The following is a 61,283-nucleotide window of genomic DNA, read 5'->3' on the forward strand; positions in this document are numbered from 1 at the left end:
AAACAACTCAACCACCCAGTAGTCAGGAACGGGTTAAATAAATCAAATCACAACAACAGGACAACAGAATTCAAACAGCTGTTCAAAAACAGTAGGCAAATTCTCTTTGTACTGATGTAAAAAGCTCTCCAAGATAAGAAAAGAATTAAGGCATAGAACAATGTGTACAGTCTGCCACCTTTTGTATAGAAAAGGTAGGAAATGAGACTATGAGTATTTTTGCAAACATAAAAATATATGTATTATATTTGTACAAATATATAATTATATATAATATGAATCTGTGTGTCATCATGATATATGTATTATAGTCGGTCAGTCGTATCTGGCTCTTTGAGACCCCATGGACTCTACAGTCCATGACATTCTCCAGGCGAGAATACTGGGTAGCCATTAGCCAATGCTGAATAGTAAGTGGGTAGCCGTTCCCTTCTCCAGGGGATCTTCCCAACCCAGGGATTGAACCCAGGGCTCCTTCACTGCCGGCGGATTCTTTACCAGCTGAGCTACAAGGGAAGCCCAAGAATACTGGAGAGGGTAGCCTATCCCTTCTCCAGCAGATCTTCCTGACCCAGGAATCGAGCCAGCGTTTCCTGCATTGCAGGAGGATTCTTTACCAACTGAGCTTCCAGGGAAGCCTTATATTACTGTCAAGGAAGTACTTATATGACTTAAGTATAAATTTTAAGCTACAGTATATACCACATTGTGTCACATTATAGATTGTGTTATATCATCACATTTCTTATTTAGAAAATATATTTTATATTTTAAAATATTTATATCTATTACAGATATATATGTGCCGAATTTATAGTATATTTATATCAATAATAATCACATGTATGTGTGTATAATGCACATATGTATATACATATATCTCTATTTACATATAAACAAAGACACTGTGGAAGGACACTGAAAACATGTTCAAGCTTTCATAATTATTTAATATAATTATTCATAGATATTCAAATAATTACACCTGTCACCTGAGTGTTACGTTGTTTATAGCATGAAAATTTGGTCGGTGGCCCACTTTCACTTTTCCCTTTCATGCACTGGAGAAGGAAATGGCAACCCACTCCAGTGTTCTTGCCTGGAGAATCCCAGGGACGGGGGAGACTGGTGGGCTGCCATCTATGGGGTCGCACAGAGTCGGACACGACTGAAGCGACTTAGCAGCAACAGCAGCAGCACACCCACAGTGAGAAGGCTTTTCACTGCATACTGTTTATTTTAAAAAAAATTTTTAAACCACGTGCTAACTACTGAAAAAATTAGTAAAGCACCTAAAAGAAGTTCCCCGGCCCCTCCCAGCGCTCTCTGTGCAGCGTGGTCCTCGTGGGCCCCCCAGCGGAGCTGGCCGGAAGCTGCCTGCGTTTTCTGAGCGGCGCTGCGGCCGTCCCGCAGGGCACACGCGCAGACCGCGTTGCGCATGCGTCGCGGGTTTGCGCGGCAAGTCTGAGGTGGCGAGGTTCGGTCAGGCGAGGGTGTCCGTCTGCGAGGTGAGCGCGCGGCGACCCGGGCCCGGACGCGACGGAGGGGACCTGGGGGCGAGCGGCCGGCTCGCGGGCAGGGAGGCGCGGGCGTCCCTGAGAGGACGCCGGGGCAGACGCGCCCCTTCGCGGGGAAGTCGATGGGGAGGGAGGCGCGAAGTCGCGGCCCTGCGGGGAAGGGGTGCGGGAGGCCGCGCGGGCGAAGTCGGTTCTGAGGAGGACGCGGCGGCCTCCCTGCTGCTCACGCCCTCTCTCCAATGCTGCCTCGGCCTGAAGGCCTTCCGGAAGGAGGGGTACGTCCGTCCTCGTCCTCCCACTTCGAGCACCTTCCTCCCCACAGCCAGGACCCCGCAGACCCTCCCTTTTCAGGGCCCCTCCGCTCTCCCCTCCAAGAACGCGCTCCTTGGTCCTTGAGGACCCTCCCCGAGGACCCCACGGGCCTTCCCCTTCAGAGACACCTGTTGGCCTCCTCAAGGACTCCTGCCCTAGAAAACCCTCCTTCCCCCTTGAGGACTCCGCCCTTCCCTTCCCGCCCCTCCCCCCCGTTTCGAAGATTCCCCCCCGTTTTCCCCCTCAGAGACCCCCTGCCTTCCCCTCAGGACACCCTCCCCCTTGAGGACCTCCACCCTCCGTTTCGAGGATGCCTCTCAGCCCTCTCTCTAGGACCCCACTCTCGCTCTCCCCGACCAGAAGCACCCGTGTTCCTCTCCAAACCCCCTGTCCCTTTCCCCCAGCCTCCCCCACATTCAGACCCCCCCCCCCCACCTTTTCCTTAGGCTCTCCCTTCAAGATAGTGCCCTCAGCCTTGGCCCGGCCTTCCTCCCTCCCCTCTGTCCTGCTCCTGCCTCTCTCCAGGCTCCCGTTTATCTACCTCAGAGGCTCTCCTTCATTCAGCTCCCCCTTTACCTCCTGTCCCACCTTCATCTGCGTTTTCCCCCGACTCTGGCCCACCTCTGCTCTCCCAGCCCTTACCTCCTCTCAGCCTTCCTGCTGGCCCCTACTTCTGCCTGGGCCCTGGTCCGTCCTTCCCGCTCCTTCCTGTGCCTCTTCGCTCAGCCCTCCTCCTCCACCTCTCGCACCTCTCCTCTCTATATTCTTTCCCTCAGTCCTGACCCCCTTCCTCTCCTTAGTTCTGCCTCTCCTTTCTGCTCCTCCTTTACCTCAGCCCCACCCCTTCTCTCTGGGTGCCTACTCCCTGGACACCTCTCCTAGCCCAGATTGGTTCTTCCTATCTACCTTGCCCCCCTCCTCCTGCTGTGCTCCAGCTCTGCATTCTGCCTGGCGTTGCTTTACTCCTTGCTCCATACCTCAGCACTTCTCTTTTGGTGGCTGCCTTCAGTCCCTGCTTCCTCCTGCCACAGCCTCTGCCCACCTGGAATCTCCTGGTCTTCACTCCCTTCTCCCAACTCTCGTCCCCTTTTCTCTGGAATTTCTTCCTTACTCTGAAATCAAGGAACCTACCACCACTCATATGTGTTTTAGGGACTCTCTGGCTTTTTTTTTTTCCCCAAGTATTTAACATTAGCTGCTTTTATCCCTACTTTTCCCTCTCTGGGTGAGGAGAAAGGATTGTGACTCTTGCTGTAGCTTGGGACCTGGCTAGCCTAGGGAGACAGGCTGCCAAGATTTCACAGTCATTTCTGCTACTCCTTTCTCAGAATCTTATACTGCAGCCTGTAGAGATAGAAATTCAGTTCAGTGGGGGTATCATACATCCAAAAAAAGGAAGTAATAACAAATTTAAAATTGATGGTAGGCAGAAAAGTATTTAGAAAAAATTACAGTCCTGTCATATGTTATCCCAGACTAACTTCTAGCTAAAGAATTAAAATGTGTAAATAAAGAAATAAGAAAATATATTTCAATATTTAACTGATCGCTGCCTTTTTCTTACAGACTTGTATGATTTCTTTATATGTTTTGCATAGGAATCCAGTCCTTTGTAGGATGAATGTAACGATCTTTCCTCATTTTGTATTAACTCATTTTTAAAATGATATTCTTACGTGGCTCATCAGTTAGTTCAGTTCATTGTGGTTTGGAGTTCAAATCTCTTCTCTTCAGTGCCATTTCTGAGATTTTTCTAGCCCGTGTCTGTGGATCTTCTAGACCTGATATTGTGACTGAGGCGACAACCTGTCTGTAGATGTACAAATCTGTGAATATTCATTTAGGCATTTGTGTGAAACGAGGTAACTTCCTTTGATTCACATAACCTCTGCTGTCCAGTTAAACTGTGCAAACCATTTGTGAGTCTCTCTGTGTAATTTCTGCAGATCTTAAGGTTTCTGACTCTTTTCTTCATCTTCCACATCTTCCAGCCCACCATCTTCCACAACAGTGCTTTGAAGCAGCCTGCTTTTTAGAGTATCTCCATCCTTTGAAGGGTCAAGCTGTAAAAATGTTCCACATGAAAGAGGTTTTGGATGACATCTTGAGGAATCCCCAGCTCATTCATCTACATGATCAAGAAGAAAATCCAGAAACCACGCCCATAAGAAACCCAGAGGTTCTGAGAGTTTCTCATCAGAACTTTAGGTATTTTCAATCCCTGTCGGTGACAGGGCCTCACCAAGCTGTGAGCCAAATCCAGGAGCTCTGCTGGCGGTGGCTACAGCCAGAGATCCACACCAAGGAGCAGATTATGGAGCAGCTAGTGCTGGAGCAGTTTCTGAACATCTTGCCAGAGAAAGTTCAGATATGGGTGAGGTCAAAACAGCCCAAGAGCAGCAAGGAAGCAGGAGACCTGGTGGCAGACTTGATCCAAGTATGTGAGGAGGAAGGTGAGAGGAGGGACTTTCTGAACATTTGCTGTATGCCTGGCATGTAAGAGGGAGCTAAATAAAAACTTGTTAAATGAATGAATGAATGAATTTTATAATCTCCAGTCTAATCTGCCTAATCTTATGTAAAATGAAAGAAACTTGAAGTTTGGTTTTTGCTTTTAATGCTATTTTCTGAGAGTATGCCTTCTCTCTGCTTTGTTCCCTGCCCTTCCACATTTCATTTTGAGCCTAAACTTTAGTGTCAACACAAAACAATACACAGTCAAAAAAAAAAAAAGAGGGCATGCAATGTGGGAGATATGAGGCCTGAAATTTAAATTCTGTCAAAATTTGACTGGTCTCTTAGAAACTCAGAGTTACTAGACTGGAACTAAGGGCATTTCAATGATGATAGAAGAAAGCCATTCACTCCTAATAGCCCTTTGAATGAGATTGATACTAAAAACAAAGCTGAATGAAATTGATACTAAAAACAAAGCAATGTTTATATTATATATATATATAGAGAGAGAGAGAGAGAGAGAGAGACAAGGAGAGAAAGGCAAGGGAAAAAGACTGGGATGTGGACCATTGGAATGGGTTGATTACATTGAAAAATATAAACAAGTAAATTTGAAATAAACATGAGGGTCTTGTATGGCTGAATGCTGATGTATCAAGGATTATGATTAGTCCAATTGTGTGCACCTGCATTCATTAAAAGAATTGTGAAGATGCTAATAGTAAAAATATTGGACACTTAAAATGTACTACATTCTAAATATTTTATAATAGTGCTTTACTTCTCTGAGTAGTTCTTGAAATAGGTATTATCCTCCTTCTACAAATGAGAAGACAGGCACAGGGAGGTTGAATAACTTACCTGTGAAAGTGTTAGTCGTTCAGTTGTGTCTGACTTTTTGACCCCATAGCCTGCCAGGCTCCTCGCCAATGGAATTCTCCATGCAAAAAGACTGGAGTGGGTTGTCATTTCTTTTTCCAAGGGATTGTGTCTGAGCCACCAGGGAAGCCCAACTTGCCTGTGGTCCACAATTATTAATAGTAATTGGCAGTCAGGATTCAGACCTGTGGCTGCTTCCAGTCTGTCCTCTTGTTAATCATGGCTGTTATACTGCCTTCAGTGGACGTAGGGCATATTGTCCCACAGAATTTTTAAACTTGGTCAAAGGCACCACCTTTGATGGAGCTGGAATTCAAGGGAAGGGAAAGAGCTTGCTAGGGTATGAGAAAGAAACTATAGAATAGTGAAAGATACTCTTGGAAAGAGACCACAAGCAAGAAAGGACTTCAGGTTTCGTAAGGGAAGGTGGTGGTCGTCTTCTAGATCCCTGAGTGAAAAAGATGTAATAAGAGTTGTTGTGTTTTTTTTTTTTTTTTAATGCCTGTTTTGTGCTTCACATATGTAATGTTTAATCCTTACAGGAGCCCATAGAATTAGAGATATTATCATAATTTTCATGTTACAATTGAGAAACTGAGGTTCCCTGGTGACTAAATGGATGGTGAAGCTAGGACCGTTGATACGAATAAAGAGGGAATGTCTGTTTTATTTGGAAGGCGCTGAAAATCAATGGAAGCATTTAGGGGTGGGAGATAACCAAACCTCTTCTCTGGAATTGCCACACTGAGCTGAGAAATGTTTTTTCGGTCTTGTCATAGGAAGTGCTGCTTCCGCCCATGGCAGGTGAGGGATTGGCAGGCTACTCTCTCTGTGGGTGCTGCCAGACTGGACTCAATGCTATGGTCATTCCTTTCCCTTCTAGGTTTCTCTCTTCAGAACTTTGTTCTTGCCGAAAAGAGAAACACCAATGAACACCAAAAGGAGGACACAGAGATGTCTGACAGTAAACCATTTGTTACATCTCAGGTGAGTCAGGTTTTCTTCTGACTTAGTTCTCTAGTATGAGGAGCTCCCCCTTCTGATTTCCAGACCTCCCCTATCTAATTAAACTTCCTCATTTCCTTAAAGTCTTTATATAAACTTTACCTAACTGAGCCTTTCCCTGGTTTCTGTATCAGAATTTTCTTCTGACTCTTTGTATTTGCTTTCCTGCTTTTTCTCACACTTACTGCCACCCCTACATACCATATCTTTAATGTTTTCTCTCTTTTCTTATCTCAGGAATAAATTTTTCATTGTTTATTATTCCATTTTATCTCCACTTTTGACTTAATCAAAGCAACCCTCGTGTGATTTGTACTATTATTATGCTCCTTTTTATATATGAAATAACTGTTGTGAATTTTTAAAAATTTGCTCCTTAATGTTCTTGTTAAATCATGTTTTGAAACCTAGAAGAAGCTAACATGTTGTGCTTCCTTTAGAAAAAAATTGATGGGTGGGGGAAGGCGTTTGACAATTAGGAAAACAAAGTGTTTAAATATGCTCCTTGAGGGAGAGATAAGGGGAAAAGGATTGAGAAACGTTCTAGATGATCTGTTCCTGAGAATAGCCCTCTGTCCCTACAGTGTTCATGTCAAGGATCCCAAGTGAAGATGCCCACAGAGACTGCTGAGGTAATATAAAAGAGCTTGTAAGTGGGTGGATTATGACAAACTGGGAGGCACCTGCCCCATCAAAGGGGCAGCTGTGACTCAGCTTCAGCTAATGGTGCCATATGAGAATGTGAACCCAGATCTCTAGATCTTCTGACTTTTTAAAAAGAAGTAAAAATATCCAAATAATATGAATTACACCAATATTTTGGTGTTGGCAAATTTTGAAGAAAGAATAAAAAACACATGTGAGCCAAATAAACCCCTCTATAGAAGCTGGGCAGTCAGTACATGCTCTCTAGTTCATTGATCTGCATAATGTTTCCATGAAAACACAGAAGATGTATATCAGTGAAATGGGTATCATAGTCTTATGTAGTCTTCCAATACCTGCTTTTTACATTCACCCTTCTGTTACCAAGAATGTTGCATGTAATTGTAATTAGTTTGTTATTACTGGATGATTATTATTATTCTGTGGTGTGATTATATGTGTGTTAGTCACTCAGTGATGATGGCATCTGGTCCCATCACTTCATGGCAAATAGATGGGGAAACAGTGGAAACAGTGGCTGACTTTATTTTTTTGGGCTCCAAAATCACTGCAGATGGTGACTACAGCCATGAAATTAAAAGACGCTTACTCCTTAGAAGAAAAGCCAAATAAATAAATTTAAAAAAAAAGAAAGAAATAGGGTTTTCACCAGCCCACCCTGTTTACCTGTTGTTCAACTGACTGCAAAAACAACCCTCACTATTGTTCCTTCTCTAAGGAAAATCTGGCCAAATCACCATCTGCTGGGTTTGGGTAAACTCCAGGAGCTGGTGATGGACAGGGAGGCCTGGCATGCTGTGGTTCATGGGGTTGCAAAGAGTCAGACATGACTGAGTGTCTGAACTGAACGCTCAGTTGTGTCTGACTCTTTGCAACTGCAGGGACTGTAGCCTGCCAGTCTCCTCTGTCCATGGAATTCTCCAGGCAAGAATACTAGAGTGGGTTGCCATTCCTTTCTCCAGGGGATCTTCTCGGCTCAGGAATTGAACCCGGGTCTCCTGTGTTGCAGGCAGATTCTTTACCATCTGAGCCACTGGGGAGCCCCAATATCATAATACATTTATCTCTTCTACCGTAAATGAATGTTTGGGTCTGTCTTAGATTTTGGAGGTTATAAGGCAGTACACACGATCAGATGTACCTAGGAATAGGTATATTTCTGGACCCAAAGTGGTTTACCAATTTATATTTCCCTGGTGGCTCAGACGTAAAGCATCTGCCTGCAATGTGGGAGAACTGGGTTCAATCCCTGAATCGAGAAGATCCCCTGGAGAACGAAATGGCAACCCTCTCCGGTACTTTTGTCTGGAAAATTCCATGGATGGAGGAGCCTTGTAGGCTACAGTCCACAGGATCGCAAAGAGTCGCACACAACTGAGCAGCTTCACTTTTAGCATCTTTTAAGAGGTCTCAAAAGTCCACATTCTAAGATTTTCCTTGGTAGCTCAGTCAGTAAAGAATCTGCCTGCAGTGCAGGAGTTGGAGGTTCAATCCTTGGTCAGAAAGATTCCCTGGAAAAGAAATGGGAACCCACTCTCTAGTATTCTTGCCTTGGAAATCCCATGGACAAAAGAGCTTGCCTACAGTGGATGGGTCTCAAAGAGTCAGACATGACTGAGCAACTACACCACCACCACCAAGAGTCTACATTCTAGACAGTATTTGGTATTGTCAGACTTCTTAATTTTTGTCAGTTGAATGGGTATAAAGTCATACTTTGTCATTTTGAAATGCATTTTCTTGTTATAATAAGATTGGCTATCTCTTCATATTTATGAGCTGTTTGTGTTTTATGGATGAGTCACTGAGGCTTAACCTATCCACACTCACAGAACTTAAACCCAGAACTTAAACTCAATTGTGTCTTAGACAATTGTCTCTTAAACTTAGAACCAGAACTTTAACCCAGTTGTCTCTTTTTCCTGAAATTGAGGTATACTGCTCAGCTTTTATTTGCATTTTTCTCTCTTTATAAAGGAACTTAAAAGGATCTTTCTCCTCCAACACAAATCTCTAAAAATTAGCAGCAGGAGCTCTCTCAGAAATGCTCCTACTTCTCTCAGACTTCAAGACCAAAGAAAGATATACTTCTTTTTTCTCTTTCTTTTTTATGTTTTAAATTATGAAAGTATGATAACACATTTACAGGTGTCTTGGAGAGTCCAGAACAAAGTTACATATAGTTCCACTATGTGGTGGTTGGTGGTTTAGTTGCTAAGTCGTGTCCAATTCTTGTGACTGCATGGACACATGGCCTGCCAGGGTACTCTGTTCATGGGATTCTCCAGGCAAGAATACTGGAGTAGGTTGCCATTTCCTTCTCCAGGGGTCTTCCTGACCCAGGAATCAAACCCAAGTCGCCTGCATTGCAGGCAGATTCTTTACCAACTGAGCTATGAGGGAAGTTCCACTATAAATTACAATTATTTTTAAGTAGATAAATTAAGATTTTTAGTTGGACTTTCAATATCAAACTCAAAATTAATAGAATGAATAAAAGTAGGAGGATATAGTAGATCTGAAAAGCACTGTGAACCAGTTCAACAGAATTCAGATTTATGTAGTTTTCACACAACAAGAGAATCCAAATTCTATTCAAGTTCCCATAGACTATAAACTAGGAGACACTAGAACATATCCAGGGACATAAAACAAAGTGCAAGAATTTCATGGTCTGAAGGTATTGAAATCATATACAGTCTGTTCTCTTATCACTGTGGAATTATGTTAGAAATTAATACCAAAAGATATTGGAAAAAGTGTGACATTTCCCAAGAGAGATCTTTGACTTAGCCATTGAAAGTCTCTATAAAGTTAGAAGACTGAAAAAAAAACAGAGGATGATTGCAGAGAAGAAAGCATTTTAATGAGAAAGACTTAAAGGAAAGATACACTTCTAAGTCCCTGAAACCTTTGGATTAGAGTCTTTCTGCTTGTCTGAATGTCTGCTTCATGGTCAGTCCCCTCTTATCAGGCACTTTTCCCCTCTTTGGGATAATTCCGGATTTCAATCATTTAGGAGTATGTCTGGCATTTCAGGAGTTGGTGACTTTCGAGGATGTGGCTGTGCACTTCAGTCCAGAGGAATTACCCTACCTCAGTGCTTCTCAGAGGAACCTCTACCGGGAGGTGATGTTGGAAAATTACAGGAACCTGGTCTCCCTCGGTAAGCTGTGATGACCAGAATTGTTTCCAGACATTGGCATATGTCCCTAGTGGCAAAATCTTTGGAAACAGGCTTTATTGTTCTTGTGTGTAAATTTGCACTTTCCCTATTATCTCAGAGTCTTTAGAAAACAGGCTGGGAGTGGAGTTCCTGAGGGTACAGGACAGAACCCCCAAGTTATAAGTCTCCTTCTTCAACAGGGTACCAGTTCCCTAAACCTGACATTATCTCACAGCTGGAAGAGGAGGAGTCACGTGCTAGGGAGGAAGATGGGAGTCCAGTGACATGTCAAGGTGAGCAGTGAGACCGGAATCTTGGGGAGACAACCCTGCTCAGTGAGCAGGGGCTGGGAGCTGGTCCTCAAAGCCCACTCAGCTTAGAGAGAAGGCTGGTAGGTGCTTTTATGTGAGGGGCACATGTGGCCTCACCGCATCATTCTCACTCAGTACTTCTTTTATCTCCTCTCCGCAGCTCATCTCTTCTCTCCTGCTCAGTTCCAGGGAGGCCAGTTTCCCTATCCTCTAGTGTTCAAGCCCCTACATTCATTTGTGCCTTTCCCCTGACAGCTAGAAATCAGAGGTCTTTCCTCTCTCACTGAGACAAGCGAAAACCTTGGTGTGATACCACTGCTCTTTCCAGCCCCGCTCAGGGAGTTGACTTTATAAAGCACAAACTTTGGATCAGGTTCTTAACCACTCTAAAAAGAAAATCCAGACTTCTAGCAAAACATTTAAATCCGTCCCAGTCTGGCCTAAAAGTCACATCCAGCTTCATCTCTCATAGATACTCCTAACAGAACCCTGTATTACTGCTCCCCAGGACTCTACTTTTCATAGTTCAGTGTCTGCTCAGAATAAGCTTGCCACCCACTTAACTGCTTGCTGAGCCCTAATGCCTTCCCCTCCCTGATCTTTTTCTGTTCCCAAAAGAAATTAATTCCCCAAACTCTCCTTTTGTACATTTATAGCCTGATTAGAGTCTTTATACAGACTTATGAACATCCATTTGGATAACACTTTGCTCAAAATCGACGTTTAATAAATGTTAAGTTGAATGGGTAAAATGAGAGATTGAGAACCAAGAAAAGAGTTGGAATTCTCTTGCTTTATTCTGAGTGAGAGATTGTTGACCGGTGTACTCCACTGTTTCTTCAGTAGTCCTACAGAATTATGATAATAGGGGTTCTTTAAAAAAAAAAAAAGTGTTCCCTAACAAGATTAATTAGAGAAATGCTACCTCTTATATCTCCCCTTTTGAGATCTGAGACGCTGGTTAAGGGATCTGAAGAGTCCTACAGGAGTGAAAGCTGACTTGCATCATACAGTATTGCCCAGATTGACCTGACAATAGAATCCCTTTATGGCCACAGTTATATTAGTTCCTCCAAACAGCAGTGGTGTACCAAGCATGGTCTGGAAGTTTCAGCCAAGCCCCAGTCCCACCTCTTCTCTGGTTTCCTTCTCATTCTCCTCTCGGTGACTCTGGCATCTTCGTCAGTGTTCAGTCCTCCTAGGTGGTCTCTTCTGCCTCACCCTCACCTGTCCTTACTTACTCTCTTCTCCAGCCTTCTCCCACTCTCTCCTTAGGTTCCCAGAAAACTCAAACCTCTGTACTATTCTGTAATTTTTGGTCTTTTTCTTCTGTTTCTACTATAATGATGTTTCTCTCTGAGTAAAAATAGTAGAGGGCCTTTTACATTTCTTTTAGATTGGGAGGAACAATCAGAAACCAAAGATCTAACTCCAGAGCAAAGCCTGCCTGTAGAAAAATCATCTTCGGGGGCAGGAATAGAGGATTTGGAGGCAGGTGATTCCTGGTATACCCACACAGGAGAGTCTTCTGATGATCCCCTGGAGTCGCAACAGGTCAAGCCAGCGGAAGTTTTGAGTCCCACAGAAATGAGTGACCCGAAGACCCTTAATCAGGAAGGAAGCCACGAGGGTGATCAACTAGAGAAAAGCTTGGAACTTAACAAACCATCGGAGAGTCTTCCTGGAAAGGATCCCCAGGAGCGCACTACTCCTGAAGTCTGCACCAGGTCCCAGCTGGCCCACAACTTATTTTTCCTCCAAGAGAACAAACACTACAGATGTGAATTTTTCGACAGAAATTTTAGTACCCGACCAGGCCGGGAGAAACACCAGCAGATCCATACGGGGAAGAAGCCGTTTGTATGTAAACAGTGTGGGGAAGCCTTCTACCTCATGCTACACCTCACCAGACATCAGAAGACTCACTCAGATGGGAAGTCCTTGACCCAACGTGCAGATGTCTACGGCCGTGTGAGAATTCAGAGTCAGGACTACCACGAGTGTTTCCAATGCGGCAAAGCTTTTATCCAGGCTGTGCATCTTTTCCAGCATCTCAAAGCCCACGAAGTAGCAATGGCCCTGCTGCTTGAGTTGCCCCGAAACAAGATGTATTTGATTCGATATAAGCGACAGCACGACTACATTGGAGAAAGAGCCTGTCAGTGTTGCGACTGCGGCAGAAGGTTCCATCAGAGTTCACACCTCATCCAGCACTACAGGATTCACGCTCAGGAGAGGCCTTACCAGTGCCAGCTGTGTGGGAAGTGTTTCAGCCAACCATCCTACCTCACTCAACATTACCAGCTCCATTCCCAAGAGAAGCCCCTTGAGTGCCGTCACTGTTGAAAACCCTCCCGTCAGAACATTTCTCAGCATCTTAGGCTTTCTCCTGGAGAGAGACCCCTCAAGTGCTCTGAATGTAAGAGGGTCTTCCACCAGCCCGCCCACCTTATTAACAACTTGAAAATGTGTCATGGTGTAGTCAGAACACAGCAAGAGGTTGCAAGGGGATAGGACAATCTTTTTGCAGACGGACAGCACGTGTGTCAGTCACTGAGGCAGAAAACCTTACAGAGTATTTTTGTTGCATGGGAAAGAAGCCGATAGATTTTACCCTTCTCTGGTGGTGTCCACAGAATGGAGAACCTCGATTTTGACATCCTGGCAAAAAATTTGTGACTGGCAGGTGGGCTCCAGGCAGGAACTCTGTTGCCTGAATTTTTACAGGAGTGCTCACATACAATATCTTTACCACATGGGATGTATCAGCAGAGGGCATCGTAAAAAGGTTTCTGAGGTGTACCTATAGTGATCAATCCACAAAGCTGAAGCAATCGGTAATGTGTTTACATAGTACTTCATAATTTTGAAAACATTGTCATATGTATTATTTGATCTTTTAGGGAGTGCTGCACTGCACCTAGTTTGACGGTATTTATTTCATATTTACAGATGGAGCAAACTTGAAACTCCAGGTTGTCATTTGATTTGACCTGGGTTTTAAGTGATGAGACAAGAACTGAACCCCAGCTTGGTTTGGTTCAATTATTTGGTTTTTGAGAGTCCATGAGATACTTATTTTAAATCTTGATGCTCAACCCAGGTTTGTTTTATTTCTGCCACATCTTCTCTGAGGAAAAGTAACAGCTGTACTGACTGAAGCCACCTTCCTTTTTAGTAATTTCAGTGTTATTTCATGTTAAATCAGATGGGAACACTTGTAGTATTAGGGGATCAAAAAGATTTTTAAAGTGAAGTTCTGATAGCCATTGCTTTTACAATTTAGGATTAGATGAATTTTGGGGACACTGATCAGTGAAGTATATTTTTGCTAAACACTTTCTTATAATTGGTCTTGTAGATCGTAAATCTGCTTCTGATCAAATAGAATTTTTTGTAATTTTATATTTGAGGGTTTGGGGTTTTGTATTTTTGAAAAAGAAGGAGTATTTGAAAGCTGTTTCTGTTCTTGGACTCTGGCATCGTCAGCACAGCTAGCTTCACATAAAGTCCTATTTCTACACTGGGCATACTTCACTCAAAAGTATGAGCCACGGATTGCACTAAAAATCCCTTTCATACCATACTGTTCTAATGTCAAGGTTTTGCATCACCGACTTGAATGATGGTCAGATGCAAAGACATGGGAACCAAGTGGACCTGGTGTCTCAGAATCTGACTCCTTGCCTGGCAGGGTGGGTTGTGTCTATCGTTATTCACTGCCTTACTTTTTCTCATCCTGACATTTCTGATCTATGATGTGTGGCTCCAGAGTCATGAAATTAAAAACAAACATGACTCATTAGGACCTGCACCAGCCAAATGAGCACTTGCTCCACATGAGCGCTCACTCACAGCCCCTCTTCCTTGTTTCCCAAGTCCCTGATGAGACAGCCCTCACTGACTGGCCCTGTTTCCTCCCAGGGACCACCCTCCCACCCACTGTATATTTGTTTCTGATCCTGCCACCACTACCTCAAAAGAACATAATGTCAGTGTGGCTTATTGTTGATGTTGTTAATTAACCTGTATTTGTTTCTCTTTGTAATTTATAAATATCTCTCAGGAGAAACTTTGAGGAGAGCTTCCAATTTCTCCTGAAACTTTTACCTACTGAATTCTAGCATCTAGCAAGTGGATTTTACCTACAGCCATTTTTACTCTGTCATACTATAATGGTGATTTTTTAATTTTCCTCATCCCTTCTACATTTAGTAGTTAGAATTCTGTGAGGAAAAGTTGCTTCCCTATATTTTTATTCAGTAATTTATTTTATCAGGATGGATTTGTGGCATGGGCTGTAATTCAACACGACCATTACTTATTTTAGAATTGTTCCAGCTCTGGCCACTGGCAGTCCTTTCATGTTGGTTCCTATGCCTTTTCAACCAGACCCCATCCTTTTCTGAACAGTTGTAATTTTTCCTTAATCTCTCCTTTCAACTCCAGGAAAACCCTGTAATTTCTTCATGATAATTTCTACCTCACCACACTACCTTGTGAAACCCTCTTTCCCCGGGATCATAGCTTTACTCACGCCCTTGTCAGTCTGCCGTTTCATTTCTCCCTTCACCACTTTTGCTAAATCTCCATACTACTTCAAGTATCATTTAACACACTTTCTTTCAATTGTGTCATCTCTGTGTTTTTAAACTTCAGTATATCTACCTAAAAAGGAAAATTTTAGATCAACTCAAAGTGTCTTACCCACACCGTGATCAGATTTTCCTAGTCATTTCTGAGATGTCCTTTTATAGCTGACTTGTTTGAATCTGGATCCAAATGTGCTCCATTGATTGCATTAGGTTGTCTGATTTCAAGTTCCTCTTAATCTAAAGCAATCTCCTCTCACTTTTTCTTAATGCCTTATGTGACCCCAAGAATAATGTAGAAATATATTTCCCCCCTCTCTCCACCCAATTCCTAATATAGCTAACAGTTTTTATATTCTTTATATTAAGGTTTAACTTTTTAAATTTAGAAACACTCATTTTTTAATTTATTTTTAATTCTGATAAATCCATGACAAAATTAAGTGGAGTCACATTATTGTGCAGTGGATACTCAGGACTTTTTCATCTTGAAAAACTCAAATTCTGTATCCATTAAACAATAACTCCCCATTTCCCCCTCCCTCCAGCCATGGCAACCATCATTCTAGCTCTCTCTTTTTTTTTTTAAGCTTTGTGTGATTATGCAAGTAGTATTGGCAGAAACAAGGTCAGTTGTCCTGTGGAATGTCCCCCCTTCTAAATGTGTCCGTTTGCTTCCTGTGGTATCCTTAATTTGTCCCTCTCTCTGTATTTTCTCTAAGTGGAAGTTAACGCTAAACTCTGGAGAATTTAATTTGATTCATCTTCAGCTGCTTTGGCAAGTATACCTCGTAGGTGGTTTTGTGTACTTTATATCATATCCCATCAAGCTTTTTGCCCTTCCCAAAGGTCTAGGCTCTTGAAGTCATTCTCCAAGCCACTGCACCATTCACAGGCAGAAAGGTTTCAGAGTTTTCACCATCTGTGGACTCTTCATGATCCATCTGCATGTTCCTTCTTTATCACCTCTTCTAGACTTTTCTTTATGTGCCTCCCTCCATTACTCCATCCTGATCTTTAGATATTTGGATTAAGAGGTGATGGAGACTCCTTGAGGGGGTCTGCTGTAGGCCATTTGTCGAGGGCCCTGGCCAAGGCTTTTTAAGAGGCCTTAACTCCAGAAAGCCAGGGAACATCAGACTTGACTCTCTTCCGATGCTTCTTTCATACCACAGATGGCAGCGGCGACAGCATGGATAGTTAACTCTGCCGGTCATCCCTGGACTAGTGGGAATTTATGGAATAAGCACAAGCCACTGCCTCCATACTTTACAAGCTGAACTCGAGCTGCCTGTGGTGGCAGGTGCCTCAGCCTGTTCTCTCACCTTGCTGCTTTTCTTCCTGCCGTTCTAGTGGGCCCCCAGGATAATGCTATTCTTCCTGGCTTTTCCCAACCAGTTCCTAGTACATCAGGCAGTTTGGGCACTGCTCTTACACTCAGGTTAATATTTTTTAAATTTAGAAACACTCATGTTTTAAGCTTTCTTTGATTATGCAAGTAATACATATCTGTTCAAGACAATTAGAAAATACTATCATCTTTGAGGTTTTGGATTTTTGTTTTTTAATACTTGTATTTTCCTGTCTTAGATATACTTGCTGCTGAAAGAGGTATACACCATTCAGACATTTTTTCCTGTGTGTAGGTTTATATAGATTTTTAAATAAAATACATACTATTTTAAAAGTTGAAATTTTTCTTCTAATATATCATGAACATCTTCTTACATATATTCCCCAGTTTCATCTTTCAGGACTGCCTGATACTTGATTGCATAGATGTGGCCTAGTTTATTTCACTAGACTTCTAGGGTTGGAAACTGGGGATACTGTTCTTTATCTCTTTTTTTTATTCCATTGTGAACCTTTTAAAAATTTGTTTTTATTTAGTTATAATTAACATACTGTATTATATGAGGATGGGGGGATAGACCAGAAAGTTGCAGGGGATTAAGAAGTACAAACTTCCAGCTATAAAAGAAGTCACAGGAATGTAATGTACAAATAGGGAATATAGTCAGTAATATTGTGACAGCTCTGTGGTGGCAGATGGTAACTGGGCTCATTGTGGCGATTGTTTGGTAATGTATGAGAATACTCACTCCCTGTGTTGTACACCTGACACTCACCTCTTACGTGTGCACTGCTTCCCCTTTACCTCCTGAGTCTTGGAATCTCACCAGCAACTTGCTGTGATGTCTTTGCATGTGGTTGTGTTCCCCACGGAGAAGTTCCCAGCAAGGCTTTGGAAGCACTTGAAGGCTTTGGAAGCATTCCTGGCCTTCTCTGCTCAATGTCTAAAAGATTTTTAGATTTTTTTTTCTCTTGGGAGCAACTAAACTACTTAACTCTCCCCTATACTCACTTTCTCCAAGAAGAATTTGCACTCTTAACCCCCCTTAGGGAATAAGAGGCCTGATGTCAGGCCTAGAAAGATCCACAGATGAAGTAGTTTGTTCAGACCCTCATTTAACCAGTTGTGTTAGGTTTACTTTCCTCATTAAATAGTATTAAGCATATTAAATAAAATTTGAGAAGCACAGCAGGCTAATAAACTACCCCGGGGTGCTCTCATCAGAGCACACAGCCAGGACCATGCCTGTGTTCACTGGCTGAGGACCCCTTGGCAGGGCAGGGAGAGCATGGGCTTTGGAACCAGGCAGACCTGAAGCCAGAGCCAGCCCCCTCCTCAGAAGCTGATTAACCTCGCTTTCTTAAGAATTGCGGTGACGGTGCCTCCCGCTGGGGCTCTTGAAAAGCCTGGAGCTCCTCTGTGCAACAGAGCCTAACAGTGCCTGGTACATAGCAGGCACTGAGGGGGTGCTTTTCTCTTAGTGATTGCTGGTAAACCACAGCCATACATCAGACACAGCCACATCTTATCATATTTTAGTATTCACTGTACTTAACAATTTTTTTTCCTTTGAGTAAATATTTTTCATATAATTACAGATTTAAAGTTCTCTTTTTCTTACTAATTTGTAATGACAATTTAAAAATGACAGTGATGAAAAGGTTCGATTAACAGATCATAGAGCATTGTATTTGTAGTTGCTTGCTTAAGATAGATTTCCAAAAAGTGATATTACCAGATGAGACGTGAAGAGCATTTCTGTGGTTCTCAAAAGATAGCGCAGAATTTGTTTCCCGAGGGGCAGCACTCACAGCCGCCAGCTAAGGGCAGGGCGGGAGGAGGGTGGGCAGGGATGTGCATAGCTAATCAGTCACACTGGCCCTGAACTTGAAGACTGGCCCACACCTTTCTCAGCATTTGCAAAGAAATGTCTTTGCCATGCCTGGTATAAATAAGGATGTGAACAACTTTGCCAGCACTGGATATTTATTACTTAAACCAGCAAAATGTTTTCTTGTCTGATAAGCCAAAAAAGTGATTCTTGCTAACTCATGGATTCCTTCCCGCCTGTGTATGCTTTTAAACTTCTCTCTGTATAATCTCGGCCTTTGGCCCATTTTACTATTGTGTCTTTGTGCCTTTTTTTTTTTTTTTTTTTTTGATTTGCAAGAACTGCTTTTTCCTTTTTTTCAAGTATGCATTTCTGAAGGATTCCTGCTGTTCATTTGAGAGCAGTACTTGACTCATTAAAAACAATTTCAATTTTATGAAAAGGTAGATCTCTCTCTCTGCCTTGCCGTCCCCGCCCCCCCCCACTCCAATGCACCATAAACACCATTAACATTTTGGTCATTTTGGTTTGTTTTCTCATAATTTTTTTTTTGGCTGCATATACTGCATGCGGGATCTTAGTTTCCCAAACAGGGATTGAACTTGAGCCCCCCTGTGTTGGGAAGCACAGGGTCTTAACCACTGGACCGCCAGGGAAGTCCTCTGTTTTCTTATAATTTAAAAATAATTACCAGACTACGGAGGTGCTTGCCTCTAGGGAGTAGTGGGGAGGAACTCTGGTTTCCTTGGTACCTCTCTTCTATCTCACCTACTCACACATGTGGCCGTTTTACTATTTTAAGATGGTCATAGCTTTCATTGAGCTGTGCTCATCCCATGTGTGCACGGAGTGTTTTTTCCATGTAATTGTACACCTCACACACTGCCCTGTCACCCTGGTCAGCCATTTTCCCCTTGTTCACAGCTGCACAGTATGCCCAGAGATTTATCTGTGTGTGTCCCTCCCTCTGTTTGAATGTTTAACTTAGTTCTGTTTTTTCACAATTGTAAAGAATACTGTGATGAACATTTTGGTCCTTAAAATATTTTTCTAAACTTAGGATTCTTTAAGATTTTGCCAAAGGGGAATTCCTGTATCGGAAGGGGAATGATTGTATTGGAAGGGGAATACTTGTTTAAGGTTCCTAATACACATCTAAGTTTTCCTTCGAAAACATAGCAATTTGCACTGCCACCATTAACTCATGACTATGTTTTCCACACATTCTCGCTAGCATTATGTATTAAGAGTACTTTTCACCTTTGCTAATTTAACAAGGGAAAGGACGTTAATTTTAATTGTATTTATTTAGTTTTTAAGGACACTGAATATTTTCCTCTGAGCTTCTTAAGCAGTTATATTTCTTCTCTTTGCATTCATTGTCTGTGTGGCTTTAATATCTTCCAATCAATTTGAGCAGTCTCTTTATTAAAGGATATTATCTGTCTTCATTTTGGCCATAAACATTTTCCTGTTTGTTTGGATAATTTTTTTGACAAGGTTTCAGTTTTTATATAGCTCAATTCTTCCGATATCTTTTCTAAACCTAAAAATCTAACCTTCTCTAAAGATTAATGTTTTATTCTGCAGTTTTTATTATATAAAATATACTTTAACTATTACTGAATTTACTTTGAATGTATAATGTGAAAATAAAAACGGTCTCCCATTAACTGCCCCGACATCAATTTTAGTAAATGACACATCAAGTCATAATATGTTATTTTATAATACAGTTCTGTATCTGTATCATCCAAATTGTTTTGTCACCCTTTACATATCCTAGATCTGTATTTTTAACTTGCGTATAGCCTTATGAGTTTTCTGTCATTGTGCCTTTAAAATGTACATTTATGTGTATGTGTATTTATATGAGAAAGATACGATTGTTACTCTTCTGAGTAAAAAATTTGTTTACCAGTTAAAAACAGCTGTTTGATGATTATTGAAGTGAACTTACAAATCAGTTAGGAAGAATTGACCTTGTTACATTTATTGGCATCCAGGACTATGATGTTCTTTTATATATTCAGGCATTCTTATCAACTGGTAAAGCTTTGTGGGTTTTTGTTTTTCTCATAAGTTTTCCTTAGTTATTCCCACATACTGTTGCCATCCTAGGCTCCGTTGTGTAGGCTTTTTCTTGTTTATTATAATTCCTCCAAAAGCCAGCATCCTAGGAATGGGGTTACTATTCCTAGTGTTGCCCCACTGCATGCACTCAAGCTAGCCAAACCCTATGCTTCCAGAAGCAGGTGGGAACCAGAGATTATCCGAAGGAAAATGCAGGAAAAGCATCGCATTAAGTATGTGAGCACATGTACACACACACATAACTTATAAATACCACCCCCATATCCCGCCCCCAGCCTCAGTTTTGAATCTTCTCTCACTCTGGGTCCAGGGCTGGGGCCCAGGCCATCTGATTATCAGGTCTCCTCTAGGGGGGACCCTGAAAGAGCAAGGAAGTACAGGACCCATTGCCATGATACCTGGCCCACTTCAGCCTTTCAGATAAAAGCCTGGTTTGGATTAGCTGACCATAGGTTTCGTCGTTTGTTTTCTTGGGCTTTGGTTTTTCTTGTGGGGTGGGGCAGGATTGGCCATACCGCATGATTTACGGGATCTTAGTTCTCCCTACCAATTGTAGGAGCCAGCCAGAGCTCCAAAGGGTGGCACCTGACTGGGAAGCACTGTCTCCTGCTTTCTTTTAGTTTCGTTCTATTATAGAATGCAAATCAAAAATTAAGTTTCCAGTTTTAACCACATTTCCATCCTAAAGGAAATCAACCCTCAATATTCATTGGAAGGACTGATGCTGAAGCTACAATACTTTGGCCACCTGATGTGAAGAACAGACTGTCTGGAAAAGACCCTGATGCTGGGAAAGATTGCGGGCAGGAGGAGAAGGGGACAACAGACGATGAGATGGTTGGATGGCATCACCAACTCGATGGACATGAGTTTAGGCAAACTCAGGGAGATAGTGGACAGGGGAGCCTAGCGTGCTGCAGTCCATGATGTCACAGTGAGCCAGACATACCTTAGCCGCTAAAAAACAACAGAACAAAAACATTAAGTTGGGGATTCTATTTCTTCAGTGTTAAAAGAGAGACCGGCACATACATATCAAGTCAGTGTGGACTTGGCACCTGGGAAGGGGGTCTTACTATCAAAGAAGGACAAGCCCTGGCGACCCAGAAGGAAGGACTTTTAACCTTTATTTTTAACATGGACATTATTTCTGGTCAAGGTGCCCTTTTTCCTAAATAATTGAAGCAGATGTACAATGCATATATGTTAGGCCAAAAAGATGCTATTTTAGTTAGCATGGAATTCAGGTTAACCCATGTATGAGCCGGAATGGCTTTCCCTATGTCTCAATACGTGAAAACTTCTTTTTTTCAACGGCCACAAGGAAAATGTGGGGCCTGTGAGGCTGAGTTTCTGGATACCTCCCCTGTCCTGGGGCTTCCCATGTGGCCCAGTGGTAAACAATCTGCCTGCCAGTGCAGGAGATGCAGGTTTGATGCCTGGGTCGGGAAGAATCCTAGAGGAGGAAATGGCAACCCATTCCAGTCTTCTTGCCTGGAGAATCCCATGGACAGAGAAGCCTGGTTGCTACAGTCCAGGAGGTCTCAAAAAGTCGGAGGCCACTGAGCATGCCCTCACACACAGGAAGGAAACAGAAATCAACCATCCTCTGTAACGTAGACAGGACTGAATTACAGATTGCTATGGCTAGGCTCCTAAAAACCAAACGAAAACAGACAGACAAAGCCGCACATGCATGATTTGTTCTCCCTGGAGGTCTGAACGTCTAATATCTGCAGAGGCTGGGCAAACACACCCAGTGAATTATTTAGTGAATTAGTGAGTCCAGCCAATTGATAGAATAGGGGGTGACCGGGGCTCTGGAGAAATGGAATCTGTTGGAATGAGGCGGCCGCTCCAAGCTCTTGCCAGCTGGTGGTGGTGGACCAAGCATCGCCAGATTCCCTGATACTTTTCAGGCGAACCCGAATTCCAGGTGGTGGTGGTTTTAATTTCTTGACTTGGCAGTTAATTCAAATATAAAGGGCTTCTCAGCTGGTGCTAGCGGTAAAGAACCTGCCCGCCAGTGCAGGAAGACAAGAGAGACTTGGGTTCAATCCCTGGGTTGGGAAGGTCCTAACCAACCAGAGGGAGGAAGAAACGGAAATGGCACTGTGCATGTCAAATGCCCCCCTCCAAGGTTCAGTCCTAGCCCAGCCATGCACCCATGCACCACCTGTGTGACGTTAGGCAAGTTGCTTGACCTCTCCGTGCTTTGGTTTCTTTATCTGAAACATGTAGGAATAACCATGTTCCCTCACCCACCATAGAATCATCGTGAGGATTAAGTAAAGTTAGTACAGGTGTGACTGTGGGTAGTGCCTGGTATGTGAAACACTGTGTCTCTATTGTTTTCTCCAAATGGGTGTGTCTGTGTTTCTCAGAACTGCTTGGTAAGGCCTCTGCGTGGATATAAATAACAATACCGCAAACGTCATAATCGGGGACTTCCCTGGGGTCCAGTGGCTAAGAATCCGCCTGCCAATGCAGGGGACCCGGGTTCGATCCCTGGTCTGGGAAGATTCCACATGCTGTGGGGCAGCTGAGCCTGCGCGCCGTAAACTGAAGCCTGTGCGCCCTGGAGCCCGTGCTCCGCAACAAGAGTGAGTTGAGTGTGAGTGAAGTCACTCAGTCGTGTCCGACTCTTTATGACCCCATGGACTGTAGCCTACCATGCTCGTCCGTCCATGGGATTTTCCAGACGAGTACTGGAGTGGGTTGCCATTTCCTTCTCCACTGCCACAAGAGAAACTACCGCCATGAGAATGCTATGTATTGCAACCCTAGAGTAGCCCCCATTCGCTGCAACTGAAGAAGGCCTGTGTGCAGCAAGGAAGACCCAGTGCAGCCAAAAGTAAATAAATAACTTAAGAAACGTCATGATCTGAAGCAGTGGAGGGGAGCAGACACCCTGGATTTGAGCCATTGGCCAATGCGAGACATCAGCATGGCTGCTGAGTGGCACGAAAGCATCGCTTCAGGGATAGGGTGAGATTTTTTTAGGAACTGCCTCTCCACGAGTGCCGCCCACAGTATTTCCACCCCACCAGCTCATAGCTCTGGCTTACATGCCTCCACTCACGGTGGCCTCACTTAGAGCAGCGGTGCTCAGACAAGGATGATCATGCCCCCCCAAAGGGATCTGGGGACATTTTTGAGTAGAGACGGGATGTTGGTCAGCATCCTGCAATGCACAGGACCACCACCACAGCAAAGACGGATCCGGCTCCCTAGCAACAGCGGCTTGACCAAGCCTTCCACTTTGACTACTCAGTCTTGAATCCCTGATACTACATCAGCAGAATGATAACCAGGATTTATATATCGTTTTCCAAGACTTCCCCTTCCAATGCAGGGGGTGCAGGTTCGATCCCTGGTTGGGGAGATAAAATCCCACATGCCTTGTGGCCAAAAAACCCCCCATAAAACAGAACCAATATTGTAAAAAAAATTCAATAAAAACTTTTAAAATGGTCCATATTTTTTAGAGTCTTTTTTTAAAGTTTTTTTAAATATAAATTTATTTATTTTAATTGGAGGCTAATTACTTTATTGTATTGGTTTTCCCATACATTGACTGCATCCACCACGGGTGTACATGTGTCCCCCATCCTGAACCTCCCTCCCCATCCCATCCCTCTGGGTCATCCCAGTGCACCAGCCCCCTGTCTCATGCATCAAACCTGGACTGGTGATTTGTTTCACATAAGATATTATACATGTTTCAATGCCATTCTCCCAAACCATCCCACCCTCACCCTCTCCCACAGAGTCTAAAAGACTGTTTTATACATCTGTGTCTCTTTTGCTGTCTCACATACAGGGTTACCATTACCATCTTTCTAAATTCCATATATATGTGTTAGTATACTGTATTGGTATTTTTCTTTCTGACTTCACTCTGTATAACAGGCTCCAGTTTCATCCACCTCATTAGAACAGATTCAAATGTATTCTTTTTAATAGCTGAGTAATATTCCATTGTGTATATGTACCACAGCTTTCTTATCCATTTGTCTGCTGATGGACATCTAGGTTGCTTCCATGTCCTGGCTATTATAAACAGTGCTGCGGTGAACATTGGGGTACACGTGTCTCTTTCAATTTTGGTTTCCTCAGTGTGTATGCCCAGCAGTGGGATTGCTGGATCATAAGGCAGTTCTATTTCCAGTTTTTTAAGGAATCTCCACACTGTTCTCCATAGTGGCTGTACTAGTTTGCATTCCCACCAACAGTGTAAGAGGGTTCCCTTTTCTCCACACCCTCTCCAGCATTTATTGCTTGTAGACTTTTGGATCGCAGCCATTCTGACTGGTGTGAAATGGTACCTCATTATGGTTTGATTTGCATTTCTCTAATAGTGAGTGATGTTGAGCATCTTTTCATGTGTTTGTTAGCCATCTGTATGTCTTCTTTGGAGAAATGTCTGTTTAGTTCTTTGGCCCATTTTTTGACTGGGTCGTTTAATTTTCTGGAATTGAGCTGCATGAGCTGTTTGTATATTTTTGAGATTAATTCTTTGTCAGTTGCTTCATTTGCTATTATTTTCTCCCATTCTGAAGGCTGTCTTTTCACGTTGCTTATAGTTTCCTTTGTTGTGCCAAAGCTTTTAAGTTTAATTAGGTCCCATTTGTTTATTTTTGCTTTTATTTCCAATATTCTGGGAGGTGGGTCATAGAGGATCCTGCTGTGATTTATGTTGGAGAGTGTTTTGCCTATGTTTTCCTCTAGGAGTTTTATAGTTTCTGATCTTACGTTTAGATCTTTAATCCATTTTTAGTTTATTTTTGTGTATGGTGTTAGGAAGAGTTCTAGTTTCATTCTTTCACAAGTGGTTTGACCACTTTTCCCAGCACCATTTGTTAAAGAGATTGTCTTTTCTCCATTCTATATTCTTGCCTCCTTTGTCAAAGATAAGGTGTCCATAGGTGCATGGATTTATCTCTGGGCTTTCTATTTTGTTCCATTGATCTATACTTCTGTCTTTGTGCCAGTACCATACTGTCTTGATAACTGTGGCTTTGTAGTAGAGCCTGAAGTCAGGCAGGTTGATTCCTCCATTTCCCGACTCGTTGGAAAAGCCCCAATCCTGGGAAGGATTGAGGGCAGGAGGAGAAGGGGATGACAGAAGATGAGATGGTTGGATAGCATCACTGACTCACTAGACACGAGTTTGAGCAAGCTCAGGGAGTTGGTGATGGACAGGGAGGCCTGGTGTGCTGCAGTCCATGGGGTCACAAAGAGTCGGACATGACTCAGCAACCGAACAACAGTGTAGATAGTAAGTGGCAGTGGTGGGGTTCGAACCAGCTGACTATCCCTTATAACCACAGGTTCTACTCATTCTGCTGCCTCCAGTCACCCCAGGTATGAGATGCAACCCACTCAGAAACTTGGAGCAGCCTGACCTACCTAGCTGGGTGTCCTGACGGCTCCCTCCTGGGCATCAGGTGAGGCCAAGCCTCTTCCGGGTGCAGAGCTGGGCTGCTGGGAGGCCAGTTCTTCCAAGGGGATGAGGTGATAGACAGGCAAGACGCATCCTGGCTCTGGGGTGGAGCCTGCGTTACGAGCTGCGGGCACGGAAGGCAGGGGGTGGGCCAGTGTTGCAGACGTCTGTCGGCGTGTGCTCTGGGACACAGCACCTCCTGTTGCCTATTTCCCATTCGTCTTGGGAATTCATCCAGCGCCACCTCTGGGGACTTTCTGCCCCACAGTGGATGAGAATGAGGCTCTTTGACAAGTAGGGCATCAGTCATGCCTCCTGGTTACAAACCTTTCTAGAATGTTCTGGTAATATCAAAACCCATGATAGTTAATGTTACTGAACATTATTAATACTGGTTATTATCAAGCATAATTTTTCTTCAATGTGCGTTTTTTTTTTTTTGCTTATCATGCTTTGGAGATATTCTCATTAAATAAACATGGATCACACAAAAATACACCTTTCTTTTTGACTGCTGCATAGTACCCCCTACTATGAATGAAAAGTCAATGTAGTCATCCCTATGTTGGTGGACTTTTAGGTTGTTTTCAACACTTTTTTTTTTCCCCAAGATGAACAACACTGCTGTTAGCATTCTTGTACTTCTCTAAGACATCTTATGTTTTTCAGAAAATCTTTTTTTTAAATTTTTAAAACCTTTTCATTTTATATTGGCATATAGTCAAATGACAACGCTGTGACAGTTTTAGGTGAACAGCGAAGGGACTCAGTGATGAATATATATGTGTATCCGTTCTCCTACAAAACCCTGCACCCATTCAGGCTGACACATAACACTGAGCAGAATTCCCTGTGCTATACCGTAGGTCCTTGTTGGTTATTCACTTTAAATATAACTGTGTGTACATGTCCATCCCAAATTCCCAATCTATCCCTCCCCCCACACTCAGTAACCATAAGTTCGTTCTCTACGTCTGTGAGTCTCTTTCTGTTTTGCAAGTAACTTCATTTGTATAATTTCTTTTTAGATTCCACATAGAAGGGATATCATATGAGATCTCTCTTTCTCTGTTTGACTTATTTCACTCAATATGATCATCTCTAGGTCCAACCATGTAGCTGCAAATGGCACTGTTTCATTCTTTTTAGTGGCTGAGTAATATTCCATTGCATGTATGTCCCACATCTTTTTTATCCATTCCTCTGCCAGTGAGCATTCAGGTTGCTTCCATGTCTTGGCTGTTGTAAAAATTGCTGCAGTGAACATTGGGGTGCACGTGTCTTTTTGGACCATGTTTTTCTCCAGATATATACCCAGGAGTGGGATTGCAGGGTCATAGTAAGTCTTTTAAAGTGATTTTCTTCATGAAGGTTTCTAAGTTCTCACCAAACACAGAAAAATATAATTGTGAGAGATGATGGAGGTGTTAACTGACCTTATTGTTATCACTTTGCAATACATGTGTATATACCTGATACACCTATATCATGTATGCACATATATGTACCAAATTACTACATTGTATACCTTTACATAATGTTATATGTCAATTATATTGCACTGTGTAGACATATATCTGGAGAAGGAAATGGCAACCCACTCCAGTGTTCTTGCCTGGAGAATCCCAGGGACGGGAGAGCCTAATGGGCGGCCGTCTATGGGGTCGCACAGAGTAGGGCGTGACTGAAGCAACTTAGCAGCAGCAGCAGCAGACATATATCTAAATCTCTCTCTATATATGGAAGTTTGTGGGAAGCTCCATTACAACAGAAAAACTTTGTCCCCTTTGTACAAGGCTCAGTGATGCAATGTCATCCTAAAACGAATGTCTCTGATTTCAGCCTGCTTCCTGCATCAGAATCTTCGGTAACAAAGTACCTGTGAAGCACAACTGTTCACTCACACATTCTCATGGACAAGTGGAGAGTGGTATGTGTCTCTTTTGAAAACCAGCTTTCTTAGCTTTAAAAAACATAGTTAACTCCCCTATCAATGTATTAAATTACTCAGCTATAAAAAGGAACACATTTGAATCAGTTATAATGAGGTGGATGAACCTAGAGCCTATTATACAGAGTGAAGTAAGTCAGAAAGAGAAAAACAAATATATATATATATATGGGTCAGGCTTACCTGGTTCAGACGGTAAAGAGTCTGCCAGTAATGCAGGAGACCCGGGTTCGATCCTTGGGTGGGGAAGATCCCCTGGAGAAAGAGAATGGCAACCCACTCCAGTATTCTTGCCTGGAAAATCCCATGGACGGAGGAACCTGGCGGGCTACAGTCCATGGGGTCACAAAGAGTCAGACATGACTGAGTGACTAACACTGGCTCACCTTCTGAGGCGGAGGCATGTTTGGTCATATATATATAGAGAGAGAGAGAGAGAGAGCGAGCGAGCGCATGCACGCGCGAGAGTCTAGAAAGGTGGTACTGATGAACGTGTTTGCAGGGCAACAAAGGAGGCGCAGACATGGTGAACAGACTCGTGGATGCAGTGGGGAAAGGAGAGGGTGGGACGGCTTGAGAGAGGAGCACTGAAACTTGTACACTACACAACTAGATAGCCAGTGAGAATTAGCTGTATGAAGCAGGGAGCTCAACCCAGTGCTCCGTGATGACCTAGAGCGGTGGGATGTGCTGGGACGTGGGAGGGAGGTTCAAGGGAGGGGATATGTGTGTGTGTGTATGTGTGTTTGTGTGTACATATATTTGATTTGTGTTAACATATGACAGAAACCAACACAACACTATAAAGCAATTATCCTCCAAGTAAAACTTTAAAAAATATTAAATTAGATAGAGGTGATCTTATGACATCCGTTAGACATGCAAGTGGACAGCCTGAGTCGGAGAGGGCTACGTGGCACTGGGAGTTAGAGGGGAGGCCCTGGCTTGAGGTATACATTCTAGGGAGCTGTCAACATCTGAATGTCAATTAAAGCCATGGGTCTGGGTGTTCTCACTCGGGAATCCATTTCTATTAGAGAGTGCACACTCTCTTCAGCATTGCTGTTTGAGCTGATATTAAGTTCAGTGTCTACAGAGAGGTGATGTCACTCGGTTAAGAACACACGATAGAGGCTGATTCCAATGGACCTCAACCAACCTCCCTCTGCACATCCTGGTGTCCAGTGAGACTGCACTCGCTCGCTAACATGAGTTGTAAATTCCATCCGCCCAAGTCAATTTAGCTCATCATAACCACCTATCATTTTACTGCTAAGAAAAGCCTCACATAGTTTAAACCAGTGGCTCCCCAAGGACGAGAACTCTGCTCACAAGCCCAGCGCTGGGAGAGATCCCTCCACCCAGCCATGCAGGGCTGTGTCTACAGCAGGAAGAGCCAGATGGGACTGGTGTAATTGGCCTCTGTTTCACCTCTGATGGCCGCTGAGGACCAGGGCCTCTGAGCTCGTTAGGAACAGGCGAGCAGAGAATGGCCTGGGAGTTGCGAAGAAACTTTTTGATTTGTTGAGCTTGTTAGCGGAGAAGCCAAGGACTTGGCAGGCACTTCTTCCCCAGGGGCAGCAGCTCTGTCTTTGTGTGAGAAAACACATCTCAGAGTTCATAGACAGGAAGAGATTTCCCCCCACATGGCCCAGTGCTGTGGCTTTTTAATCAGAGATATTTAGTCTTTACAAGAAGTAGTTTCCTTTGTAAAATGGACCCACGGGTGAAGATGGAGCCTTGACTGTCTGGTTCCCTATTTGCATCTTTCGCCACACACCTGATGAAAACTTGTTGAATGACAGTGCCTGAAATGCAGAACTTATTTCTTTTAACTTTTTTTATGGCACAAACTCATTTATTTCTATAATATCCTAGAAATATTTTGTAATATCTGCATAGATATAGTTTTCAGTATTTCATGACAAATTACATTATTACAATTGTCTATATGTTTTGGTTCGATGTAGAAGCTTTATGTATAGTTTTTTTAACTGTTTATTTTATATTGGAGTACAGCTGATGAACAGTGTTGTGACAGTTTCAGGTGAACAGCGAAGGGACTCAGCTGTACATATACATGTGTCCATTCTTCCCCAAACTCCCCTCCCATTCAGGCTCCTGCATAACACTGAGCAGAGTTCCCTGTGCTCTACAGTGGGCCCTTGTTGGTTAGCATTCTGAATATAGCCATGTGTACATGTCCATCCCAAGCTCCCTAACTATCCTTCCCCCCATCCTTGTGCCCTGGAAACTGTAAGTTTGTCCTCTAAGTCTGTGAGTCTGCTTCTGTTTTGTAATTAAGTTTCTGGAATGGTCTTACTTGTTGCTTTGCTGCAGCAGTTCTCAGTGAGGGGTGCCTCTGCTCCCCAGAGAACTTGGCAATGTCTAGAGATGTTCTTTGTTGCCACAGCTGGAAAGAGGGGTTGCTCCTGACCTCTAACAGGCAGAGACCAGGGCGGCTGCTCAGCATCCTGCAATGCACAGGACAGCCCCACCACAACAAAAAATGACCCCACTGAGGATCTCACTAGTGCTGCAGCTGAGAAACTCCTGTTTACGTGTCAACATGCACCTCCCTCCATCAGAGAGTAAGGTCCAGGAGTTTTGGCTGAGTTGTTCACTGATGCAGCTCCAGCAAGTAGAACCTTGTCTGAGATGGCAGCAGATGAGCCACTAACATGTACTGAATGGAATGAGTGATAATAACCTCTACCCACCCGCTTCATGGTTTCGCCCCTGCTTCTCCGCCTTTGAGACCTTCGCTGAGCGTTTACCTGAAGCAGGCCCTGGCAACACACTGGGCATCTCTGGTGAGCTCACCGTGGCCCCCGCCCCTAAGAAGTCCGCTTTCTGGCGGGAGAGACCTGACCCCACCCACCACACACGAGCTCTTTATTTGTAACAAGTGGCATATCTCCTTTCAGAGAAGTGGAACTGGAGATAAAAACCACATCCTGTGTCTCCAGGCATGATGTACCAAACGTGCAGTATTGTTGTCAAAAATATATAACCCGAATCTGACAAAATTGATGAAATTCTTCAAAAAACAGACTAAATTCTTTAAAAACTAAATATTGCAATCATGTTGTTGTACAGCAGAAACCAACACATTATAAAGCAATTACCCTTCACTTAAAAATACATTTTAATGTTATGTGCCAGCCTGGACGGGGAGGGGAGTTTGGGGGAGAATGGGTACATGTATATGTACGGCTGAGTCCCTTCACTGTTCCCTAAACTATCACAACACTGTTAATCACCTACACCCCCACACAAAATAAAAAGTTTAAAAATATATATATATTAAAAAACATTATTTCCGTATTCATATTTCCGTATTCACTCAACCAACAATATGTAAAACTACCTCGTAACTTTAAAAAAAATTACAAAACAAAAGCCTTCCTGGATTAAAAGAAACCAAATTAACATGACAGTTGAATGTGACATGGATCCTTGATCCTATTCTGGGTATTTCATTTTAAAAAATAGGTACAAAAACGTGGGAACAACCAAAGAAATTTTAACATGGTATTAAAATAGTACCACATTAGATGGTTGAACTGTGTAAATGTCAAGAAAGACAAGTGTGGTTATGAAAGAGAATGCGCTTGTTCTTGGGAGATCCCGCTGAAGTATTTAAGAGTGAAAAGTCATGATACCTGCCACACATTTTCAGTTGGCACCAAAAGGGGATTGTACATGAGAGTGGAGTTTCTCAATCACGGCCCCTCTGACGTTTGGACTGGGACGATTCTTGTCGCAGGGACTGTCTGTGCGTTGTAGGATGTCCGGCTGTATCCCTGGCCTCCACCCACTAGAAGCAGGTCACACACTCCCCAGCTTGTGAAGATAAAAACTGTTTCTTAAAGTTGTCAAATGCCCTCCTACATGGTGGAGGGGACCCCATAGGGAGCAACCTCAGCCAATCAGAATCAGAGAGATGTTGCTTCAGGCCGGAGTCAACTGAGGACCAGTGCTGTGAAAGAAGATAAAGAAGATGCAGAAAAGTGTTAACAACGGCAAAGCGGTGAGACGCACACGGGTGTTTGTTGAACTATTCTTGCGATGTTTTTGCAAGTTCAAAATTTTTAAATAGCTAAAGCATTGGTTAAGAAGTCTTGACTGAGGGTCAGTCCCTGATATTGGTTACCATCCTGAGGCAAATTTTTATTACAACACTCCCATTTGATCATGACACACTTCCACTCTCCTCTGCCTTAGGGATGACGTTTAAACTTGGACTCAGGCCTCCCAGGCCCACATTGCTGGGTCCTATTTATCACCCACTTCAGCCCTATCTTCCTTCCTGAAACTGTTCTGCTCCTCTCTGGCAAATTGTCATTTAAAACCCAATCCCTTATGACCCAGCAATCCCACTACTGGGCATACACACCAAGGAAACCAGAATTGAAACAGACACATGTACCCCAGTGTTCATCGCAGCACTGTTTATAATAGCCAGGACATGGAAGCAACCTAGATGTCCATCAGCAGATGAATGGATAAGAAAGCTGTGGTACATATACACAATTGAGTATTACTCAGCCATTAAAAAGAATATATTTGAATCGGTTCTAATGAGGTGGATGAAACTGGAGCCTATTATACAGAGTGAAGTAAGCCAGAAACAAAAACACCAATACAGTATACTAACTCATATCAATGGAATTTAGAAAGATGGTAATGATAACCCTGTATGCGACACAGCAAAAGAGACACAGATGTATAGAACAGTCTTTTACACTCTGTGGGAGAGGGCGAGGGTGGGATGACTTGGGAGAATAGCATTGAAACATGTAGAATATCATATATGAAACGAGTAGCCAGTCCAGGTTCGATGCAGGATACAGGATGCTTGGGGCTGGTGCACTGGGACGACCCAGAGGGATAGTATGGGGAGGGAGGTGGGAGGGGGGTTCAGGATGGGGAATATGTGTACACCCGTGGTGGATTCATGCTGATGTGTGGCAAAACCAATACAATATTGTAAAGTAATTAGCCTCCAATTAAAATAAATAAATTTATATTTTTAAAAAGAATAAATAAATAAATAAAACCCAATCCAACTGAGATATCCTCTGGAGGACAATACGCAAGTTTCCCAAGATGAATCATTAATGAAACCTTCTCGAGGCCCCCACTCCACCCCTCCCTGTGCCGTTTGATTCATGTTGTACAGTAGATGGCTCATCTTACCCTCCTGGGGGCTCTGCATACAAAGATTTCTCTTCTGCTGTTCACGACTCTTCTGAAGGGGGCGACAGAGGATGAGGTGGTTGGATGCCCTCATTGACTCAGTGCATATGAGTTTGAGCGAACTCTGAGACAGTGAGGGACAGGGAAGCCTGGCGTGCTGCAATCCATGGGGTTGCAGAGTCAGACACAACTTAGCGACTACATAACAACAACAACACAAACTTCTGGCAAAAAAAACACCTGGGGTCCTCAGTTTGCCTGCCCACAAGGAACTGAATTTCTACCAACTGTTTCACCTTCCCCAAGGGCTGATCAGATCAGATCAGTCGCTCAGTCGTGTCCTACTCTCTGTGACCCCATGAATCGCAGCACGCCAGGCCTCCCTGTCCATCACCAACCCCCGGAGTTCACTGAGACTCATGTCCATCGAGTCAGTGATGCCATCCAGCCATCTCATCCTCTGTCGTCCCCTTCTCCTCCTGCCCCTAATCCCTCCCAGCATCAGAGTCTTTTCCAATGAGTCAACTCTTCGCATGAACTGGCCAAAGTACTGGAGTTTCAGCTTTAGCATCATTCCTTCCAAAGAAATCCCAGGGTTGATCTCCTTCAGAATGGACTGGTTGGATTTCCTTGCAGTCCAAGGGACTCTCAAGAGTCTTCTCCAACACCACAGTTCAAAAGCATCAATTCTTCGGTGCTCAGCCTTCTTCACAGTCCAACTCTCACATCCATACATGACCACAGGAAAAACCATAGCCTTGACTAGATGGACCTTTGTTGGCAAAGTAATGTCTCTGCTTTTGAATATGCTATCTAGGTTGGTCATAACTTTCCTTCCAAGGAGTAAGCGTCTTTTAATTTCATGGCTACAGTCACCATCTGCAGTGATTTTGGAGCCCCCAAAAATAAAGTCTGACACTGTTTCCACTGTTTCCCCATCTATTTGCCATGAAGTGATGGGACCAGATGCCATGATCTTCGTTTTCTGAATGTTGAGCTTTAAGCCAACTTTTTCACTCTCCACTTTCACTTTCATCAAGAGGCTTTTTAGTTCCTCTTCACTTTCTGCCATAAGGGTGGTGTCATCTGCATATCTGAGGTTATTGATATTTCACCCGGCAATCTTGATTCCAGCTTGTGTTTCTTCCAGCCCAGCGTTTCTCATGATGTACTCTGCATAGAAGTTAAATAAGCAGGGTGACAATATCCAGCCTTGACGTACTTCTTTTCCTATTTGGAACCAGTCTGTTGTTCCATGTCCAATTCTAACTGTTGCTTCCTGACCTGCATACAGATTTCTCAAGAGATAGGTCAGGTGGTCTGGTATTCCCATCTCTTTCAGAATTTTCCACAGTTTATGGTGATCCACACAGTCAAAGGCTTTGGCACAGTCAATAAAGCAGAAATAGATGTTTTTCTGGAACTCTCTTGCTTTTTCGATGATCCAGTGGATGTTGGCAATTTGATCTCTGGTTCCTCTGCCTTTTCTAAAACCAGCTTGAACATCAGGAAGTTCACGGTTCACATATTGCTGAAGCCTGGCTTGGAGAATTCTGAGCATTACTTTACTAGCGTGTGAGATGAGTGCAATTGTGCAGTAGTTTGAGCATTCTTTGGCATTGCCTTTCTTTGGGATTGGAATGAAAACTGACCTTTTCCAGTCCTGTGGCCACTGCTGACTTTTCCAAATTTGCTGGCATATTGAGTGCAGCACTTTCACAGCATCATCTTTCAGGATTTGGAATAGCTCAACTGGAATTCCATCACCTCCACTAGCTTTGTTCGTAGTGATGCTTTCTAATGTCCACTTGACTTCACATTCCAGGATGTCTGGCTCTAAGTCAGTGATCACACCATCGTGATTATCTGGGTCATGAAGATCTTTTTTGTACGGTTCTTCTGTGTATTCTTGCCATCTCTTCTTAATATCTTCTGCTTCTGTTAGGTCCATACCATTTCTGTCCTTTATCAAGCACATCTTTGCATGAAATGTTCCTTTGGTATCTCTGACCACTTCAGTATTCTTGCCTTGAGAACCCCATGAACAGTATGAAAAGGCAAATGATAGGATACTGAAAGAGAAACTCCCCAGGTCAGTAGGTGCCCAATATGCTACTGGAGATCATGGAGAAATAAATCCAGAAAGAATGAAGGGATGGAGCCAAAGCAAAAACAATACCCAGCTGTGCATGTGACTGCTGATAGAAGTAAGGTCCGATGCTGTAAAGAGCAATATTGCATAGGAACCTGGAATGTCAGGTCCATGAATCAAGGCAAATTGGAGGTGGTCAAACAAGAGATGGCCAGAGTGAATGTCGACATTCTAGGAATCAGCAAATTAAAATGGACTGGAATGAGTGAATTTAACTCAGATGACCATTATATCTACTACTGCGGGCAGGAATCCCTCAGAAGAAATGGAGTAGCCATTATGGTCAACAAAAGAGTCCAAAATGCAGTACTTGGATGCAATCTCAAAAATGACAGAATGATCTCTGTTTGTTTCCAAGGCAATCCATTCAATATCACAGTAATCCAAGTCTATGCCCCAACCAGTAACGCTGAAGAAGCTGAAGTTGAACGGTCCTATGAAGACCTACAAGAGCTTTTAGAACTAACACCCAAAAAAGATGTCCTTTTCATTATAGGGGACTGGAATGCAAAAGTAGGAAGTCAAGAAACACCTGGCTGCTTCTGCTGCTAAGTCGCTTCAGTCGTGTCCGACTCTGTGCGACCCCATAGACGGCAGCCCACCAGGCTCCGCCGTCCCTGGGATTCTCCAGGCAAGAACACTGGAGTGGGTTGCATTTCCTTCTCCAATGCATGGAGTGAAAAGTGAAAGGGAAGTCGCTCAGTCGTGTCCGACTCTTAGCAACCCTATGGACTGCAGCCTACCAGGCTCCTCTGTCCGTGGGATTTTCCAGGCAAGAGTACTGGAGTGGGGTGCCATTGCCTTCTCCAAAGAAACACCTGGAGTAACAGGCAAATTTTGCCTTGAAATACGGAATGAAGCAGGGCAAAGACTAATAGAGTTTTGCCAAGAGAATGCACTGGTCATAACAAACACCCTTTTCCAACAACACAAGAGAAGACTCTATACATGGACATCACCAGGTGGTCAACACCGAAATCAGATTGATTATATTCTTTGCAGCCAAAGATGGAGAAGCTCTATACAGTCAGCAAAAACAAGACCAGGAGCTGACTGTGGCTCAGACCATGAACTCCTTATTGGCAAATTCAGACTTAAATTGAAGAAAGTAGGGAAAACCACTAGACCATTCAGGTATGACCTAAATCAAATCCCTTATGATTATATAGTAAAAGTGAGAAATCGATTTAAGGGCCTAGATCTGATAGAGTGCCTGATGAACTATGGAATGAGGTTCATGACATTGTACAGGAGACAGGGATCAAGACCATCCCCATGGAAAAGAAATGCAAAAAAGCAAAATGGCTGTCTGGGGAGGCCTTACAAATAGCTGTGAAAAAAGAGAAGTGAAAAGCAAAGGAGAAAAGGAAAGATATAAACATCTGAATGCAGAGTTCCAAAGAATAGCAAGAAGAGATAAGAAAGCCTTCCTCAGTGATCAATGCAAAGAAATAGAGGAAAACAACAGAATGGGAAAGACTAGAGATCTCTTCAAGAAAATCAGAGATACCAAGGGCTGATAGTTGTTTGTTGTCTTTTAGGTCTCAGGCTTGGGGAACAAAACCAGTGACCCTACATTTTCTGGCTTTCACAGGTGGTCATTACACGAAGTACATTGGCATACTTATGGCATGTAAAGGGCTTCCCAGGTGGCACTAGCAGCAAAGAACCTGCCTGCCAATGCAGGAGACATAAGAGACGTGGTTCAATCCCTGGGTCAGGAAGATCCCCTGCAGGAGGGCATGGCAACCCACTCCAGTTTTTTTTCTTTCTTTTTTACTGAGAAGATATACCTCTTTTCTGGCTATTTTGAATCTTTGCTGCTGTGTAGGGAATTCTCTCCAGCTGCGGTGTGCAGGCCCCTCGTTGCAGCGGCCTCCTCAGCTGTGGGGCACAGAGTCCAGGCACATGGGTTCAGCAGGTGTGGCTCAAGGGCCCCAAAGGGCAGGCTCTGTGGCTATGGCACACGGGCACAGCCGCTTCGCAGCACGTGGGACCCTCCTGGACCGGGGATAGAGCCAGCGTCCCCTGCAGTGCAAGGCGGACTCCCAACCACTGGACCCCCAAGGAAATCCCCTACTCCGGTACTCCTGCCTAGAGAATCCCATGGACAGGGGTGCCTGGTGGGCTATGGTCCATAGGGTCACAAAGAATCAGACACGACTGAAGTGACATGGCAAGGACGCAGGCATGGCCTGTAAAGTGTGCCCACATACAAACCATTTAGGTTCTGATTATCAGTTTATCCATTCACCTACTGTTGCTGCTGTTCTGAATTTGTGTCATTCTAACAGATGTGTGTCTTGTTTTAATATGTATTTCCTTAAGACACAGGATGTGGAGGATATTTTCATATGCTTATTTGGCATCTGTATGCCTTTGGTGAGATGTCTATTAAGTTCTTTTGCCTAGTTTTAAAGTTGGGTGATTGTTTTCCTTATTGAGTATGAAGCATTCTTTGTGTATTTTGGATAGCAGTCCGGTATCAGCGGTGTCTTTTGACGTATTCCCTTTCAGTCTGTGACTTTTCTTATTCTATGACTCAGGCCACTTTAAAAAAAAATTATTTATTTGGCTGTGATAGGTCTTAGTTGAAGCATTCGAGACCTTTAGTTCTCTGACCAGGAATCAAAGCCGGGCCCCCTGCATTGCGAGTGAGTAGTCACAGCCACTGGACCACCAGGGAAGTCCCCAACTTGCACTCTTTTAAAGACAGCTGACTTCTAGCTGAATGCATTCTTACAGAGACAAGGAAGTATTCCACGTAGGCAAGACACCCAACCGTGGCACCCTGTCCTCCTTTGGCCAAGGGGTGGCCAATTCCTTGTTCCTTCTTCTGCCTCAAGGATGCAAAATGTTTGAATCCAAGTCATTAGAAACATTCCTGAAGAGAGTCATTCAGTCTTGGGGTCCTTGGAGTTGCCGCCATTCTGTGTTGTCTGAGATATGATGATTTGGCTTTTCCATAGATTCGACCAGGCACCTCATAGACTTCCAATACATTCAATACTTTTGCTGAAGTTAGATTAAGCAATTTACTAACTCGATCAACAACTCTTACTCTAGTGCCTACTATGTGCTAGCCACCATTCTAAGCATGTTGGTATGGACCTAACAGAAGCAGAAGATATTAAGAAGAGGTGTCAAGAATACACAGAACTGTACAAAAAAGATCTTCATGACCAAAATAATCACAATGTTGTGATCACTCATCTAGAGCCAGACATCCTGGAATGTGAAGTCAAGCGGGCCTTAGAAAGCATCATTACGAACAAAGCTAGTGGAGGTGATGGAATTCCAGTTGAGCTATTCCAAATCCTGAAAGATGATGCTGTGAAAGTGCTGCACTCAATATGCCAGCAAATTTGGAAAAGTCAGCAGTGGCCACAGGACTGGAAAAGGTCAGTTTTCATTCCAATCCCAAAGAAAGGCAATGCCAAAGAATGCTCAAACTACTGCACAATTGCACTCATCTCACACGCTAGTAAAGTAATGCTCAAAATTCTCCAAGCCAGGCTTCAGCAATACGTGAACTGTGAACTTCCAGATATTCAAGCTGGTTTTAGAAAAGGCAGAGGAACCAGAGATCAAATTGCCAACATCCGCTGGATCATGGAAAAAGCAAGAGTTCCAGAAAAACATCTATTTCTGCTTTATTGACTATGCCAAAGCCTTTGACTGTGTGGATGACAATAAACTGCGGAAAATTCTGAAAGAGATGGAAATACCAGACCACCTGACCTATCTCTTGAGAAACCTGTATGCAGGTCAGGGAGCAACAGTTAGAACTGGACATGGAACAACAGACTGGTTCCAAATAGGAAAAGGAGTACATCAAGGCTGTATATTGTCACCCTGCTTATTTAACTTCTATGCAGAGTACATCATGAGAAATGCTGGACTGGAAGAAGCACAAGCTGGAATCAAGATTGCCGGGTGAAATATCAATAACCTCAGATATGCAGATGACACCACCCTTATGGCAGAAAGTGAAGAGGAACTAAAAAGCATCTTGATGAAAGTGAAAGAGGAGAGTGAAAAAGTTGGCTTAAAGCTCAACATTCAGAAAACGAAGATCATGGCATCTGGTCCCATCACTTCATGGCAAATAGATGGGGAAACAGTGGAAACCATGTCAGACTTTATTTTTTTGGGGCTCCAAAATCACTGCAGATGGTGACTGTAGCCATGAAATTAAAAGATGCTTACTCCTTGGAAGGAAAGTTATGACCAACCTAGATAGCATATTCAAAAGCAGAGACATTACTTTGCTAACAAAGGTCCATCTAGTCAAGGCTATGGTTTTTCCAGTAGTCACGTATGGATGTGAGAGTTGGACTGTGAAGAACTCTGAGCCCTGAAGAATTGATGCTTTTGAACTGTGGTGTTGGAGAAGACTCTTGAGAGTCCCTTGGACTGCAAGGAGATCCAACCAATCCATTGTAAAGGAGATCAGTCTTGGGTGTCCTTTGGAAGGAATGATGCTGAAGCTGAAACTCCAGTACTTTGGCCACTTCATGTGAAGAGTTGACTCATTGGAAAAGTCTCTGATGCTGGGAGGGATTGGGGGCAGGAGGAGAAGGGGACAACAGAGGATGAGATGGCTGGATGGCATCACCGACTTGATGGACGTGAGTTTGAGTGAACTCCAGGAGTTGATGATGGACAGGGAGGCCTGGCGTGCTGCTATTCAAAGGGTCGCAAAGAGCTGGACACAACTGAGTGACTGATCTGAACTATGTGCTAGGCACTGTTCTAAGCACTGGGGATACAATAATGAACTACATAAAACAAGGCCCTGTAGTCACAGAGCTTATTACGCTATGGTGGAAAAGTCAGACAGTAAGGAAGTTGCATGAAGTACGTGGCATGTTCAGTGGTGTTCAGTGCAATGGAGGATGTGGTTGGCTTCAGGCATAGCTGGATCCAGCAGCTGCAACAATACTAGACTCTAAAACCTGGCAAGGGGATAGGGAATGCCTGGGTGTTTTGCCTGTTAGCCATGAAATTAAAAGATGCTTGCTCCTTGGAAGAAAAGTTATGACAAACCTAGACAGTTTATTCAAAAGCAAAGATATCACTTTGCCAACAAAGGTCCGATAGTCAAAGCAATGGTTTTTCTGGTAGTCATATATAGATGTGAGAACTAGACCACAAAGAAAGCTGAGCGCCAAAGAATTGATGCTTTTGAACTGTGGTGTTGGAGAAGACTCTTGAGAGTCCCTTGGACTGCAAGGACATGCAACCAGTCCATCCTAAAGGAGATCAGTCCCGGGTGTTCATTGGAAGAACTGATGCTGACGCTGAAACTCCAATGTTTTGGCCACCTGATGCAAAGAGCCAACTCATTGGAAAAGACCCTGATGCTGGGAAAGATTGAGGGCAGGAGGAGAAGCGGCAGCAGAGGATGAGATGGCTGGATGGCATCACCGACTCAATGGACATGAGGTTGAGCAAGCTCCAGGAAACAGTGAAGGAGGGGAGCCTGGCATGCTGCTGTCCATGGGGTCACAAAGAGTCAGACACAACTGAGCGACTGAACAGCAACAACAAGAACCACAGGTTGGTGAAGGGTTTAGAGTCCAAAGAATGCAGGATGACCCAAGGGACCTGACTTTATATGCTGAGTGGCAAAGGACCCAAGGAGTTGAGTCCTGATAGTTTCCACACAGAAAGCAATGGTAAGGTTGAGAGTGTTGGGGTGAGAAGAAAAGGGGGAGGACTTGGAAGGAGTACGTAGAGTTCAGGGGCCCCTCCAGACTTCTGCCAATTGAGATGTGGCAGCCTGGGCTTCCTTTGCTCCTGATAGAGTCGATTTCTGTTTCTTACAATCAAAGACTTCTAACTCACAAACACACTCACACACCCCTGTGCTGTGCCAGGTTCTGCTAGACACTGAGAACACAGGGAAAAATTAGACACAGACCAGTTCCCAGAAAACTGCCGGCCTGTAGGGGCAGCTAGACAGTAAGAAGTCCCCTGCAGGTTACAGGGCACCCACTGGCATCCCAGGTGATGCAGTGGTAAGGGATCTGCCTGCATGCAGGAGACTCGGGTTCCATCCCTGGGTTGGGAAGATCCCCGGAGGAGGGCATGGCAACCCACTCCAGTCTTCTTCTTGCCTGCAGAATCCTACGGACAGAGGAGCCTAGCGGGCTACAGTCCATGGGGTCATGGAGAGTCGGACACAACTGAGGGACTAACACTTTCACTTCACTGTCAGGGAAGGTAAAGTTTTTATTTTTTCAGTTCAGTTCAGTTACTCAGTCGTGTCTGATTCTTTGCAACACCATTGCCTGCAGCACACCAGGCCTCCCTGTCCATCACCAACTCCCAGAGTTTACCCACACCCATGTCCGTTGAGTCGGTGATGCCATCCAACCACCTCATCCTGTCATCCCCTTCTCCTCTTGCCCTCAATCTTTCCCAGCATCAGGGTATTTTCAAATGAGTCAGCTCTTCGCATCAGGTGGCCAAAGTATTGGAGTTTCAGCTTCAACATCAGTCCTTCCAATGAATATTCAGGACTGATCTCCTTTAGGATGGACTGGTTGGATCTCCTTGCAGTCCAAGGAACTCTCAAGAGTCTTCTCCAGCACCATAGTTCAAAAGCATCAATTCTTCCACACTCAGCTTTCTTTATAGTCCAATTCTCACATCCATACAGTTCACTTCAGTTCAGTTGCTCAGTCATGTCCAACTCTTTGCGACCCCATGAATTGCAGCACGCCAGGCCTCCCTGTCCATCACCAACTCCCAGAGTTTACCCAAACCCATGTCTGTTGAATCAGTGATGCCATCCAACCACCTCATCCTGTCATCCCCTTCTCCTCCTGCCCCCAATCCCTCCCAGCATCAGAGACTTTTCCAATGAGTCAACTCTTCACATGAAGTGGCCAAAGTACTGGAGTTTGAGCTTTAAGCATCATTCCTTCCAAAGGACACCCAAGACTGATCTCCTTTACAATGGACTGGTTGGATCTCCTTGCAGTCCAAGGGACTCTCAAGAGTCTTCTCCAACACCACACTTCAAAAGCATCAATTCTTCAGGGCTCAGCCTTCTTCACAGTCCAACTCTCACATCCATACATGACTACTGGAAAAACCATAGCCTTGACTAGACGGACCTTTGTTGGCAAAGTAATGTCTCTGCTTTTGAATATGCTATCTAGGTTGGTCATAACTTTCCTTCCAAGGAGTAAGCATCTTTTAATTTCATGGCTACAGTCACCATCTGCAGTGATTTTGGAGCCCCCCCAAAAAAAGTCTGACATGGTTTCCACTGTTTCCGCATCTATTTGCCATGAAATGATGGGACCAGATGCCATGATCTTCGTTTTCTGAATGTTGAGCTTTAAGCCAACTTTTTCACTCTCCTCTTTCACTTTCATCAAGATGCTTTTTAGTTCCTCTTCACTTTCTGCCATAAGGGTGGTGTCATCTGCATATCTGAGGTTATTGATATTTCACCCGGCAATCTTGATTCCAGCTTGTGCTTCTTCCAGTCCAGCATTTCTCATGATGTACTCTGCATAGAAGTTAAATAAGCAGGGTGACAATATACAGCCTTGATGTACTCCTTTTCCTATTTGGAACCAGTCTGTTGTTCCATGTCCAGTTCTAACTGTTGCTCCCTGACCTGCATACAGGTTTCTCAAGAGACAGGGCAGGTGGTCTGGTATTTCCATCTCTTTCAAAATTTTCCACAGTTTATTGTCATCCACACAGTCAAAGGCTTTGGCATAGTCAATAAAGCAGAAATAGATGTTTTTCTATAACTCTCTTGCTTTTTCCATGATCCAGCGGATGTTGGCAATTTGATCTCTGGTTCCTCTGCCTTTTCTAAAACCAGCTTGAACATCAGGAAGTTCACAGTTCACATATTGCTGAAGCCTGGCTTGGAGAATTTTGAGCATTACTTTACTAGCGTGTGAGATGAGTGCAATTATGCGGTAGTTTGAGCATTCTTTGGCATTGCCTTTCTTTGGGATTGGAATGAAAACTGACCTTTTCCAGTCCTGTGGCCACTGCTGACTTTTCCAAATTTGCTGGCATATTGAGTGCAGCACTTTCACAGCATCATCTTTCAGGATTTGGAATAGCTCAACTGGAATTCCATCACCTCCACTAGCTTTGTTTTTAATGATGCTTTCTAAAGCCCACTTGACTTCACATTCCAGGATGTCTGGCTGTAGGTCAGTGATCACACCATCGTGATTATCTTGGTCATGAAGATCATTTTTGTAAAGTTCTTCTGTGTATTCTTGCCACCACTTCTTAATATCTTCTGCTTCTATTAGGTCCATACAATTTCTGTCCTTTATCGAGCCCATCTTTGCATGAAATGTTCCTTTGGTATCTCTGATTTTCTTGAAGAGATCCCTAGTCTTTCCCATTCCGTTGTTTTCCTCTATTTCTTTGCATTGATCGCTGAAGAAGGCTTTCTTATCTCTTCTTGCTATTCTTTGGAACTCTGCATTCAGATGTTTATATCTTTCCTTTTCTCCTTTGCTTTTCACTTCTCTTCTTTTCACAGCTATTTGTAAGGCCTCCCCAGACAGCCATTTTGCTTTTTTGCATTTCTTTTCCATGGGAATGGTCTTGATCCCTGTCTCCTGTACAATGTCACAAACCTCCATCCATAGTTCATCAGGCACTCTATCTATCAGATCTAGGCCCTTAAATCTATTTCTCACTTTTACTGTATCATCATAAGGGATTTGATTTAGATCATCCCTGGATGATCTAGTGGTTTTCCCCACTTTCTCAATTTCAGTCTGAATTTGCCAATAAGGAGTTCATGATCTGAGCCACAGTCTGCTCCCAGTCTTGTTTTTGCTGATTGTATAGAGCTTCTCCATCTTTGGCTGCAAAGAATATAATCAATCTGATTTCGGTGTTGACCATCTGGTGATGTCCATGTATAGAGTCTTCTCTTGTGTTGTTGGAAGAGGGTGTTTGTTATGACCAGTGCATTCTCTTGGCAAAACTCTTATTAGTCTTTGCCCTGCTTCATTCTGTATTCCAAGGCCAAATTTGCCTGTTACTCCAGGTGTTTCTTGACTTCCTACTTTTGCATTCCAGTCCCCTATAATGAAAAGGACATCTTTTTTGGGTGTTAGTTCTAAAAGGTCTTTTAGGTCTTCATAGAACCATTCAACTTCAGCTTCTTAAGCTTTACTGGTTGGGGCATAGACTTGGATTACTGTGATATTGAATGGTTTGCCTTGGAAACGAACAGAGATCATTCTGTCGTTTTGAGATTGCATCCAAGTACTGCATTTTGGACTCTTTTGTTGACCATGATGGCTACTCCATTTCTTCTAAGGGATTCCTTCCCATAGTAGTATATATAATGGTCATCTGAGTTAAATTCACCCATTCCAGTCCATTTTAATTTGCTGATTCCTAGAATGTCGACATTCATTCTTGCCATCTGCTGTTTGACCACCTCCAATTTGCCTTGATTCATGGACCTGACTGCCGGGGTCCAGCCCGGGCTGATCCGGGGTATTCGAAGGAGAGACAGCGTCGGCGACCTATTTATTTAAATATTCATCAAAGATATAAAGAGTAATAGCATGAGGATAGCTCAGTAGGACAATTCAGTGAAGAAAAGAGGCTGAATAAAATTCCAAAGCTGGGAATTTACGTCACCTACAAAGGCCACAGGTGTCCTCCCGTTCTCCCAAAGGAGAGGAGACACTAAGGCCTCCCTGGTCAGATCTTAGAAGCCCAGGCAAAATTAGTAAGCTTGATGAGCTTCCCCGCCTCAGAGGAAAAATTCAGCCAGAAGGTGAAAGAAAGAATGACATGGGGAGACCAAGTTTCGGTGAACAAGGCCCGCACTTTATTTTCCAAAGTAGTTTTTATACCTTAAGTTATGCATAGAGGATAATGGGGGAAGGGGTAGAGTCATGCAGTAAGCCAGGCTTTCTTCCTGCAAACTTATCATATGCAAAAGTTTAGGTGATTTGCATCATCTTCTGGCCTGGAGGCCTGTTAACATTTTAAGACCCTTTCTTCAGAAAACTTATTTTTCTCTAAAGGTGATTAGTCAGGCGCCACCCTCCAAAAGCATTAAAGTTGCATTCCTATAGGGCAAAGGTGTGGTGGGCTGTAACAAGAAACAGAATTCAACAGGGTCCAACGTTACAAACATTAAAGCTGCTACTTACACCAATTATATTAATCAATACACTGCCAAGGACACAGCAGGTAAGGGATATGGAAACTTAGCAGCAAACATTGGCCCAACAAGTGAAAAACCCTTCACCAATACAATTTCTAATCAATCTTTTAACTACTCAAAGGAATCTGTGTTTAGACAGTTTAGAACATCTCCTGCCTCTCACAGTTGGGAGGTTCTGAACAGTCACATGTGGCCGGAAAAACCTATTCAGGCAGGCTAGAGGACTTCCAAAGGAGTTTGTAGGTTGAAACACTGTCACACCCAGGAATTATTAACTGGAGCTGTAAGCTAACTCTTTTTTCAGAGAGAGGTAGTGGGGGACAGCCCCCCGTAAAGTCAGAGGTGTAGGTGAAAGCACAAAGCAGAAAGTAGGCAGATTCTGGTTTTGGGGGTAGATGCTCGAGAATTTCCAGGGGGACTCCTGAGGCTCGATCCCGCCTTTGTGTATGCCGGGCCTCCTTCCTCATGACCTTGGCCACGGGCGGAGCTCGCTCCCAGCACCTGACATTCCAGGTTCCTATGCAATATTGCTGTTTACAGCATCGGACCTTGCTTCTATCACCAGTCACATCCACAACTGGGTATTGTTTTTGCTTTGGCGCCATCCCTTCATTCTTTCTGGAGTTATTTCTCCACTGATCTCCAGTAGCATATTGGGCACCTACTGACCTGGGGAGTTCCTCTTTCAGTATCCTATCATTTTGCCTTTTCATACTGTTCATGGGATTCTCAAGGCAAGAATACTGAAGTGGTTTGCCATTCCCTTCTCCAGTGGACCACATTCTGTCAGATCTCTCCACCATGACCCGCCCGTCTTGGGTTGCCCCATGGGCATGGCTTAGTTTCATTGAGTTAGACAAGGCTGTGGTCCTAGTGTGATTAGATTGACTAGTTTTCTGTGAGTATGGTTTCAGTGTCTGCCGTCTGATGCCCTCTTGCAACACCTACCGTCTTACTTGGGTTTCTCTTACCTTGGGCGTGGGGTATCTCTTCACAGCTGCTCCAGCAAAGCGCAGCCATTGCTCCTTACCTTGGACGAGGGGTATCTCCTCACCGCCGCCCCTCCTGACCTTGAACGTGGAGTAGCTCCTCTCGGCCCTCATGCACCCGTGCAGCCACCACTCCTTGGATGCTCCACCACATCCATGCATGACTACTGGAAAAACCATAGCCTTGATTAGATGGACCTTTGTTGAGCAAAGTAATATCTCTGCTTTTGAATATGCTGTCTAGATTGGTCATAACTTTCCTTCCAAGGATTAAGCGTCTTTTAATTTCATGACTGCAATCACCATCTGCAGTGATTTTGGAGCCCAAAAACATAAAGTCAGCCACTGTTTCCCCATCTATTTGCCATGAAGTGACAGGACCAGATGCCATGATCTTACTTTTCTGAATGTTGAGCTTGAAGCCAACTTTGTCACTTTCCTCTTTCACTTTCGTCAAGAGGCTCTTTAGTTCCTCTTCACTTTCTGCCATATGGTTTCATAAGATTCAAACTTCTTATAAAAAGAAAATATTGGAAACTCCCTGGCAGTCCAGTGGTTAGGACTTGGCACTCTCATTGCCTTGGGCCTGGGTTCAATCCCTGGTCAGAGAGCTAAGATTTTATAAGCTGTGGGCACAGCCCCCGCCCCCCCCCCCAAAAAAAAATTGCTTTGTAATTGCAAGAATTAAAAGTTTCCAGTGTTTTTTATACTTCTCCAACCTTTGTATACTGGTAGAAACTTCATACCAAGCCCTCAACTGTTAAAGCACCAGGCTATCTCCTAGGCCTTCCCAGGTGGTGCTAGTGGTAAAGAACCCACCTGCCAGTGCAGCAGATGTAAGAGACATGGGTGTGATCCCTGGGTCAGGAAGATCCCCTAGAGGAGGGAAACCCACTCCTGTATTGTCACCTGGAGAATCCATGGACAGAGGAGCCTGGTGGGCTACAGTCCATGGGGTCTAAGAATCAGACGTGAGAGTCAGACATGACTTAGCGACTAAACCACTACCACCACCAATGTCACTGAACTGTATGCTTATAACCTGGCTCAAATGGTAAATGTTGTTAGGCATATTTTGCCAATTGAAATTCCATTAAGAAAAGAAAAGGGATGATTGGGGTCAGTGATAAAGGAGGCTAGTGGTAGCTTTCCCAAATAATTCAGCCTCAAAAGGTGACTCAGAGGACGTCCCTGGTACTCCAGTGGTTGAGAACCCACGCTTTCATTGCAGAGGGTGCCGGTTCAACCCCTAGTTGGGAAGCTAAGCTCCTGCATGCCGCATAGTGTGGCCAGACCAAAGCAAAGTGAACAGACCAAAAAGAGAAGACTCATATTTCTGCAGGAGGAAAGGAAACAGGGGAGAATATTCCAAGTAAATGGATCAGAATAAGCCAAGATAGCATTATGAAAGGAAACTAGGTGTTCCAGGCCTGGGGAGGCGTCCAAGACTGTGCAAAGAGGTGTATCTAGTTACGGGGACTTATGCAAGGTTATAGCTTGGGTACATATAATGTAAGCTAAAATATCATGCTGAGAAATTCTAAGTTCATACAGAAAACAAAGAGGAGAGTGCTTAAAAGAATCTTACATGTGACCTACTGTATGCCTGCCTTGCATACAAAGTGTCTCTTGACTTGTGCCGAGTGAAGGCAATCTTAGAAGTCTTTCTCAACCTTTAATTCAGTTACTACATTAAAAAAAAAAAATCTGCTATAGTGTTTTTTTAAGTGTTAGTCTCTCAATCATGTCTGACTCTTTGTGACACCAAAGACTGTACCTACCAGGCTCATCTGTCCATGGAATTCTCCAGACAAAAATACAGGAGTGGGTTGCCATTTCCTTCTCCAGGGGATCCCCCTGACCCAGGAATCGAACCTGGTTCTCCTGCATTGGCAGGCAGATTCTTTACCTTCTGAGCCACCAAGGAAGCCAGAATTCCCCTATAAGTCCCCATAACTAGCCGAGTCTCCTTCCTCTCCACTTTGCCGATTTCTGGTCCTCATCTAATCCATGTCCACCGCTACTACAGACTTTCAACAGAAGTGAAATCTGTTAGTTTTTGTGTTCCCAGCATACAGATCACGTTCTAGCACACAGTAGGCTATCAATGAATGCTTACTGATATGGCCTAAAGACAGATTGCAAATTAGGGGTGCTTTTGCCTACTTATCTCAAGTCCAATTGAAATTTAGAGGAAAAAAAAAACTTTCCCATCAGTTCTGTAATTCCACAGAGATCAGGGAAGGGAGGTGTCAGAGAGCCTCAGCTTTGGTTTAAGATGTTTTCCCTGCTGGTCGGCAGGGAGGACAAAGGCACCCTGGCGGTGTCCAGACACACGCAGTTTGGAGGATGCGGTGGGTTATGGTGTGCGGTGGGTCTGCTGGGAACTCCTGCTCAGGACCGAGGTCAGCTCCCCACACATTGGCATTATTTCAAGGAGATACCCTTGTCTTCCGATTGCTGAACCCTCTGGCCCCTTCCTGAAAATTCTTTCCCTGAGTGGATGCTCTGGCCATCTCATCACTGAGGCAGAGACATCAAGGAAGGAAGGAGACTTAACTGTATCCATTCTGATAGACTCATCTTACTCGAGATTTTCAGGTAAGGATACCGGGTATTTCATTTGCTGGGGAACAAAGTGAAGGAAATGTAGAGAAGGTAAGACAGGAAATGGTACATACAGACAACTACTCTACGTCAGGTGCTTTGCTGAGTGGCTCCCCTGAATTATCTCCATAAATTCTCTAAATAATCTGATGATATACTTATAAAGAAGAATAAAGAGGCTCTTGATGAGAGTGAAAGAGGAGAGTGAAAAAGCTGGCTTAAAACTCAACATTCAAAAAACTAAGATCATGGCATCTGGTCCCATCACTTCATTGCAAGGATATGGGGGAAAAGTGGAAACGGTGACAGACTGTTTTCTTGGGCTCCAAAAATCACTGCAGATGGTGACTGCAGCCATGAAATTAAAATATGCTAGCTCCTTTGAAGGAAAGCTATGACCAACCTAGACAGCGTATTAAAAAGCAGAAACATTACTTTGCCAACAAAGGTCTGTCTAGTCAAAGCAATGGTATTTCCAGTGGTCACGTATGGACGTGAGAGTTGGACCATAAAGAAGGTTGTGTGTGTTAGTCATTCAGTCATGTCCAACTCTTTGTGACCCAACGGGCTGTAGCCCACCAGGCTTCCCTGTCCATGGGATTTTCCAGGCAAGAATCCTAGAGTGGGTATCCCTTTCCTCCTCCAGAGGAGTCTTCCTGACCCAGGGATTGAAACTGGGTTTCCTGCATTGCAGGTGGAGCTTTATCACCTGAACTACTGAGCACCAAAAAATTGATGCTTTTGAACTGTGGTGTTGGAGAAGTCCCTTGAGAGTCCCTTGGACTGCAAGGAGGTCAAACCAGTTCATCCTAAAGGAGATCAGTCCTGAATGTTCATTGGAAGGACTGATGCTGAAGCTGAATCTCCAGTACTTCGGTCACCTATGTGAAGAGCCAGCTCATTTGAAAAGACCCTGATGCTGGGAAAGACTGAAGGCAAAAGGAGAAAGTGGGTGACAGAGGATGAGATGGTTGGATGGCATCACCAACTCAATGGACATGAGTTTGAGCAGCTCTGGGAGATAGTGAATGACAGAAGAGCCTGGAGCACTGCAGTCCATGAGGTTGCAAGGAGGCAGACATAACTTAGCAACTGAACAACAACAAACTTATAATAAATATGGTTCCTGTTTTATGAACGGAGAAACTGAAGTTGCATAAGTAAAAATGCTTGATGTGATCCCAGTAAGTGTAGAGAATTTGGAGTTGGACCTCAGGTCCACGTGATTCTGAAGCCTGAAGTCTTTCTGTTGTACCAAGGTGTCACTCAGGCTTGCTGGAAAAGGAACAGCTGGGCGGGGAGCTGGGAATCAGGGCTGACGTTCCCACAAAGCTGAGTGACTTGGGTCCACGTCTGGTCACAGCTTTATGTCTCTGCTGGAGCTGTTCCTTCTCCCTGGGTTGCCCATCACTGTATCTGTTTTCTAACTTTCAGAATTCTAACTTTCAGAACCCTTCAAGGCTCAGTTAAAATGTCAGAGGTTTCCCCAGCCCTTGCTTGTGCAAATAGATACCCGTTCATCAAATTTCTGCCCTCTCTTGCTGTGTGCATGGGTGCTTCCTCTGTGAGAATAGGTTACGTGACTAAGCCAGGACTGAAATCCAGTTTGGAGGTCAGAGCAAAGGACAACTTCATGGTTCAGGTTCAAGCACATGCGAGTCATTTCACACGGAGAAGCGGCAGAGTCTAGAGGAATGATCTCTGGCTTCAGGACTAGAGGGACCCAGGTGCGACCCTGAGCAAGTCTCTTCACCTCTCCAAGCTTTAGTTCCCGATCTGCAAAACACAGCACGTAACACTTCACTCACAGAATGGTCGCAGCCTGTGTTGGTGAAGTAACGTATATCTATTGAGATTGTTAATTAATAATTATCAATTATTATTCATTATTATTATTTTAATTCATTTATTCACTCAATTATTATTCATTAGTAATAATTAATGAGAGATGATACCTATATTTGGATGGCATACTATTTATTTAGTTTTAATTTTTTTGGGGGGGCCACACTGTATGCAGGATTTTAGTTCCCTGACCAGGGGTCAAAGCCACACCCCCTTGCAGTGGAAGCATGCATGAAGCCATAACCACTGGACCACCAAGAAAGCCCCTGGCATACTATTTAATATTAACAGATAGCATCGGTTGTGTGCCCTGTGTCAGAAACCTGATACACGGCAACCCTATGAGTACTCTGTAAGTACTAAAATTATCCCCAACTTGCTAATGAGGTTTTACAAGAACCTGTAGCTTGTCTAAATCTCACGGCTAGTCAGTCATTGTCGTTCAGTTGCTAAGTCGTGTCCAACTCTTTGCGACCCCATGGACACAGCTATTTGGTGGAAGATTGAATGTTCAGATCCAGGTCTATCTGACTTTATTTAATGATGCAGATATTAGATCATCTGAGATGAAGCTAATTAAATGTATCTTCTTTTTTTCCCTTGAAAGTCTATTGAGGGTAGGACAGGTTAGGTAACTCGCCCAAGTTTAGCCAATAAGGGATACTTAGCTAGAAAGCCGGGCTTCCTTGGTGGCTTAGTGGGAAAGAATCTGCCTGCAGTGCAGGAGACCTGGGTTCGAACCCTGGGTCGGGAAGATCCCCTGCAGAAGGAAAAGGGCAATCCACTCCAGTATTCTGGGAAATCCCATGGACAGAGGGGCCTGGCGGGTATAGTCCGTGGGATCACAAAGAGCTGGACACTGCTGAGTGACTAACACACGCACACACTCATAGCAGAGAGAAGTGCTATTAGACAGCCACGTCTGTTTGTCTTCGTGCCCACTCTGTACTGGGCAGAGTATATGTCGACACTCCCGAGATGTTTCTGGGATGACATGAGCAGACAAGGCAGGAGTCCTGCCTCAAGGTGTGTATTCTTCCGCCCACACTGTGTCAGCTCCCTTGCAAATCAACAACCACCAGAACCTGAAGACACACCACCAAGGCCGAGATCAGGTGCGCTCAGCCAACACCCCCATCCTGGGGTTCTACACCTCCCAGAAGATGTGGTGCCCTTAAACCCACCCTTGATCCATCACACATTAAATAAACGTGTACTGAATACCTGTAACGTACCGGGCAACGTGCTCTTTTGCCAGGCCTCCAGGGTAGAGTTCTGAGTGAGATAGACCCAGCTCCTTCCCCCAGGCTTACAGCCCAGTTGGAGACACACTGAATAACTGAACAAACACACAAGTAATTCAAAATGATAACAGTTGGTTTGTAATACGCGGATAGAAAATAAAGACACACGGTTTGATAGAGAATTTTTTAAGGAAGACTTATCTGAAGACAAGACATTGAAAAATTATGCCAAAGATGTCTAGGATTCCCAGAAATGGGAAAAGCAGGAAGGGGGAGAAAGTGTTCCAGACAAAAGGGACTCCACGTGGGAATTCTTTAAGGCTGGCGGGACCTTGCAACATTTGAGGAAATGGAAGCGTCCCTGTAGGGCTTTGATGGATGGAAGAGGAACCATGACGTGAGCTAAAACTGATACAGCCACTGAGAAAACAGTATGGCGGTTCCTTAAAAACTGAAAATAGAGCCACCATATGACCCAGTAATCCCACTCCTGGGCATATACCCAGAGAAAAACAATTCAAAATACATGTGCACCCCCCATTGTTCACTGTAGCAACAGGCGCTACATGGAAGCTACGAGTGTCTGTGCACAGAGGAATGGATAAGGAAGATGTGGTGCACGCACACAGATGGACTAGTACTCGGTCATAAAAAGGAGTGAAAGAGGGTCATTTGTAGACATGGGGCTGAACCTAGAGACTGTTACACAGGGTAAAGCAAGCCAGAAAGAGAACAAATATCGTATATTAACACAAGTACGTGGAATACAGGGAAATGGGACAGATGATCTTATTTGCAAAGCAGAAGTAGAGACAGACATGGATAACAAATGTGGATACCAAAGGGGCGTGTGGAGTGGTGGGGTAGGAGGAGCTGGGAGACTGGGAAAGACACATATCCACTATTGATACTGTGCGTAAAGAGATGAGTGACGAGAACCCACTGTATAGCGCGGGGAACTCTACTCAGTGCTCTGTGGAGACCTGACTGGGAAGCACGTCCAAGCGGCAGGGAGTGTCTGTACACGCATGGCTGATTCACTTTGTTGTACGGTAGAAAATAACACAGCACTGTAAGGCGAGTCTACTCCAATACAAAATTAATTTTGAAAAAGCCGTCTCCACCGCCCCCCCCCCCAAAAGACCTGAAGCAACTGGCAAAGTTTGATGCGGAACATGAGGTTTATTCTAAGAATAACTGGGGAGAGATTAAAAGCTTTAACCAGAGGAGTGACCCTAGAGGACGGTGCTTTTCAAAGGCTCCATTAGCTACTTCTTGGAGCATTGTAGCAGCAAGAATGGAATCAGGGAGGCCAGAGAAGAGGGTGTCTCATTTACCCAAGCGGCATGATGGCTTGCATCTGGGTGAGGCAAGGTGTACAGAGACAGCTTTGTGAACTACTTCGCAGTGTGTTTTGTGCTTAGATGGAGAGGTCCCTGGAGTTGGGCAACGTGACAAGGGTCCAGGAATTTGTCTTGCTGGGCTTGTCCATGAGCCCAGAAACAAGGGAAGTCCTGTTTGCCGTCTTCCTGACCCTCTACCTGCTGACCCTCCTGGAGAACGCCCTCATCGTCTTCCTCGTCTGCAGCCACACCGAGCTCCACAAGCCCATGTACTTCTTCCTGGGCAACCTCAGCTGCCTGGAGATGTGCTACGTGTCGGTGACCATGCCCAGCCTGCTCATGGGGCTGTGGATGGGACCCTACCACGTGCCCTTCCCAGCCTGCATGACCCAACTCTTCTTCTTCATCACCCTCATCTGCACAGAGTGCACCCTTCTGGCCTCCATGGCCTATGACCGCTACGTGGCCATCTGCCGCCCACTGCACTACCCGCTGCTCATGCAGCCCCAGGTCTGCCTGGGCTTGGCCGGGACTTCGTGGCTTGGTGGGCTGCTGGTCTCGGTGGCTAAGACAGCGTGCATCGCCAGCCTGTCCTACTGCGGCCCCAACGTCCTCAACCACTTCTTCTGTGACGTCTCCCCGCTGCTCAACCTGTCCTGCACCCACGTGGCCCTGACCGAGCTGGTGGACTTCCTCTCAGCCATCATCATCCTCTGGGGCTCCCTCCTGGTGGCCATAGCCTCCTATGTGGCCATTGGCAGGGCCGTGCTCCACATGCCATCAGCAGCTGCCCGGTGCAAGGCCTTCTCCACCTGCGCCTCCCACCTGGTGGTGGTGGGCATCTTCTACTCGGCAGCCCTCTTCATCTACGCTCGCCCCAGCCGCATAGAGGCCATGGACCTCAACAAGGTGCTGTCGGTCGTCTACACGGTGGCCACGCCCATGTGCAATCCAGTCATCTACTGCCTGCGGAACAGGGAGGTCCAGGCAGCTTTCCGTAGAGCTCTGCGTGGGTCCTGAGGCTGACCAGCTAAGGCATGGTGGAGAACTCAAGTTGTCGATACTTGATATTTACACAGCATGCACTTCTTCCTTTGAAAATGTATGATTCAGTGGCTATTTATCACATTCACAATGTTGTGCAACCCATACCATTATCTGACTCCAGGACATTTTCATCACCACCAAGATGAACGGATAAAGAAGATGTGGTACAGATGTGCAATGGAATATTACTCAGCCATGAAAAGGAATGAAATCAGGTCATTTGTCGTGATCTGGATGAACCGAGAGTCTGTCATACAGAGTGAAGTAAATCAGAAAAAGAAAAACAGATATTGTACCTTAATGCATACATATGGAATCTAGAAAAATGGTGCAGATGAGACTATTTCCAGAGGAGGAATAGAGATGCAGATGTAGAGGATGGACTTGTGGGCACAGAGGGGCAAAGGGGAGGGTGGGATGAATGGAGGGAGTAGCACTGACATATGAACAGCATCCTGAGTAAGACGGGTGGCTGGTGGGAAGGTGCTGTGTGGCACAGGGAGCTCAGCTCAGTGCTCTGGGATGACCTGGTGGAGTGGGGTGCGAGGTGAGAGGTTCAAGAGGGAGCGGATATATGTATACATATGGCTGATCCACGCTGCTGGACAGCAGAAACTAACACAGCTTTGTAAAGTGATTATATTCCAACGTTTTAAACAAGAAATCTGTACACACCAGAAGTCACTCCCAATCCCCTATTCCACCCCCCAGCCCTAAGAAATCATTCATCTTTCTCTCTAATGTGTCTCTAAAATGTCTAATGCCTGATTAGACATTTTGCGTAATTGAAATCAGATAATACGTGGACTTTTAATTGTGGCTTCTTTCATTTAGCATATTTTCAAGGTTTGTGCGTATTGCAGCATGCTTCCGTACTTTATTCCTTTTTATGGTTTCATAATATTCCATTATATTTAGTTTGCTCATTCCTCAGTTGAAAGACACTTGCGTTGTTTTCACTTTTTAGCTGTTAGGGATGGTGCTGCTGTAAACATTTTTATACCACCCTTTCTGTGGAAACACGTTTTCTTTTCTCTTGGGTATATGCCTAGGAGTGGAATTGCCGGGTTGTATACTAATGCTCGGGGCTTCCCAGCTGGTGCAAATGGTAAAGAACCTGCCTGCCAATGCAGGAAACATAAGAGATGTGGGTTCGATCCCTGGGGCAAGATCTCCTAGAGAAGGAAATGGCAACCCACTCCAGTATTCTTGCCTGGGAAATCCCATGGACAGAGGAGCCTGGTGGGCTACAGTCTATAGGATCACAAAGATTCGAACACAAATGAAGTGACTTAGCACGCAGCACACATGCTAATGCTATATTTAACTTTTTAAAGAACTGTCAAGCTCTTTCAAAGTGACCGATGTTCTACTTTCAGAATACATGTATGTCAGGGTAAGCAGGGCAATTATAAATGGCAATTTATAGATTAGATCATGCAAATGACCAATGAATCTAATAAATCTCCTTAATACTCAGCAAACATGCTAGTTATGATGTTTACCATCACTGTATCAGATCAGGAAAGATTCAAGAGACTGTTAAGACCTAAAGCTGAGTTGAGGTTGGGGTGTCCCTGGTGGCTCAGACGGTAAAGGATCTGCCTGCAGTGCAAGGGTTCGATCTCTGGGTTGGAAAAATCCCCTGGAGAAGGGAATGACAACCCAATCCAGTATTCTAACTTGGAGAATTCCATGGGATTCCAGAGGAGCCTGGGAGCCATGGGGGATCACAGAGTCAGACACGACTGAGCAACTAACAGCTGAGCTGGCTTTGAGATGCGCTAATTCCCTCTCATAGACTGCTGATGGAGGCATAAATTGCTGAAACCCTCTTGGAGAACAAACTGGTATTTGAATTTTGCCTTTGACACTTTGACGCTGAATCTCCACTTCTGCAGATTTCTCACAGGAAGATTAAAACACTGACCTATAAAAATACACGTATGAGAATGATTCTGGTAGCATTCCAGGTTAACGTGCCAGGGATTAAGTGATTTGGTCTAGGACTGGCCACTCACATCATCCCACCCAGGCAGAAAGAGCCTGGAGGACAGAGGGCTGGAAATTTTGGCAAACAGAATCCAAGGCTATTCAAAATCTAGAGCATGAAGATAAAAACGGTAACAGCCATGTCAAAGTGCATGTGCATTCAAAATTTGATAAATATTAGCAAATTGCTTTCCAGAAACAAGGCCTCAATCTACATGCCCACAGCTGTCTTGGAGGGTAACTTGCCCCCACGTCCAACCAACACTGCGTTTTCTCAGAGAATTTCCTTTTAAGGTGCTGTGAGCGTATTAAAAGATGTTCCGCTACCAGCTTTCATTCCACTACATTGGGTTTCATTTCTTTAGTAGAGGTGGAGGTGGAACATTATTCCACAGTTTATTGGCCATTTCTGTTGCCTTTTGGGGGATGGACTATTGGGTAGTAGGCTGCAGTCCATGGGGTCGCTAAGAGTCAGACACAACTGAGCAACTTCACTTTCATGCACTAGAGAAGGAAATGGCAACCCACTCCAGTGTTCTTGCCTGGAGAATCCCAGGGACGGGGAGGCCTGGTGGGCTGCCGTCTATGGGGTTGCACAGGGTCGGACATGACTGAAGCGACTTAGCAGCAGCAGCATTGGGTTATTTGTGCACAAACAGTCTAGAATGGGTGACAGTGTAGGTCAACTTTTCAAACATGTTTTCTTTAATGGCTGCACCAGGTCTTGGCTGCAGCATGTGGGATCTAGTTGCCTGACCAGGGTTTGAACCCACGCCGCCTACATCGGGAACATTGAGTCTTATCCACTGGAACACCAGAGAAGGCCCTGTAATGGGTCAGTTTCACCCATATCTTTCCCTTTCTTCTCCAGGATAAATTCCCAAAGTAGAATTAATGAATGCAAGGCCATGCAGACCCTCAAGACTTTTTGTTATTTATTAGTAAACTGCCCTTCTAAAACACACCGACATTAACTCTCACAAACCGCACAAGAACATGGTCAGTTCTCTTGAGGCTCTGTCAGCATGAATTTTTATTACTTAAAATAAAAATAAAAATATGCTAATATGATGAGTAGGTCATTCTACAGAAGTTCATTCTTGGAATTTCTGTTTTCTCTCATAATATGCTTATTTTTTTCAATTATAAAGGTAATCCTAGAAAATTGCAAAATATTCAAATGTATAAAATAGAAAATACAAGTCCTCTGAGGCCTCTCGCCTAAAAACACGGCTAATAACTGATATACACCTTTTCGGATCCCTTTCTAGATATCCTCTAAGACCCTGTGTGAGTATTCAGTTGTGTCTGACTCTTTTGCAACCCCATGGACTGTAGCCCACCAGGCTCCTCTGTCCATGGGATTTCCCAGGCAAGAAAACTGGAGTGGGTTTCCAGTTCCTTCTGCAAGGGATCTTCCCAATCCAGGGATTGAACCCCCATCTCCTGTGCCTTCTGCATTGGTAGGCAGGTTCTTTACCACTGAGGCACTTGGAAAGCCCTTTTTCTAGGCATTATTGTTTTGTTCAGCTAAGTTGTATCTGACTCTGTGACCCCAGGGACTGCAGCACACCAGGCTTCCCTGTCCTTCACCATGTCCCAGAGTTTGCTCAAACTCATGTCCACTGAGTCAGTGATGCCGTTCAGCCATCTCACCCTCTGCCACCCCCTTCTCCTCCTGCCTTCACTCTTTCCCCACATCAGGGTCTTTTCCAGTGAGTCCACACTTCGAATCAGGTGGCCAAAGTATTGGAGCTTCAGCTTCAGCATCAGTCCTTCCAATGAATATTCAGGGTTAATTTCCTTTAGGTTGATTTCCTTTCCTAGGATCCAACCTAGGACTGGTTGGATCTCCTTGCAGTCCAAGTGACTCTCAAGAGTCTTCTCCAACACCACATTTCAAAAGCATCAATTCTTTCACACTCAGCCTTCTTTATGGTCCAACTTTGTAGGCAAATATTAACTTAAATAACGACTACAATCGGTCTATTTATTATTATTGTTTTACAAATCTTTGACATACTTTTATATTGCTTCTTTCATGTTTAACTCGACAACATACCATCTCTCAATGACAGTATCTAGTTTAATCTCTTTAATGAATACATGTGATTTCACACTGTATATATAGCATAATTGGCTTCCATGGTAGCTCAGCTGGTAAAGAATCTGCCTGCAATGCAGAAGACCCTGGTTCAATTCCTGGGTCAGGAAGATCCCCTGGAGAAGGGATAGGCTACCCACTCCAGTATTCATGGGCTTTCCTGGGGGCTCAAATGGTAAAGAATCCACCTGCAATGTGGGAGACCTGGATTCGATCCCTAGATTGGGAAGATCCCCTGGAGGCATGGCAACCTGCTCCAGTATTACTATCTGAAGAAGTCCCATGGACAGAGGAGCCTGGCAGGCTACAGTCCATGGGATCACAAAGAGTTGGACATGAATGAGCGACTAAACACGGCACAGCACAACATATAACGTAACATTTAAATAATTTCATGTTGGTGGGCATTTGCAGTGTTTGCAAAAATTTTCAATAAAATAATGTTTATTCCAAATTTCACAATGTAACAATAAAAACTTGTACTTAAGTTTAAATATTACATTATCTTTTTTCAGTGGGCAAGGAGTAAATTTCCATTTCTTGGATTACTGGAGAGGACGCACATTTGGGGGGTAGGTTATCAGCCACCTACGTGTTTCCTTCAAGAATCTGCTTGTTCATGATGATTTTCATTTTGTTTTTCTCTCGAGTTTTCATATGTTTCTCCTTTATTTAAAGAATCCTTTGTATGCTATATTGCAAATACTTCCCTCTGGGTTTCTATTTGGCTTTGGAAGTTGCGTGTGTGTGTGTGTCTGTTTTGGCCGTGAAAGTTTTAAAGTCAGGAGCGGGAGATGTCAGTTCTCACTGAGGAGCCCTTGTGGGGGTGGAAGGTTCTCCACAGGGCCGCGTGGACCTCCCTGTTCCTCAGGCAGTAGACCACTGGGCTGCAGGCAGGCGTGACCACCGTGTAGATGACTGACAGCAGCTTGTGGAGGTCAGTGGACTCGACGCGGCTGGGGCAGGAATACATGAAGAGGGCCACCGAGTAGAAGATGCCCACCACCACCAGGTGGGAGGTGCAGGTGGAGAAGGCCTTGCGCCGGGCGGTGGCCGAAGGCATGCGGAGCACCGCCACCCCGATGGCCGAGTAGGAGGCCAGGGCGACCAGCAGCGTCCCACAGAAGATGACGATGGCTGAGAGGAAGTCCACCAGCTCTGTCAGGGCCACGTGGGTGCAGGACAGGTTGAGCAGCGGGGAGACGTCACAGAAGAAGTGGTTGAGGACGTTGGGGCCGCAGTAGGACACGCTGGCGATGCACGCTGTCTTGGCCACCGAGACCAGCAGCCCACCAAGCCACGAAGTCCCGGCCAAGCCCAGGCAGACCTGGGGCCGCATGAGCAGCGGGTAGCGCAGTGGGTGGCAGATGGCCACGTAGCGGTCACAGGCCATGGAAGCCAGGAGGGTACACTTGGTGCTAATGAGGGAGATGAATAAAAAAAGCTGAATCAGGCAGGCTGTGAAGGGCACGTGGTAGGGTCCCGTCCACAGCCCCGCGAGCAGGCTGGGCATGGTCACTGACACGTAGCACATCTCCAGGCAGCTCAGATTGCCCAGGAAGAAGTACATGGGCTTGTGGAGCTCGGTGTGGCTGCAGACGAGGAAGACGATGAGGGCGTTCTCCAGGAGGGTCAGCAGGTAGAGGGGCAGGAAGACGGCAAGCACCACGACCCTCACGCCTTGCCTGGCAGACAGACCCAGCAGGATAAACTCTTGCACTCCAGACATATTGCCCAAGTACAGAGCCCTCTCCATCTAAGTAAGGAAGAAACAGGCTTTTAGAGGCCATAATCCATCAGAAATAAATTGGCCAGCAAGGAAGAGCATATGCAGTTAGGGGCTGTTGAGACAAAGCTGCTTTGCTGTAGCCTGACCGTCGTCAGGAGCACAGCAAGGAGCAACTGGGAAATCGCAAAACTGGAAACAGGAAGCTTAACACTGTACTTGCTACATCTGTAATCATAGAGAAGACACTCATCCTGAATGAGCCTGTATTATGTCATCTGTAAAGTGGAGGTCAAAGGTATGGGACCCACAAAATCTTTGGTCCTTACGGATATTAAACATGAAAATAGATGAGAAAGTGCTTTTTAGAGCAAGACACAATTATTCCTTTACATTTGATGACCTTAAGTGGTGTTTTCTGGATTGGATTTCTTTCTTTTTGTTTTGAAAAATGTGCCAGGACCCCAGAAGTTGTCTGCAGTTTTCAGTAAAGGAAGACTCACAACTCCTTAATGTGAGACACTTCCTTCTCTAAACTGGGTTGGATTTCTAGAGGAAATTTGCCACTGTTTATTAGAGAGAAGGCCCAGCAGTAATGGTTTCTTTTTTTAAAAAAGGACCCATGAGATCGACTTCCCTGGTGGGGGAGTGGTTAATACGCCTGCCGATGCAGGCGGGTTTGATCCCTGGTCTGGGAAGATTCCACACGCCCCCAGGCACCTAAGCCCACAGGCTGCAATGGCTGAAGGCTGCATGCCCTAGAGTGTGTGAGCTGCAACTCGAGAAACCACCGCAATGAGAAGCCCGTGCCCTGCAACTAGAGCGTGGCTCGCCACAACTAGAGAAAAGCCCGCGGAGCAACAAAGAAAGGCTCAGAGCAGCCAAACATGAATTAGAAAAAAAAAAAACAATGATAAGTTTTTTCCCTGAATACTTCTAAAGATGATCCCTTCCAGAAAGAGAGTGTCTTTTTTTCTAAGGAAAGAAGCTAAATACATATGCTGAGAATCTCTTAGGCACTCCCGCACTGTGTGGCATTTCTTTGAACACATGGAGATCAATGGACGTTCATGACCCTTCAAACACAGGCATCATTCTACCAATTCATGTACATAACTGAAAGTCATAGGCAGTAAGTACCTTGCGCAAGAGGATGGAGTTATAGAAATAAGGGATCTTTGCCTCTACCATTAATGTTAGGAATTCACTTGGAGTTTTAGGTGACTGAGATATAGAGACGGTGTTATTTGGACTCATTT

The 61,283-nt window shown here is 44.4% G+C and overlaps 3 protein-coding genes across 3 annotated transcripts; 2 read left to right on the forward strand and 1 right to left on the reverse strand.

Annotated features, from left to right (window-relative positions):
* Positions 1 to 3,900: 3,900 nt before the first annotated feature.
* ZIM2 (zinc finger imprinted 2) lies at positions 3,901 to 12,659 on the forward strand. Its single transcript, XM_014481964.2, has 6 exons — positions 3,901 to 4,282; positions 6,049 to 6,152; positions 6,755 to 6,802; positions 9,876 to 10,002; positions 10,203 to 10,295; positions 11,710 to 12,659. Exons 1-6 carry the CDS (start codon positions 3,901 to 3,903, stop codon positions 12,657 to 12,659), a joined length of 1,704 nt encoding a protein of 567 aa, XP_014337450.2.
* A 40,577-nt stretch (positions 12,660 to 53,236) lies between these two features.
* LOC102271856 (olfactory receptor 6Z7) lies at positions 53,237 to 54,175 on the forward strand. Its single transcript, XM_070388075.1, has one exon. The coding sequence runs from the start codon at positions 53,237 to 53,239 to the stop codon at positions 54,173 to 54,175; it is 939 nt and encodes a 312-aa protein (XP_070244176.1).
* A 4,904-nt stretch (positions 54,176 to 59,079) lies between these two features.
* LOC102272138 (olfactory receptor 6Z7-like) lies at positions 59,080 to 60,054 on the reverse strand. Its single transcript, XM_070388076.1, has one exon. It carries the CDS (start codon positions 60,052 to 60,054, stop codon positions 59,080 to 59,082), a length of 975 nt encoding a protein of 324 aa, XP_070244177.1.
* Positions 60,055 to 61,283: the final 1,229 nt, after the last annotated feature.

The sequence above is a fragment of the Bos mutus genome, chromosome 18, assembly GCF_027580195.1.
Source record: "Bos mutus isolate GX-2022 chromosome 18, NWIPB_WYAK_1.1, whole genome shotgun sequence".
Taxonomy (NCBI): Eukaryota; Metazoa; Chordata; class Mammalia; order Artiodactyla; family Bovidae; genus Bos; species Bos mutus.

What these genes read in the sequence shown, in the direction of transcription:
- ZIM2 (XM_014481964.2), top strand. Translation starts at nt 3,901, where the DNA reads ATGTTCCACATGAAAGAGGTTTTGGATGACATCTTGAGGAATCCCCAG. An exon ending in CCAAGTATGTGAGGAGGAAG is followed by an intron (nt 4,283 to 6,048) that starts GTGAGAGGAGGG and finishes TTTCCCTTCTAG; the next exon opens with GTTTCTCTCTTCAGAACTTT. An exon ending in AACCATTTGTTACATCTCAG is followed by an intron (nt 6,153 to 6,754) that starts GTGAGTCAGGTT and finishes CTGTCCCTACAG; the next exon opens with TGTTCATGTCAAGGATCCCA.
- LOC102271856 (XM_070388075.1), top strand. Translation starts at nt 53,237, where the DNA reads ATGGAGAGGTCCCTGGAGTTGGGCAACGTGACAAGGGTCCAGGAATTT.
- LOC102272138 (XM_070388076.1), bottom strand. Translation starts at nt 60,054, where the DNA reads ATGGAGAGGGCTCTGTACTTGGGCAATATGTCTGGAGTGCAAGAGTTT.